At 36.4% G+C, this 69,342-nt stretch overlaps 2 protein-coding genes across 3 annotated transcripts; both read left to right on the plus strand.

The window, feature by feature from the left end:
- Window positions 1-19,660: 19,660 nt before the first annotated feature.
- LOC149848864 (uncharacterized) lies at window positions 19,661-37,209 on the plus strand. 2 transcript variants are annotated; one of them, XM_090012699.1, is made up of 11 exons: window positions 19,661-19,835; window positions 20,358-20,505; window positions 21,409-21,480; window positions 21,985-22,056; window positions 24,425-24,496; window positions 24,648-24,791; window positions 24,942-25,022; window positions 35,777-35,848; window positions 35,932-36,003; window positions 36,301-36,372; window positions 36,906-37,209. In XM_090012699.1, exons 1-11 carry the CDS (start codon window positions 19,745-19,747, stop codon window positions 36,994-36,996), a joined length of 987 nt encoding a protein of 328 aa, XP_089868825.1. In that variant the 5' UTR covers window positions 19,661-19,744; the 3' UTR covers window positions 36,997-37,209. The 2 variants fall into 2 exon arrangements, with proteins under 2 accessions (XP_089868825.1, XP_089868833.1); XM_090012707.1 differs by lacking the exon at window positions 19,661-19,835 and adding an exon at window positions 20,048-20,066.
- A 5,164-nt stretch (window positions 37,210-42,373) lies between these two features.
- LOC149848865 (putative galacturonosyltransferase 14) lies at window positions 42,374-57,939 on the plus strand. Its single transcript, XM_090012719.1, has 6 exons — window positions 42,374-42,826; window positions 43,672-43,727; window positions 43,911-44,066; window positions 55,445-56,032; window positions 56,363-56,665; window positions 57,051-57,939. Exons 1-6 carry the CDS (start codon window positions 42,616-42,618, stop codon window positions 57,333-57,335), a joined length of 1,599 nt encoding a protein of 532 aa, XP_089868845.1. The 5' UTR covers window positions 42,374-42,615; the 3' UTR covers window positions 57,336-57,939.
- The last annotated feature ends 11,403 nt before the right edge of the window (window positions 57,940-69,342 follow it).

Here is a 69,342-nt window from a genome sequence, read left to right on the forward strand (position 1 = left end):
TCTTCTACGAGATATTTTTTACCCGTTCAGGTTAAGGGTCAAGCCTGAACCTCGTTCTTCCACGCGGTATTTTTTGTCTCTGTTCAGGTTAATGGTCAAGCTTGAGCCTCATTCTGATGAGGTGAATTTTCTTTTCCGTTCTATTTTTCCCGTTCAGGTTAAGGGCTAAGCCTAAGCCTCATTCCGATGAGGCGAATTTTCTTCCTCATTCTATTTTTCCCGTTTAGGTCAAGGGTCAAGCCTGAACCTCATTCTCCTACGAGGAATTTTTTGTCTCATCCAGGTTAAGGGCAAAGCCTGAGCCTCATTCCGATGAGGTGAATTTTCTTCTTCATTCTCCATCCCTTATCTATCACTATCACTCGAGCCAATTCTTTCATACCTAGTCAGATTCTTCTAACTGTGACATTTTTATAGTCCAAATTTGATGTGTTTTTCTTTGTCACTAAGCTCGGCTCTCAATTGGCTTAGTAGCAAAGAGGGGCATCTGTAAACACCTCAAATTTTCACTGTCATTCACAAACTTGTCTCATGTCACTAGGACCCACTCTTTGAAGTCTTCAGAGGACCAGTTGGTTGTCATCTGAACCTGGGCTATTCAAAGCCCAAATTTTGCATCGAATTCCAATATTTCATCTTGGAATCAAGATTAAATCTCTATTTTGACTCATATTCAATCAACAATTTTTGCCTTCGAACAGAAATGTTCAAATCTTTATCTTTGTCAGGGGTTCGGGACTTCAAATCCCTTATCCAGGGTTTGCCTTTTGCAATCATTTCATAACATTCCATATCATTTCATATCATTTTTATGTCATTTCATTGCATTGCATGGCATTGTACAGCATTTTCGAGATTCAGCACTATGGTTTTTCAAAATCTTCAAATTCATATTTGATTTTAAAACTTGTCTTTCGAAATCAATTTCAACTACCTGGGTTTTGAATTGACATTTGCCATTTGCCATCCTTCGGGATCTTTATTTCAAAATATTTTCTTTAGAAAGCGATCTGGATTCATTTTAAACTCAATTTTAACTGATCTCAATTCTCAGACGAGACCCATCTAGGTGGTGTCACTTCTGGATCCCTTTTTTCTTAAATTTCTCAAATTTTAGAGTCCTAGTTGGATTAGGACTCTGTCTTTTCACTTTTTTGAACCTCTTCAAAATTCTATTTTGATTTTAAACAAGAAGATGTCTTGTCCCTTGTCAATTTCTTTCATCTTGGCCAAAATCTCAGAGTCCCAATCGGACTAGGATTTTTTTCCAGAGTTTTTGTTGGATCGAGACTCTACCTTTCACTTCTATTTTTATCTATTTTTGAGAAAACCTTTCAAAATCTTTCATTTTGGCTAAAATTTTAAAGTTTTAGTTGGACTAGGACTCTGTCTTAGAGTTTCAGTCGGATTAGGACTTTATCCTGATTTCATCCTTTATTTTTGTTTTTCACTTATTTTCAAAAACCTTCTCATCGGACTTTCAAAAGAGACAAAATCTTAGAGTTTTAGTTAAATTAGGACTCTATCACAGAGTTTCAGTCAGACTAAGACTCTACCTTTCATCTCTATTTTTACTTATTTTCAACAAAACCTGTTAAAATCTTTTATTTTGGTCAAAATTCTAGAGTTTCTGTAGGACTAGGACTCTATTTCAGAGTTTCAGTCTAATGAGGATTCTATCTTTAATTGTTATTTTTACCTGTCTTCAGAAAAATCTTTCAAAAGAAGTCAAAGTTTTAGAGTTTCAGTCGAATTAGGACTCTGTCCCCAAAGTTTTAGTTGGTTCAGAACTCTACCCGAATTTCATCATGGACCTCTATTCTATCTATCTTTTAAAAAATAAGTCCAATTCTCAAAGTTTCGGTTAACTTAGAACTCTATTTTTAGAGTTTTAGTTGGTATAGGAATCTAATTCTGATTTCAATTTTCATCTCATTTTCACCTATTTTCTAAAACCCTCTCATTTATATCCAATAAATGGCTAGCAACCAAGTCATTACCAAATTTTACAGATGTAGAATAACCGTGAAATCAATTCCATGTAAACATCACGCATAACGTACAAAATACAAAATATAATATAGGCAACTAGGAATGACCATGTTGAGCATCCACAGTCTCACTTCTTTAGCACAATGCACCCAAGAAACCATCTTAGTACAGCCTATCAAACAATGACATAACACCATCTCAATGGAAGTAAAATACTAATAAGGCAAGGAAACAGATATGGCCAACCGATAATGTCCAAGACAAGCAAACCACGGATTATTTAGCTCAGTCAATCCTCCAAGTACAAAGACATTTAATAAAGATAACAGCAGTACAACAACCTTTATCATGGTGATGGTGTTGTTGTTTGTCACAATAATAATAACTATTATTATCACTACCATTATCATCACCAACTCAAAAAATTCAACCCCAAAAAAAAGGAGAGAGAAGATCCCCTTAAGAACTATTGTCAATTCCTTAATCAACTATTGTCAATTCCTAAGATTTTAAAAAGAAACATAAGAACTTGAGAACCTGCAATAAACATGGGATATATGTGCATGGATTGCAACATTTTCTGCCTTAGTAATAGCTACTAGTAAAATCCTTTCATTTTCAATTTGAAAATTCTAGATACTCGGTTATCCAATCTGAGTTGAACGGATGGCCCTTGTGGTTCAATCTGCAAATAGGGTTCCCTGGTTTACCATCCTATCAAATGGGACAATGAGAAGAAAAGGGAAAAAGATTGAAAACCTAGCAAAATTTCAAGCAAATTAAAAAACAACAAAAAAGAAGGTATTAACCAAAGAAAGAACCCAACAAAAAGACCTATTTCTACTTCTTAGTAGATGCAAAGGCCATTCATAAACCAAATAAAATACATTCCCAAAAAGCAAATAACTGAAAAGAAACACAAATTCAAGTAAATTTCAACAAAGAATCCTTCTCTGGTAGATCCCGACAAAGAAATCTAAAGCTATAACTAGCATATATTTTTTATCTGATCATAGAAAACTATGCCAAGGTGAACGAGCAGCTACAAGCACGGTTGAGAGATCTAGGATAGTTATTTATGTTTTTTATTGTTTTGTGAATCATTGAAATAAAGTTGTAATTGATCTCTCGCACCTATCGTTTTGAGGTTCGAGTTTGAAAGAAATTTCACAGTTTACATTTTTGCAGTTTACATTTTATGTGAAGTTATTACATTTTTCATGCGAAGTAACTCAAGTATTTGCAATGTTTTGAGGTTTGAATTTAAAAAAAAAAACACAATTTTTATGCGAAGTAACTCAAGTATTTGCGAGGTTTTGAGGTTCGAGTTTAAAAGAAACTTTGCAAATTTTTTATGTGAAGTTATTACATTTTTTATGCAGAGTAACTCAAGCATTTGTGAGGTTTTGAAGTTTGAGTATAAAAGAAATTTTAGAGTTTTTTTATGTGAAGTTATTACATCGTTTATGCGAAATAACTCAAGTATTTGCGAGGTTTTGATGTTTGAGTATAAAAGAAACTTTACAATTTTTTTATGTGAAGTTATTACATCTTTTATACGAAGTAACTCAAGTATTTGTGAAGTTTTGAGGTTCGAGTTTGAAAGAAAGTATATTTTTTATGCAAATTAGTTATTTAGTTGTATTTTGTATTTTTCTGGCTATTAGACTAATAATGTCACATTAGACTAATATTTTATCTTAAATCAGTTGTTTAAGTACAATAAATGAGTAACTACCTCTAACAAGACCAACATCATGGTCAAGTTTACTTTTTCGGCCTTTACACTAATCAAAGAAGCATAAAGGTGTGCAAGCACAACTGCCCTTCATGAGTATTCGTTAACGTGATCTAAGATTGCCACCAGATTAATATATGAAGTATGAATAGACTTTTTATTGTTGTCAATGAATAGGCATGTGCCAAATAAGTAGAGCAAGAATGCTCTCAGATCCTTCTCTTAAGTACCATTGGCCTTCCCTCTAACACATGGTAGTTTGTCTTTCATCCTTCTCGCTACTGTGGGGTCATGATAATTCTTCAACCATGCTATCTTCAACCTTTTTTTTAAGGCACCATTCACCGCTCTCAAAACCATGTTAGCCAATTGCTTGTGATTTTTTCACAGTTGACTACTCACTTGCACCCCGTGATACTTCAATTTGGTGATTTGTGTCACGTCTTCTAACATGTTGGTCATCTCCAAATCAGAAAGTGTTGATTTTTGGATCCCAAAACTTTACCACGATCTCTAAGAGGGGGTGAGTGATCTTCTATGGTGAGATCTCAAAGAAATTTCAAAAATGCATACCATCAAACATTTTCTTTATGTCTTCTGGGAGAGCTTGAAAACACTGTTGTGCTTAAAACCAATGGAAGCGGTGCATACGGCTATCATCAGCTTATGACTCTTATCCAAGAGCATAAAACCTTCTTTCACTCTTCGTAGAAATCCTCAGAGCTTTCACTTTTTTCTCGGCATCTGCCCCTTGTTGCGATGTCTCCAGCCCTTGCTAAGATGCCATCTCCCTTTGTTAGGAAGCATCATTTTGTTGTACAACTGCCTCCAACCCTAGCTGAAAAGCATCCTGCCATTGTGCAACTCAGTCCTTCCCTTGTTGAGGTTTATCATCTACTCTTCTATCATCCACATTTGTAACAAGGGAGGAGGCCACTCAGGTACATCTTCAATAACCTCTGAGTGAGTGCATGGCTCAAACAAATGCTCCATCATTGAGTCCCCCTCAACCTCCCTCTCATTTGATGCTTATCATCATTATGACAACTACTCCATCTATTTTTTTGGCTGGTGTTTGTGGCTGCTTTTTACTGAGTGGCAAAAAATTTAGCTTGCATTTTCTCTGGTAAACCCAAGGATTGAAGATGAAACCATAGTTTGATTAACTAATACTTTAAAATTATACTTTCCAATTTGGTATCAGAAAGATCACCAGATGTACAAGAGATTGAAGAAATACACCAAGGAAAAGAAAGGGTTTGGATTAACATAGTTTGATCAACTAGAATCTCAAAACTATATATTTTAATTCGGTATCATTTTGATCAACTAGTATCTCAAGACTACACTTTTGAATTTGGTATCAAACATTAACAACAGATACACAAGTGATTGGAGAAAATACATCAAGGAAAAGAAGAAACAGTTTGGATACCGATACGTGTAATAAATCCTCAAAAGGAATTAAAGATACAATGCCTACAAAGGGCAAGAGCACAAATACAAACCCACAAAAGGAAACTCACAAGAGCACACACTCAATCAAAATAATTAATTTTATTAACTCATAAAATATGCAAAAGATGCATATGTTCAAATGGAGACTTCGACCATTGTTGAGGTAAAGGCGGTGAGGGTGTGGCCCCCTCTCTCCAAGTTTTAAGAAGTTTACATACTTCACGGTACATTAGTTAAAGGATGATGTAGTTCACGAACACAAGGTTCTTAGTTACCATAACACCAGAAAAAGGTCATCGAAATACTAAAAATAGCTACCGAGTTATTTTGGTAGAGCGCACAAAGAAAACCCTACATTATGCGAGAATAGCACTAGAATATGAGCTCTAGAATATGTGATGTCTTTGCCACTATTATTTATATAATACAGAGGAGCCTATGAGTCAGTCTGAGTTTAAAAGTCAGTTCACATACTTTTTATGTGAATTGCATGTATATTTTTTTATACGAAGTAAGTCAGGTATTTATGATGTTTGGAGGTTTGAGTTTACAAAAAAAGTTCGCTTACACATATTTTATGTGAATTTAGTAATTTTTTTGTGTAGTAACTCAACTATTTGCAAGGTTTGTAGGTTCGAGTTAAAAAAACATCACAAATTTTTTATACGTATTTTAAAAATTTTTATGCAAAGTAACTTAGGTATTTGTGCATTTTGGAGGTACAAGTTTGAAAAACATTTTGCAGATTTTTTATGCAACTTTGTTACAGTTTTTATGTGAAGTAACTTAGATATTTATGTAGTTTATTGATTCGAGTTTAAAAGAAAGTTCACAGATTTATAATGCGAATTTAAAATTTTTTTAATGAGAAGTAACTCAGGTATTTATGATATTTTGAGGTTTGTGTTTAAAAAAAAATTGGAAATTATTTATGCGAATTTAGTAAATTTTTTATGTGAAGTAACTCAAGTATTTATGAAGTTTCGAGGAGTTTAAAAGAAAGTTCACTATTTTTATGCAAATTTCATAAATTTTATTTACAAAGTAAATCACGTATTTGCGTAGTTTATGCGAACTTCGTAGGTTTGCAATTTTTATGTTTTAATAGTTTATATGAATAAAAAAATGACATTGAATTCAATTTATAAATAGATCAAATTAACAATGAATCAAATTTACAATGAATCAAAAAATGACAATGAATCAAATTTACAATGAATCAAAATTACAATGAATCAAAAAATTCACAATGAATCAAATTGATTTAATTCATTAACAAATGAATATGCTCATACAATCATTCATTTCATTAATTTATCAATGAATCAACTTGATTTCATTCATTAACAAATGAACATGCTCAAACAATTATGCATTCCAATAACCCAGTGAAGTGATCCTGCATCCTTTGAACTTGCATCAACAAGTTTAGGAAAAGTTAAGCTTACGTTGTCCTGTGACTCTTCTCATATAAAGTTCAATTTCTACTAGTGCATTAGCATAAGATACTGCTTTAGTTTTTAGAGCGAGTTGCTTTAACTCTGTAAACGATCTGTAGTAAAAGATAAAAGTTAACCAAGAAACACTAACACATTCCAGGTAAAGGCCTGGTTTGAAAATAACTATAATGAAACTGAATGCTCAAACCAGCCCTTTGCCTTAATTTGTCGGTATTTTTTTGTTAACTTTCTTCTTCTTTTCTTTCACCATAGACCGTCGACTATACAGTTCAAACCAACTTACTCTAAAAATTAAGGAAGTATATGCTCTAACACACTGTAGAAAACATATTGTATATGATAAGAGTCATAGGACGACACAAGTTTAACTTTCCCATACTTGTCGATGCAAGTTCAAAGGTGAAAATAGCACCTCACAAGGGTATCACTCTTAGTATTTGACTATCGTCTTTCACTCTAACATACGAGAGCCTCTTTTTCATCCTCCTTACAAACTTGCATACAGGTGACATCCAACTAGAGAGAGTAATGAGCATTCTAATCATTTTGATTTCTTGTCTTATGCTAAGAATGAGAGCCCAATTCTATAGGTCAAGTGAGGCTCCATAAAAGCTTCACAATATATAAAATATTTTGTAAATAAAATTGCAAAGTCCCAAGAGGTTAAACCTCAATTTTGGTTAGGGCATTGTAGAGGGAAGGTCGACCTTATCTCCTTGTGCACGTCCACCTTGGGCATTGAAGATTTTTGTGAAAATACTTAATTCAGATCTGCTCAATGAACTTTAAAACTTTTAAACTCGAACATTCAAACATTGTAAATACATGAGTTACTTTGCATAAAAAATTCTTAAATTCGTATAAAAAGTCTACAAAATTTCTTTTAAACTCAAACCGACAAACTGCATAAATACCTAAGTTACTTTGCATAAAAAATATAATAACATCATATAAAAAATTATGAAATTTCTTTTAAACTCGAACTTTAAAACCTCGTAAATACTTGAATTACTTTGCATTAAAAATTTTAGAAAAGCGTATAAAAAATATATGGTTTTTTTTCAAACTCAAACTAACAAATTGTATAAATACTTGAGTTACTTCGGTTAAAAAATATGATAATTTTGCATAAAAAATAACAAAATTTCTTTTAAACTTGAACCTCAAAACATCGCATATGAAAAAAATGTGTACGATAAGTGCGAGAGCTAAAAAGGTTATAAAAATAACAGTGTTTACAATTTTGGAAAGTAAAAGAATTTGAATTTTTTTTAAGGCTTTTCAGAAAACATGTCATTTTGGTCGTACAGTACATTCATTTTTCAAAAAAATATAATTTTTAAATCACAAAATTTAGTATTTTGTCCACCAATAATTTTTTGAATCGCCAAAAATCCTTCATACAAGTCGGGTTTCAGCAATTTAGAAGTTGATTTTCACTAAATGAATGATGTAGATTACATGTGTGGAGTCCAGTTTGATCAAAGAGGTACGAAGATAGGGATGACACGGGACCATTGAAACCGATTTGCCCTTTTCAGTGCAGTATTCTTTCCAAGTTATCCTCTTGACTTTTAAAATGACAAAATGCCCTCATTTGAGGACGTATGCTCTGGTAGGCAGGTGTCATATATATACAGAGGTCACAGAATCATGAGTGTCTTGCCTGTTGTTTAAATTTAAAGTCAGAATACCACCTCCCTTCACTTTCATCTCTCTCTCTCTCTCTCTCTCTCTCTCTCTCTCTCTCTCAAATACTATCACCACCCTATCTTTCTCTCCTCCTCCACAGGTGGAAAGAAAGGCATGAAGAGCCATCACTCAGCCACCAGAGCCGCTGCAACCATTGCCGCCCTCCTCTTCTTGGTCTCAACATGTGCAGAGTTCTCCGCAGCTGCTCGGCCACAGACCACCACCACCCACCACCACCACCATCTCCACCACCAGCATCGCATTGGTGAAGTTTCTCTCCCCTCCCATGTCCCACCATTCCTTTGCTTCCAACTACACAGAACCCAACCTCACCACCCACAACCACCAGAAGAAGAACTGGATCCACGCTACGGTGTCGCGAAAAGATTGGTACCCAGTGGCCCAAATCCTCTACACAACTGAGAGACCATCTCCCCACAAATTTTCACATCACCTCAACAAGATTCTTGGTTGCTCTCTCTCTCTCTACATCTGCCTCGTTCTTGGCCTTCTTTTCTCTCTCTAGCCTCTTCCTTTCTTGTCTCTGTTTATCCTTGAATTAGGATGATGATCACGCTCTTAATTTTCATTTCCTTCTTTGATAGTTCTGTTAGCCAACTGTGATCTTGATTCTTAATGGAGGGCTATGTAGAGGCAGAGTTGGTGGTGGTGGTGCAAATGGAAAAGCCAAAAAGGGACGTGCCACTCTCATTCAAGAGTTTCAAGGGAAGACCATGAACTCATTAAATTTTGGCTGGACTTGTGAGGCTCTCAATATGTTATACTTTTGGTGAGGCGCCTTGTCAATTTTTCTTTAAGCATTTTCATGTACTATTTTACTTTATTTATGAACATAAATAAATACCCTCTTTTTTGTCCTCTTTCTTTTCTTTCGTTAACTACCTCATTATGCTTTCGTTTGATTGGTGGATTACGAGCCTTTCTTGGGAAAGCATACTCGTAAGTACTTTTTCAATGTAACCAACTATTTTCTTTGTTGGTTTTTGAAGGAAAGAAAAGAAGATTATAAATGTTTATCGATTCTTTTTCTTCATTATATAATGTTCACAAAATGTTTAGCCATGAAGATGCAAACACATCTTGTTCCGAAATTTGTGATGAATTTGTGCAAACTTATATTTTATTGGTGTTACATTTTTTTTTTAATCTTAAGTACCGGTTTCCTCTTAAACAATAAATCATAAAATCTTTAAAGATTCACATGCAAACAATTACCCATCATCATGATCTGAATGCCCATCTTATGTTACAATGCGATTGCACCTGATCTGCTGTCTGCCCATGGCCTGATGACTGACTTTTAAATCCTAATAGCAGTTCTTTTCTGCAATCACTTAGGGGGATCTCAAGTGGCATGGGGCCCGTGCCAAAATTCCGTGAGCAGATTCAGTAACCAGTACCAAACACATAATTGGAGAAGCAAGAGTCCCATGCTTGCATTAATGTGTTCGCTTAACACGCTTTACGTGCACACTGCATTTATACTTGTTCACATTTATCAATTGTCAACTTGCACACACACTAAACACCATTGTACCAGCTGCACGCAAGTGTAGTAACTCTCTCTCTCTCTCTCTCAATGGGCTTATATGGTATGGTACTACAGGAATCTACCACGGCGGGGTCACCTGTGGCCAGTGGGGTGGTTGTGAAGGTGCTGAGATGAAGATGCCGGATCAAACCCCACTGGCACACGCAAGGGCGTAGCTAGGGGCAGCCCAGTCCTGCCTCCCGAAACAGTTAATTTTTTTTGTTTTTTTGTTTTAAAAGCCCAGTCCTAGCCCAGCCCTGACTGCAGCAAATAGTTTGATTTGTCCATATGAAATAGATTTTTATTAATAATTGTAGCCATTTTTTATTTTATCTCAAAAAAAAAAAATTTCGGGGCGCTGCCCCCGAACCCCGGACTATCGCACAAATAAAATTTTTTTTGCTACACCCCTGTTTGTCCCCCCCCCCCCTCACAAGAATCCTAGCTACGCCCCTGGGCACACGGGTGTGACGTAGCTTTCAGAGGTGGGCCATGTGAGGCACGGTGGTCGTGGGACCCCACCTGAGGTTTTACTCGATTCAGCGAGGGTGGTTCTCATTGAAAAATATGGTACTACAGGAATTTAGTATATCACATCTAATTAGTTACTCATGATACACTACATATCATGGACGAGACCTTGTGGATGTGACCTGCATAGATTATTTAGTAAAGAACATGCTTTAGATGGTAGGGTTTTGATGCATAAACAGGTTTCTTAAGAACTTCAAAAATCAAGTTTCTATATTCTCCTAATAAAATTCCTTAATTAAAAAAATGAAAAATGATCGTAGCAAAAATTACATGTTTTCTAAAATTCCCTACAATTTATCAAATTCGCCGAATGGATAATATTACAGGTTTTCAATTTTTTTATCGCTTTTACCCCTCGTGCAAATTTTAAATTTGTACACATTATGATGCTAAAACAATACACCCATGAAACTCGTCAACAAAATCGCATCCAAGATTGTGAAATTATGGAGGGTCCTTAGGCAAAAGATGTGATTATGGTCCCGGAAGCATAGCAGAGTGAGGGTTCTCAGGTAGAAGAGGCAGAGGAGAGTCCTCAGGTTGAGGAGAGCAATATGATACTACATAGTGCACATGCGGTTTTTTCTTCCCCTCCTTCGATGAGAGTGCATACTTTGAGTAGGAGGTCACAGCAACAAACAATGTTTGGTGCCGAGGGATAAGTACTTTTCTATATTTATTTTGTATATAATTGCCATTTGATGTTTGTAAGCATTGAGGAACCACTTGGTGTTTTTGTGTGTTTAAGCTTAATTCATGAACATAAGATTTAAAAATCTTCAAGTCATCTTCCAATATATATATATATGCAGCCATGTGTTTATTTGTGTGCTTGTGTAGTTGTATTTCAATAAGTGAAAATGTTATAAGTATTGAATATGTGCATGTGTAACCACATCAACATTTACCAACCTCTGTGCATTGATTCTTCTGACACAAAGCACACTTGTGGTTTCTAGCACTGACGGGGTCCTATAAGGATTCGTTGGATTGGATGTATTTCTGAAAATTCTTAGAGATCACCTCGTGGAACATCGACCACAGTCTCATAGATTCTATTATGCAGTTTTAGAGTCTGTCTTCAAACATGTTCATCTTTGGAGACATTGAGATGACAATTATGTTCGAGGATGTAGCATGAATAACTGAATTGAAATGCCATGGGAAGCCAGTGACTAGACATCGTTGGGGTCATTTAAGGATTTGGATTGTGTCCTCATAGATGCAGATGATAAGGCATGTGACAGTGCTAGGGTCAAGTTATCATAGTTGAGGAACCATTGTAACCCCACATTAACAAAGAGTTCTTATGAAAAGTTGATGCCGACTTTTGGAGGGAAGGGCAAAAATAATCTGCAGAATGACATTAGATCATTTTTGCTCTACTTTTTTAGTACATGCTTATTCATCTACTTGGGTGGAAAGACGATCTATGGATCATACTTAGAATTATTGCAACTATTGATTTCCATCAATGAATATGCATGGGGAGTTGTCGTTCTTGCACACATATATGTAGGTTTGTCTGAGTGTAAGACTGACAGAAAAATATTATAGGTGTTTTGGTTTTGTTAGAGGTATTCATTCTTTCATGTTTCCTATTTGTTATTTTTTTGCATTCATTATCTATAAATTGTTGATGTTGTACTAATTCTTGTATTGATCCTCACAAGTTTAGATATGGGAGCACATATCTATTGGAAAACCCTTGAGATATAACTCTTTTCCTGGATTTTCATGTGTTGTAATGTGGAGATAGACATGTGACAATGATGATAGAAATGATCAAAGAGGGTTGGGTCCTAATATCAATAGGGCGTCTTGCATAGCACAATTATAGAACATCACTGAAACACATATGAGTTTTCTTCAAATAATCTGTTAGAAGTGTTCATTCTATTTTTGGAGGTGTTCATTCTTTTGTTGGAGTCATTCATGATGTTTGTCACATTTTAAGTAATGTGGTGCCCTTGTATAAACATGGTAGATAAAAACCATGAGAATGTGGTTGTGCACGTGAAAAACCTTGTAAGGAGTGATATTTGGTTGCACAACATGAATGATGCTGAGCGGCAACTAGTCAGTCAAGTAGTCTTGTAGTTTGGCTTTGTTCAATAAACAACCTATTACCCTGTAGTAGTTAGTAAAATAATTTATGGCACAATAAAGGACAAGAAGAATGATTACCCCACTCTGTTTGAATACGAACTGAAAGACATGTATGATGGTGGGAAAGACATCAACATGCAATCCATGGCCAATGTAAAAAAGGGATGAAGAGGGAGATAAGGTCCACATCCGAGAGAAAGTTGGGGCTCCAATAAGTGTTACAGGGGCTGATGTAGAAAATGCTCATTTAAGAGAAAAAAAATGCTTGTTTAATGAAGATACTTATCTCTCAAGGTGCTCTTATTACTAATTTACAAAATTACATCAATGGGCATCTAAAGCAATGAATTTTGTGTACATTAATTAAACTTTGTATATCATTGAAATTTGTTATGTACATTAATTGATTAATTGAACTTGTTTATGAATGAAGTTGTTTGAATTTTGTTATGTACATTAATTAATTGAAGTTGCTTGAGTCATGTTTTTGAAGGATGATGAATTGTGTATATAACAGAGAATGGAGTTGTTTGAATCTTATAAGTTGTTGGATATGTGTTGCTTTTGTAATATGCGATTGGTTTGTTTTTTAGAATTATTTGTGTATAATATGTATAAAATGAACATGTGTTTGTAACTAGAGAATTTTTGCATCTAAAAGGAAATTCACAAGGTGCGTAAGAATTTTTATTTATTTTTTTAAAAATAAGAAAGTAAATTTGCAAGGTATATGTGAATTTTCGTTCATTCTTGTTTAAATAAAAAAAATGAATCGACAAGTACCTTATGAATTTACTTTCTCAATTTAAAAAAAAATGAAAAAAAAAATCATATGCACCTTGCAAAATTCTTTTTTATGCAAAAATTTACCAGTTACAAATATATGTTCATTCTATGTTTTTTCACATGATATATAAAAATAATACATATCCAACAACTTACAAGATTCAAATAATTTCATTCCTTGTTATATACACAATTCATCATCTTCCAAAAACAAGACTCAAACAACTTCATTCCATGTTATATACACAATTCATCCTCTTAAAAAAAATAACACTCAAACAACTTCATTCATAAACAACTTTAACTTCACTCATAAACAACTTTAAGTAATTAATTGGACATAACACACACATTCATTAATTAATATATATAACAAAATTCAAACAACTTCAATAATATATAAAGTTTCAATTAATGTGCATAACAAAAATACAAAAAATGGGTAATTGGTTCATTGTTTAGTTATGTCACCCATGACTACCCTGAGCTCCTGTAAACTCTCATCGTTATGCAGTACCTCATTATTTGATGCCATCTCTACATCCTCAAGGGCATCCTCCATCTTCAATTCTTCATCAACTTTCATTGCTACAAACTCCATCATCTTTTTCTTTCACTCCTCACAAACGATCTTCCTTTCACATTTATAAACTTTTATCAATTGATGCCAAAATGTAGTTATATGATTCTAAAAATAAAGTTACTCAATTAACGTGCAAAAAATATCATAGAAAAAAAAAACAATAATACATAGCATGGTGTACCTATATAAAATTTAATGGTTCACCTAATCTTAAGTATTACATATACAAAAGGGCATATATTATGCAATCATACTTGTAACATTTATATACTAAGTGAACAAACATGTACAAAATTAGTTGTCAAATATATACAAAAGTAATTAATAGCTTGATTGCTTATGAATATCTTTCACAACAGTGGCCGACTATTCTAAGTAAATATTATAACTAATCCATTCATGAAAAAAGTGAACCTACAACATAACATTAAACCGAATGAGTACTTGAACAAAAGAAGCACAATATATAATAGGTAATAACATTACATACTATCTCTATGATGTTACTATTAAGAAGTTCGTTACTCTATCGAATTATATAACCTTAACTTCTTTGCTTTCATATTCATCTCCCAAGGACCCAGTGATAATTGCCCCAGTTGACAAGAATCAAAATCTGCAACATAAATCGATTTTAAGGTAGTTGTGCAGTTCAAAATTTATGTTATGTAAGTGTATACCTTATCACATTCATAGAACGGACACAACAAACTGTCAAGCTCCAAGCATGTGCATGCCCCATCTGTAGGAGAGTTTCAAGTATATGTTGTGAATTCTAATGTTTACCAATTAGTTTCTATTAGAAGGAAGAAAAGAAGATAAACATTACTTTATAAACTCACAAAGAAGTACGGGGTCATGTAAATGGTCTTCGGCAGAGCTCGTCCTTCTGCTATTTTTTTGCTATGAAAACTACTAAGTCTAAGTATGGTTTTTTCTAGGTATTGCATCAAATAGGTAAATACACTTATCATTTTTAAAATAATTTACATACAATCAAAATAAACAAACTCACCTAAAAAAACTTGTAATATACTTCACTGACAAAAAAAATTTATTTGAAAACTAGTAGCACTTCACTATATTTTGGTTGATCCTCTAAAGACTCAGCCACCACAATTATGTCAGGTGACTACTCATTGACTCCTTTGCTTGCACCACGTTTTGATATCGCAACCTACCTATGATTTAAAAAAAAAGATCACATAATCATGTTCAATCTCTCTATATAGATTTATAAATTAAAGACTTCCATGTTCTAATGGCTAAAAGACTTTCATGTTCTTTAGAAATGATGCATCAGTTAAAAAAAAGATCAAAAAATCATGAAATATTTGGCACCAAGTACTTTTAACTCACATTCACAACATACATTATAAACAAACATATTTTTCTTGAGAATAACTGAGTCTGATGTATTAAAAAAACTATGAACTAAAAAGCAAAATAATGGCAAAAATTGTTGACAAAACTCCATGATGACAACATGCTACTTAAATACAAACTCCATGAAACATATTGGTGTTGACTTTTGGAGGTAACTATATAAAAAAAATCTTATAGATATAAACACTAAATAGTGAAACATATATAATAAGTCCACAGCTATAACCAAACAAATAAAAGAAGACCATGAACATGAAAAAGAAAAACTAACAAAACAATAGATATTATATGCAAAAAGTTCCTAAAGATCATAAACCCTAAATCCACATAAACAACCAAACAAAAAGAAAAAGAAACTACATTATAAAGAAAAAACAACAACAAAACAATAGATACTTTGTATGAAACTTATAGATACTGCAACTTTGCACGAGGTGGAGCGAACAATTTTCATCGGAATGATCGAAATGGTTGGGGTTACCACACTTTCCATATACAAACGAGAAAAACAAAACAAAATCTAAACGCTTATTTATATGGAATGAAATTTCACAAGCAAAAGTAATTTTGCAATACGGGTGTCAAATAAGAGATTTCGCAATATCATACTTTAACAAATATTTTAGAATTTTACATACTTCATGTGATACTCATCAACAATTTCATAATTATCGAACTTTCACAAATTTTATCATTTTCACAGTTTTTTGCGCAAAACTCGTGATGAGCTTTGCAAATTGTTTGAATTTTCTCATTATTTTTTGAAATTTCACAATCTTAGATGTGATTTTGTTGATGAGTTTCATAGGTGTATTATTTTAGCATCATAACGTGCAAAAATTGAAATTTGTACCTATGAAGGGTAAAAGCGACAAGAAAAAATTGTTCATTAAGTGAATTTGGTAAATTGTGAGATGTTTTAGAAAAATGAGCCATTTTTCATTAAAAAAATAGGTTTTTGTTGGAGAAAACTTGACCCAGCACGTTTCCTTAGAAAACAATCTTAATAAATGATAATATGGATTTTGATTGAGCTGGTAACAGTTGCATCTATGACAATCAACTAGATAGTTTGGTACTACTGATAGCACCAAATATATGATTTTTATATATCTCCAAATTAGTGTACAATGCAATCACTAAAGATTTGGATCTGAATACTGAGTTTAACTTACACCAAGGCCCTTCTCAATGGATTCTATTTCACCTAGCGACTCAGTCAACTTGCTCCAAGAATAAGACTAGATGGGTATCCCTTCAATATCTGCACAAAGCAAGTCCACTCCTGATTACAACAACGTTGCACCTTAGCTTGGTTTCATATTATGTATTTCGTAAGTATACTAACATAAATATTTAAATTTATGTAAAATATAATTTATGTTTTCTATGCCCATAAGAAATGATAACAATGACCAGAATATCATTTCTTCAGAATATTTTCGCAATAATTGACCAATATATATTTAGGATTAGGTCCAGGCATTGAGGGAGGGAACCATAGGATGCCCATGTAGGCCAGGGTTGGGCTGAAACTTTGAGTACTGACCCGACCGAACTGAACCTGAGTTGGACCGGCTGGTCTCAAGCCTTTGAAATACTGAACCATCTAAGCAAGTAGGCCTGGTAAGCGAGCCAAACGGGCTGAACTTGAGTTGTTTGGGCTCGGTTCATTATGCTCGAACCCTTCTTGAGCTGGGCTCGTTAGACAAACTGGTTGATTCAACTCATTCAAAACAGAAAATTTAAATTATTTTATAAATTCAAAGTTGAGAATAGAGCTCCTAGCCTGTTGGTTTCGACCACGCTACCAACCAGTTAAGTTTTCGTGAATGTTGCATAAATAACATATTTTGATGAGCCTATACAAGCTTAACCGAGTTGACCCAAACGGTCATAATTTATGACTTGAGATCAAGAGATCGCTTAAGTGCATTCCTTATGTGACACAGCCAATCACATGACTGCATTTTGAGTGGGACCTGCATTTTATTGTTATGGGACCCACAGAATGTGATTGGCTGTGTGCAAGCCCCCCACTCAAAATGCAGTCAAGTGATTGGCTGTCACATAAGAAATGTACTTAAACGATCCCTAGATCTCAACTCATAGCTCTCATAACATACGAGCGGATCATGGCTAGGTTTACTGATCCCGGTTGACTAGCTTGAATGAGATTCATGTGACTATGTGAGCTTAGGGGTGTCAATGGGTCAGGTTTGGTTAGGATTCAGGTAGAACCCGACCCAAACCTGATTTGAGATTATGGTACCGGCCTCAAACCCACCAAAAGAGAATCCATAACCGGATCCCTTAAGGATTACATGAACTAGACCCTGACCATACTAGGTAAAATAATATTTTTTATTATTTTTATATTGAAAAAATGCTGATCTTAATCGAAAAAATGCTGAAATCTTTTGTAGGAGTCCATGCAAGGTTCCCCGTAGCATCTTTCTACTAGGGATGTCAATAGAGAGGGGTGGGGGAGGGGGACAAGGTCTCCACCCCTGTCCCGTCTCCTCCCTTGCTTCCCCACACGGATTTTGATTTTAACCTCCATCTTCGTTTCATGTCCTCCATCGCCCGGTCCAAATGGAGCGGGGCTCCATTTCCCCTCGGTCCACTACCATCCCTAAAGAAGGATCGGGGATGGGACGGGGCTGGGAAAAGCGTAAGTTCATCCTTGTTTCGCATGAGTTTTGATTTTAACTTCCATCCCCGTTTCATGTCCTCCATCTACAATCCAAATGAGGCGAGGCGGGGCAGATCCCTGTTTTCCGCTGGTCCACTGCCATCAATACTTTCTACTCTATGCAAATGCCCTCTATATATAAGGATGTAAATAATTCGGATTCAGGTCAGATGTGGCCAACACCATCGACCAATCAGAACCAAATTTGGATAGAGAAACAGGTAATGCCAAATCCTATTAAACCCATGTAATCAGGTTCAGATCTGATTCAATTGAAAAGTTATAAGCCATATCCGAATCCGACTATTGATCAGATTCTGTTTCTTTTATCGAACTAACGGAGTCAAAATCGGGTTAGATGTCAGATAACGCCTGATCCATTGACACACCCAGCCTCTTAAAATATTATTATTTTTTATCATCATGAAGCGGGTCACCGACACCCAATTTTATGAAAAGAATATATTTTTTTCTTTTTTAAAGCAAGATGATGGGGTTAGGTAGAACGCCACCGGTATAACAAAATGAAATAATATAGATTATAAATGAAGGGAAATTTTTTTGTAAGTTAGTGCAATGCATATCCAACTTGGTTGAATGGTCAACTAAGTTCCATTGTCAACGCTTATTGAAAAAGAAGCATTGTTCGGCACACTGTATGCAGTGGGTCCAATTTGAGTCAAAGGGTCGACCTGGATTACAACCATGGGCCATAGACTCAGTCTAGAATTGGATCCACTGATCAAGTTCCTCATCCTTGACGACTAAGCCTAGCCCCGTATAAACTTGGACAGATCTTACCTGACTTAAACTCGGGTATGTGGACCTATCATGCGAGAGCCAGGCAAGTTTTCCTTAACTCGAACATGGTCAAGGGTAGGGTGCAAACTGGTTGAAGGTTTGACCCTGGTCCGAGCTGGATCCACCACATAGTTTCAGTCCCCGATAGTATATTATATGACTCCGGGTCGGACTTGAAACAAATACAGTTGATTTTAGGCAGGACCCGATCTAACCAAACCCATTTTACTTTTCCTTTTGGAATTCAATAGCTTTTGGCACAGACCACAACCTAATCCAAAATTCCTCTATGAGATCCGAACAGGATCCAGATCCATAGCTTAAACTACTCTACTCTTCAGAAATATGACTTCATCTCGGGTCAAGCATGATCCTACCTGTACCCGAACAGCTTGCAACTCTGCATCATGGTTAGGGTTGTCAACAGGTCGGATCTGGTTCGGACTCAGGTGAGTTCAAACACGGATCTGACTTTGATCTTGTCCACCATAAAGAAAACCATACATGGATCCTATAAGGATTACATGAACTAGACCCAGTCCATACCCTATAAAATAATATTTTTTTATCTCTTTTATATTAAAAAATCTTGGATCTTAATCGAAATTCCGGTCAGACCCATATCTGGTGTGAAATTTCACAAATCATACTGACTCCATATTCTAATTGGACATTTTTCTTTATCACCAAACACTAACCTTATAGGGTTTGGTACGGATCGGGTCCGGGTCAAATACGACCCATTGACACCCTAAATGAGCGGTTTGGGGGTTAGTCCGATCCCCGATTCGATGTTGGAGCGATTTTCCCTCGAGTGGGTGTGGGAAGAAACTGAAGGGAACCATAAAAGCCGGCTCCTCGCGTCTCTCCTGAGATCCACCCTCTCTGGGTTCTCTCTGCAACTTCGCTCCTCTTTCCGCTCTATCCGTCGGCCTCAGAAGTGGCGAGTTCGATCCCAATGGCGTCGTCTTTCGATTCTGTGTTCGGCTTCCTCCTATTGCTCTCTCTGCTTCTGACCGTCGCTCACTCCAAAACTCTAAAGAGAGACGGTAGATCTCGACTCGTCCTGATATTTTGAGTCTTTTTCTGCTTTAACATCGCGTTCTTTTGTGTGATTCCTGTGAAAATATTGTCTCGTTGCAGTCCAGGAGAAAACATGTGTAGTTTTTCCTCATGACACGGTTTAATTGCGATTTTGGTTGGTGAAATCCGGAAAGTTGGAGAAGCTAGATTCTTTGTTGTCATGAGAGAAAAATACAAAGCATATTCTTGATTTCACAGTAAAATGTTTTTCGTCGTGGTTTAATCAATGAAAATCATTAGGTGTTTAATATTTGAAAGCCTGCTGTTTTAATGGTCTATATACTTTTGATTGTCATTTATGGAGGTTTGTTTTGTTTACTTTGTCTATTAGAATTTCAGATTAATTGTTCTACATGTGAAGCAAACCCTGAATATTTAGCTGTGATTTAATGGTTGAATGATGAAGTTAGAAGTTCTGATGTGGGGTTTATGCATTTGCCTTTTAGGATTGTTTGTTGACATAGCGACATATTGATATTCTATTTCAGTGAAGGCACTAAATGAAATAAAGTCATCCCTTGGCTGGAGAGTGGTGTATTCATGGATTGGAGATGATCCTTGTGGGGACGGCGATTTACCACCTTGGTCTGGTGTAAAATGTTCTAATCAGGGAGATTACAGGGTTGTAACAGAGTTGTAAGTCGGTCATTCACAGAAATTTTTAGCAATCTGTTTGATGGTTAAGTGATGTATTAGCTGGGCATGCTGTTTAATATTTCTCTTTTTCTGTTCATGAAAAGTATTCCCTCTCGAATGTGAGCCTACTTCTTTCTAAGGTTATGAGTTCTATATTTAACCCTCAGGCACTTAGCGAGCATGCATTTTGTCTGCTTTAGGGAGGGCTTCACTAAATATGCCAGAGTGGCAGTTGCTATAGAAATGCATGAGTCTGCAACCCTTGTTTCTGAAATGAGCCTGAGAAACAAAGATCAATGAAGACTGCTTTCTTAGATTTGTTTATCCAGTCACCATCAAAGCTGCTTTTGGTTGAAATGTCTTTGATTGTCATTGGAAAACAATTCTGCATGCTCAGATGTAAAGCCATCATTTAGTTGAAGGAGGGGAAATGCTTTTAATTGAACTTTAGTGAATTTTCTCTATGTGAATGAATTATCTTAGGAACAGACTCCTTTGCTCACCTTCTCGTCTTTTCCTGTTCGGGCTGGTGGTGGAGGGAAGTGGGAGAGGATATGTTGGACATACTGTTTGTTTGTATTTGCTAGGTTATAGATGTTCTACTGTTGCCAAGAGGTGACCATTTAGGACAGGACCCTCAGTTGTTTATTTGCTCTTGTTGCACCTATTTCTTTTTCCTTTGATACTTGAAGTCATATAAAAGATGATCCCTTTCATTTTCTCAGGAATGAGTGTATTCCACTTGCTTCAAAGCCATACCTGTATTGCTATTGTGTTCAGACAAATTTCCTTGTTGTCCTTGTATCTTTTAGTTTGCTGCTCTGCCCTTGCTATATTGCATCACCAAAACCAAAAGCCTCTTATTGTTTTTATCCATTTTCTCATTTTATTTTTCCTCTGCAGGGAGGTGTATGCAGTTTCAATTGTTGGACCATTTCCTGTTGCTGTGACCAATCTTTTGGATCTCACAAGACTGTAAGTATTTCTGCTTTCCTCTTTCGTGTTTTCTTTGTTTCTTCCATGTGCTTGCCAGTAGTGCACTTGAGTGAACTAGTTCTGCGCAATGCGAATGTCACCTTACTAAATTAGATGTTTTCTTGACAAAGTTGTTTCACGGAGTGATTTGTTTACTTCAACTTGGTAATCTGCAGATTCCTTGTAGGATTTTTTTCCTAATACATGAATGCAAGATAAAGCGTCTTGTTTCTCAGCTTGTGGGGCTGCGGAAATGGTGGCCTCAGTTTTAATACTTAAATATTCTTACTCTCCCCAAATATTATTATATTATTTTAGTGACATTTCATAAAACAATTCACACTGTTATTGTATGATTGTTAGTTGTATAATGTATAGGTTGGGGTTCAAGTACCAAAAAGTGCTTTTTCTTCTATTTACATGGGATATCTGCAAGCAAATGGATTTTATTTCTGGTGTATTAAAGTATGGATGCTTAGACTTTTCTTTTGTATTTGTTATCAGGGATCTTCATAATAACAAGTTGACTGGGCCAATCCCTCCTCAGATTGGGCGACTTAGGCGTCTGAAAATATTGTATGCTTTTTGGCACTTTGTTATTCAGAATGAAAATTTTCCGTAGTTGCTTGGATTCTGTTCGATGAATTCATCTTTTTTGTTTAGTTGTATCAATTGTATATGTATGAACATGTGTGCCACGTAGTCGTAATGAAGAATATCTCAGAGCATTTGCAATGCTTTGTTGTTCACAGGAAACCTGTTATTTCATGTTAGAATACTTGACTTGCTTAACCTTATTTAGATTTGATCACTCCCTCTCTCTCACTCATATTTTTTGCTATTCTTATAGCTTTTCATTCATTTTCCACTCCAGTAATACCGTTATTATATATGGATCCATGCTGTAAGATGTGTCTGCTAGGGTGGATGTGTAGTATAAAAAAGGACAATACAGTGATTATGTGTTCCGAGTAGGGGTGGTGGTGGGCATTGGGTCCAGTCTGCGCTGTCTTATTGGGTTTCTGGTGTAATCTGAACCAAACAAGGTCCAACCTCCAAATTATCATTCCAGTTTAGGCTCAGGTCTTTCTGGATCCAGGCATAAATCTCTCCACATGACCTGCTAGGCATGCTAATTATATTGGGTTGAGCTAAAAATTGTTTCCAGAACTCAGCTAAAAAAATCTAGTGTAATCTTTTCTTTTTGTCTTTTCATTGTTGGATTTTTAATTGTGTTATTGGGGCTATTTTGGGAGCCCAGAGGCCAAAACCCAACACTGTAGTCACTGGGCCAGGTTTAGGGTCAGTCCTTATGGGGTCAAGGATGGAAAATCTGGTGCTTACTCAGCCCATTTGCTAGGCCAGCTCAATGGCCTCTTAGGCTGCCTGATTTGGTTTTGTTGGAGAGAATTTTGGAAAATGTTACATTTTCTTCTTTAAGATGATCCACTCATGTCCTCCTAGGATGGACTTGTATGAGTGAATGATTTTGATGCAAATTGAAGGATCTAGGAGAGCAGAAAGATGAAGACATGTTGAGATGAATAGAATGTGGAGTGGCTCAAAAGTTTGATCGATGAGAGAAGTGAATGGTGAAATAAGTTTTATTTCTTTCAAGTCAAAAGATTTTTTTTTTGCTGAAAACAAAAGAAATAACATAATCACAAGTTGTCATGCAACTGACAAGGAGAAAGAGTTAAGAAGAGAGAAGGGGACTTCACAGTAGGGAGAAACCTGGTTTCTAAGAGTGATAGCTTCTGGTCATTTGGCAATTGCCCAATTGTGAGTTTTCCATTGTGTATGAGAAGATAGTGCTCATTGAGTCATTAAAAGCAAGGTTGTAAGTATCGTATCGTTACTCGTATCGGTCAGACCCAAAATAAGATATATATCGTATCGTAAAAAACCATAAATTTTTAATAAATTTTTTTAAAAATTCTGAAAAATCAGGAAAAATTAAAAAAAAAATCATAACATATGATACAATGAAGAATTGCACAAAATACATTAGTTAATCACATATGCAACATTTATGTTTCTATGAGCTCCATAAGACATCATCAAATATCAACTATCTCACAAGAACAATGCAAAATATTAAATATCTTACAATTAAGAACATGCCACAAGACTCGTACTTTCATATTACATAAACAAAAACAAAAACAAAATAACCAAGTTTATGAACACTTAACAATTAAATAACCAAGTTACCTTCCCTGTATCGTAAACAATAGCAAGAACATGCCATATATTACATCGACAATAATAAGAACATGCCCAGTATTGTACTCCATATCGCTCTCACGACTCTTGGGGTGTGTGGATACCCCTCTAATGGCCTCTACACAAATAAGGGAGTCGGCCCTCAAGAGGTCTTTAAAACAAAAAAAAAATTATGATTTGTCCCTTTATAAAGTGCGCTGAAGGTGTATCGTATGCACACCCTGTATCGTACGATACAGGGTTGTATCGTAAGATACCTACGACACACACTCATATACGAGTGTGTATTGTATCATTATTTCCCATACTATCGATATGTATCATATCATATAGTACGATACGGTACGATACTTGCAACATTGATTAAAAGTGCAGTTACCCTTTCCTTCCAAGAGATGAAACACCACTACCTTTAAGCTGATGACCATTTTTTTCGTTTTAGACTCAAATATGGCCTCTAATACCCTCCATGCAGTTATTGGTGTGTGGCCTTCTTCATCTGGCCAAGCAAGGTCAAAGGGTTTTCTAACTGATAGGCAATGAGAATGGAGATATTAGGAGTTGCCAAGCTGTACCTGTATAAATAGATTATTTCATGATATTTTCATAAGTTGCAAACTTGCATTTTTGGTTTCTATTGGTTATGTAGAATATTAGTACTTTTTTAACAGATATCTTGTGGAGGTTACAATAATTTTATTCATTTTGTGGGCTTTAGGAACCTGAGGTGGAATAAACTTCAAGATGCTATCCCTCCTGAGATTGGTGAATTAAAACAACTAACAAATCTGTAAGTTTGTTGGGCACTTTTCTTACCATATTTTTTAGGTTATATTTTTAAACTTTTAAAGTTGGTATTGTTGATGTGTGCATGTGTGCATGCATGAGGCATGCCTGTGGTTCATAATATATTTTGATTGCCATTTGATGAAATCTTGCAGGCACTTGAGCTTCAACCATTTGAAGGGTGAAATTCCCAAGGAGCTTGCCAACCTGCCTGAGCTTCGTTATCTCTACCTTCAGGAAAATCGCTTCAGTGGGCGTATTCCACCAGAACTTGGGAATCTTCCCAAGCTTAGGCACTTGTATAGTCTTATTCTTTGATTTAGTGACTGACTGCTTATTTCATATTCAATCTAAAGTCCAATAGCAATCATGATTCTTGCTCAAATGTCCTTTTCATTGCTGGAGCTGGATCAACATATTCTAATCTAAGATGAAATGTTTGCTTTCAGAGATGTTGGGAACAACCATCTTGTCGGAACAATAAGGGAGCTTATACGCGTAGAAGGCGGATTTCCATCTTTGCGTAATCTGTAAGTATGGTGCCTATCTCATATTTTGGGAGTTAAGGTGGTGCTCTGGTTCTGATATAATATTGCTTAATGCTGAAGCTCTATTTCACATACACTTCAAATGTATGCAATATGTGGCTTTTATAAAGGAAAATCTTACCTGTTTTCTTAAGAATATAAATTCTATGTTCAAACTCTTATCTAAAAATATTGTCAATATGTTTTTTGTCCTCACAAATTTCATGACTTGAAAGTTGTAGCTTGAAAAACATTCTTTCAGCGTGCTGCTTGTAACAAGTTGAGGTGTATAATGGGTGTTTATGTCTGCCTGAAAGTAACAAGAATGGAATGATGGAAGAGACAAAATGCTGAAGTCCAAAGCAAAGATCCACTCTTCATCTTTGTCACTAATACTGAATTTAGTTTAGAAAATATGTTGGATCCCCTTGTTCTCTTATCAATTGCAGCTAATGATGAAAATGTTTGCATGTCTGCTGTAGTTGTGAAAATGACTCCATAAGTGTCCTCTAAAAGTAAGTAAATACGTATGAAACATATAAAATGCAGTTAATTCAAGGTACAATTCACATTCAAATTTAGGGTTGTCTGTATCGTGTCATATCGTACAATACGTATCGTTACTTTCAGATTTTACGATGATACATACTCGTGTATCATACCTATATCGGGTGCATCGTACGATACACCCCTGCATCGTGTCATATTATATGATACAGAGCATATTGTATAATACAGGGCAGGGTGTATCGTACATTACACCTTCGACGCACTTTAAAAACATAAAAAAATAATTTTTTTCATTTTGGGGTTAAATACCTTTTGAGCCAAGTCACAGGGACTCGACAAAACAGGTGCCGCACCCGCGTCGACGCAACGCGAAGGGGGTGCGCGTGCAGGTGTGGTCAACACGACCCTGGGTGCGGTCAACGCGCCTAGGGTCATTTTCGTCTACTTTTCGGTGTTAAAAAAAATCCCCAATGAAAAGGAGGATTAGGGATTTTTTTTGCCCTAATCTCTCCTCTCCTCTCCCGCTCAGCTCGAGCTCTCTCCTATCGACGCCCCAGCATCACCTCCTAGGCTCCTCCTCTCCTTTTGCAGGTACGTACCCTCTCTCGCTCTCTTCTTGTGTCAGCAAGGGAGGGGTCGAGCCCCCCCTCGGCCCTCTCGCTCTCTTGTTGGGTCGGTAGGGGAGGGGCCGAGCCCCCCTGCTCCCTCTGATTTCGGCAGGGGAGGGGCCGAGCACCCCCCCCCCCCCCCTCGCTCTCTTGTTGGGTCGGCAGGGGAGGGGCTGAACCCCCTGCTCCCTCTGTTTTTGGCAGGGGAGGGGCCGATCCCTCCCTCTCGCTCTCTTGTTGGGTCAGCAGGGGAGAGGCCGAGCCCCTCCCCCCTCTCGCTCTCTTGTTGTGTCGGCAGGGGAGGGGCTGAGCCCCCCCTGCTCCGTCTGTTTTTGGTAGGGGAGGGGCCGAGCCCCCCCTCTCGCTCTCTTGTTGGGTCGGCAGGGGAGGGGCTGAGCCTCCCCTGCTTCCTCTGTTTTCGGCAGGGGAGGGGCTAAGCCCCTCCCTGTTTTTTGGCAGGGGAGGGGTCGAGCCCCCCATCCTGCTCCCTTTGATTTCAAGGGAGGGGCCGAGCCCCCCTCTCGCTGTCTTGTTGGGTCGGCAAGGGAGCCCCTCCCCCTCTCACTCTCTTGTTGGGTCGGCAGAGGAGGGGTTGTGCCCCCCCCCTGCTTTCTCTGTTTTCGGCAGGAGAGGGGGTCGAGCCCCCGTCCCTACTCCCTCTTATTTCAGGGGAGGGGTTGAGTCCCTCCCTATTTTTGGCAGGGGGGATATATATTTTTATATCAAGATAATGTCTGTATAATTGATTTGAAAATTTAAATGTATTTTTTTTTGTGTTTTTAGGATAAAAATGACGGATAAAGAAAAAGGACTTGCGTCATCTTTATCCCAACATGTGAGTTCTGCTGCTAGTTTTGCTGATGGTTGTAGTGGGATTTATGATGTGGGGCCACTATGAGTACATGTATATAAACTTGCAAAAACTGGAGAAGGAGGTGGTGGAAACAAGAGATTTTGATGCAAGCTCTGCGAAAGAGATTTTGTTGGGTCTTACACAAGAGTAAATGCTCATTTGTTGAAGACACCAGGACATGACATTTCAGGATGCAAAAAAGTTGATGAGGCAATACGAAGACAATACAAGAAAAATATGAGAAGAGAAAGGCAATGGTCGATTCTTGTGCAGTTAGTATGCCATTTGCAAGCCACCAAGAAGATGCTGAAAAAAGAAAGAAAAGTCAATGTAAGAGGTAAATGAACGATACAAGCAACATTCAATACATATGGGAGAGAAAAATTTGATAGAAAAGTTGGGAGGTATTTTTATTCTAGTTTACTCCTATTTAATCCGGCTAGAAATCCTTATTGGAATGATTTAGTAACATCCTTGGCAAATTGTAATTTGAGTGGCTATGTGCCTCCAAGTTTAGAAAAAATACGAACCACACTTCTTGCAAAAGAGAGGGCAAATGTGGAGAGGTTGCTGGAGATTAAAAAATATTCATGGGAGCAAAATGAAGTTTCTATTGTGTCTGATGGATGGACAAATATTCAAAGGTATCTACTGATCAATTTCATTGCTTGTTCACTTAGTGACCCAATATTCTTGAAAGCAGTTGATGCATCTGGTGAATATAAAAATGCAGAGTATTTGAAGGGATTGTTTATAGAAGTCATAAAAGAAGTGAGTGATCAAAAAGTGGTACAAATCATTACAGACAACACTCCAGTTTGTAAAAGTGCAACATTGAGTTTGGAGAGTGAGTACCTTCATATTTTTTGGACTTCCTTTGTAACACAACTTAAATCTGGCCCTAAAGAACATCTGCAACCCCAAAGAAAAAGAAAATTCACAAGCATATGCTTTATGTTCATGGATTGAAGATTTATAAAGAAATGTCAAAAGCATTAGAAATTTTGTTGTTAACCAACATCGTGCTAATGCTATATTTAATAGTCATTCTGACCTGAAATTGTTGAAGGTCGCTAAAACACATTTTGCGTCCATCATTGTGATGATGAAGATGATTAAAAAAGTAAAGAATGCTTTGATTAACATGGAGACTGATAAAAATTGGACATTCTATCGTGCTGATGATGATATCAAGGCTCAAAAAATTTAAATAATCATTGTTGATAATGAGTTTTGGGACAAAGTGGTATATACTTCCTTCAATTTACACAACCTATTTGGGAAATGCTAAGAGAAGTTGATAAAGATGAGCACATGCTTCACAGAGTTTATTAAATGTGGGATAATATTGTTAAAATGTAAAACTGTATATATATATAATAATAATAATATTATATTATATATATATATATAAATATATTTTTCATTTCTTTCTTTTCTGTAATTTTTTTCTTTATTTTTTGTCTTTATGTCATCTAGTTCAGTTTGAACTAGAATGACTGTTGCTAGTCAAGTCCTGTCCAGACTTGACTAGCAATAGGTGTATATAAAGGGGTGCAGCCCCTCTTGTATTTTAATTTCAATGCTTCTTAAGCAATTGGTTTTTCATATCAATAAAGAATACATTTTTATTTTAATTTTGTTTCCAATTATACCCTTTTTAAGGGTTATGCTTTAGTGTCATTCTTGACACTTGCCCTTGTGAATCTAAGCTAGTGTTTCGAAGATCCCCATTTCATTTCATGGTATCAGAGCCGCAGAAGTACTAAATCTTGAGGAAAAATTGTCTCGGTTTTCGTGCCCGTTTGCAAAAGTGTTCGCCACTTGAAGAGAAGTGTTTTATCACTTCATTGGGGAAGATTTCACATCTTGTTGTATTGTTTTTTCTTCTTTTTTTTTCATTTTCCTTCTTGTTTCTCTTCTATCCCTATTCTTTCTCTCCTTGTAATCGATGAATGAAAATGATAAAGTCACCATCATGCCCATGAAACTAAGCGATACGAACTATGTAACATAGGCTTTAATCATGAAGCACCATATATGGGAAAAGACCTATGGGGGATTGTGGATGGTTCCGATTCGGAACCTAAGCTATCTCTTACTAAAAAGGAGGGAGATAAAGAGGTCCCTCTATCGGAAGAAGAGAAAATCAAGGCTATTGCCTCATACGAGAAGAAATGGAAAGAATGGAGAATATCTCATACGAAGATAATGTCATGGCTTATCAATAACGTTGAAATTAAAAAATGCTCAAGTCTTGCCAAATTTGATCATGCCGATAAGGCATGGGAATACCTTAAGAATATGTATTCCCTTAAAGATATTGCACACGTGTGCAACCTCCAAGAAAAAGTTCGAATGATGACACAAGGAGACAAAACTATTCGTGAATATTACAATGGGTTGTCCGAACTTTGGGAAAAACTTTCCCTTTTAGAACCAAAGTGGCATTGTGTCGAAGATATCGAGCTTCGTCAGAAACAACTCGATGCTGAACATTTTTACCAGTTTATCACTGGATTAAGGCCGAAATTTGAAACCACTAAATCGGCCCTACTTCACCAGGGAAAAATTCCTTCTATTGTTGAAACTATTGAAGAGTTAACAATGGAAGAAAATCGTCTTCGTAAAGGTTCTTCAAAAATTGAAGGTGATTTCGTTTTAGCCGTGTCTAGACCAGGGAATCATGTTCGATCATATAGGCCTCCTCACTTTAACCGACAAAATGGTGACTATGATAAAAAAAAAAGTTATTTGTCATCACTATCATGAACCGGGACACTATAGGCCACAATGTCCCAAACTTAAGGAGCTGAGGGAAAAAAGAGCTGCAATTGCTGGATCGGAGCCTAAAGATCAGGATGCACCAGTTTTCCTGACCCAACTAATGGAGATTCTTCAACCTCTCATCAAAGGTGCCTCTTTCTCATATGAAGCTTCAACCGGCGCAGCAGCCTCATCTTTTTCTGATCCAGGTAAAATTTCTTGGCTCCTTGACTCTGGTGCATCTTTTCATATGACCCCAAATAATCAAAGTCTATCCAAATGTGTTAAAAATAAAACAAGTGTGTCAAAGGTCTTTACTGCTGATGGGACTTCTCTTGAAATAGAATAAATAGGAAATTTTGAAAAAATTTATAAAACAAAGAAATTTTCTATTCCAGAAATTAGACATGTTCCCAAATTAAATTTAAATCTTTTATCTGTATCTCAAATTTCTGATTATGGGTGTAATATTTTCGTTTCTTCTCATGGTTGTTGGGTACAGGATCGCCAGCCAGGCAAGTTGATTGGGGAAGGCCATAGAGAATGATGACTCTATTATATGAATTTTTTGGAAATGCCGAAGAAAGTTTTTTGTTATAATATTCAAAAAATAGAGTTAGAACTGTGGCATAAGAGACTTGGTCACCCACATATAGCCAAAATCCAACATTTTCCAAATCTAGGGAAATTTTGTAACTCTGAATCATTTGATTGTAAAGATTGTATTCTGGGTAAAATGAAAAGATTACTATTTCAAAACAGAACCTTTTTCTCTTCAATACCACTTGAATTAATACACTCAGATGTTTGGGGTCCTGCACCAGTAATTTCTAAAGGAGGATTTATTTACTATGTTATTTTTGTCGATGATTTCTCCTGACATACGTGGATTTACTTTCTCAAACATAAGTCTGAAGTATTTTCATACTTTCAAACTTTTCATAATATGGTTAAAAACATGTTTCAAAATGATATTACTATTTTTCGCACAGATTCATGGGGAGAGTTTTTATCCATAGATTTTCAAAATTATCTTAAATTGCATGGCATCAGACATCAAAGATCTTGTCCTTATACACCTCAACAAAATGGACTGGCAGAACGAAAACATCGTCATATTATAGAAACCACTAGGACTTTATTAATAACAAATCAAATCCCGAAAGACTTTTGGGCAGAAGTTGCCTTAACTGCCACCTATCTCATTAATAGGATGCCATCTTCTTCGTTACAAAATATCACTCCCATTGAAAAACTTATGAACATTTCTCCAGACTACTCTAGACTAAGAATATTTGGGTGCAAATGTTTTATATTTACTGACAAAAATGATAAACTTTTCCCTCATGTGATTCCCTGTGCCTTTTTAGGATATGTTGAAAAACAAAAAAGTTATAGATGTTTTGACTTCAAAAATAATAGACTATATGTATCTGGAAATGTTTCCTTTCTTGAAAAGGAGAGCTTTTTTGATTTTAGAAAATTAAAAGACGTCACTGAGTACTCCTTTTTGCTAGATCTAACATCAACATCTGATGAATATGACCTTGACTGTAACTTTGATGATGATCAAAGAATTATTGATCTTAATGTTGAAAATGAAGAAGTTCATAGAGATACTAGTATTCAATATTCCAGGCGACAAGAGTCTAATCCTCCATGTGCACTGAAAAATATTCTAACATTCCAACTAGACAATCATCCCGAGTCTCAAGGCCTCCAAGAAAGTTTGTATCATACGAGTCTTTCTCACCCACATATAGGGCAATTATTGCATTAATTCACTCATATGAAGAATCATCTATATATTTTCAAGAAAAAAATGATATCAAATGAATAGAAGCCATGAAAGCTGAATTAGATGCACTTGAAAAGGCTTCTATATGAAATATTCAAGATCTTCCTAGGATGTCGATGGGTTTATAAAATTAAAACCAAGAGTGATGGTACTCTTGAAAGATATAAAGCCCGTTTAGTAGCCAAAGGTTATGCCCAAGAATATGAGATTGATTAAGAAGAAACCTTTGCTTCGGTGGCTCGTATGACAACTGCCCGAACCTTAATTGCCTTAGCTTCTATCAAAAAATAGTTTATTTTTCAAATGGATGTCAAAAATGTTTTTTTAAATGGAAAGCTAGTTGAAGAAGTATACATGGAACCCCCTTCTGGTCTAAGTATTTCTAAGGGTAAAGTCCTTCGCTTAGAAAAAGCTCTTTATGGACTTAAACAGGCACCAAAAGCTTGGTATGATAGGTTTAGTCGTGCTATGATTGATATTGGTTTTCAATTCAGTTTAACTGACACTGCTTTGTTTATTAAGAATTCTGATGTAGGGATCATTGTACTTTTTCTCTACATGGATGATATGATCATCACCGGAAGTGATAAACAGAGAGTTGAAACAATCAAAATACTTCTTAAATCTCATTTTGAAATGACTGATTTGGGCTTGTTGAGATATTTTTTAGGCATTGAAATTATTTATTCTTTTAGAAGATATTTATTACCGCAGACTAAATTTGCTTTTGATATTGTTTTCAGGTCTGATATTACTGATGATAAGAAAGTTGACACTCCAGAAGTTGTTAATGTTAAAATGAAGATTGATGATGGAGAACTTCTTGCAGACCTTACTCCTTACATACAGCTTGTCAGGGCACTTTTCTATCTATCTATTACCAGACCAGATATAGCACATGTTGTTCACACAACAAGTCAATTTCAACATGCTCCTACTTCTGTTCATATGGGAGCAGTCATGCATATTATCAGATACATCAAGTCCTCTATTTCACGAGGACTTTTCTTATCTTTCTCCTCTTCTCTTGATTTAATTGCATATACAGATGCTGATTGGGGAGGTGATCTCAATAACAGACACTCAACCACTGGCTTTTGTGTCTTTTTAGAAGAATCATGGATCTCGTGGAGGTGTAAAAAGCAGCATAAGGTATCTCTCTCATCCATCGAAACTGAATATAAAGTCATGACAACCACGACCATGGAAGTAGTTTGGCTCCGACGATTGCTTGCTGACATGGGAGCTGAAGCAACAAAGGCTTCACAAATGTGTTGTGACAACAAAAGTGCGATCTACATTGCCAGTAACAGAACATTTCACAAACGCACCAAACACATCAAAATGGATTGTCACTACGTCAGAGAGGAATATCTACACGGGATAATTGATCTGCCATATGTCACTTTAGAATATCAGTTAGCAGACTTCTTTACAAAGCCTCTCGCTGCTCCCCGATTTCACTTTCTCTTAGACAAACTTTCGCTCATTGTGTCGTAAGTTTGAGGGAGAGTGTTAAAATGTAAAACTGTACATATATATAATATTATTATATTATTATATATAAATAAATATATTTTTCATTTCTTTCTTTTCTATAATTTTTTTCCTTTATTTTTATTTTTTGTCTTTATGTCATCTAGTTTAGTTTAAACTAGAACGACTGTTGCTAGTCAAGTCCTGTCCAGACTTGAGTAGCAATAGAGCTGTTGGACTGACACAACCCAACAACTCTAAATAGAGCTATTGGACTGTGTCCAACAACTCTATTAAGTCCTAGCCGTGTATATAAAGGGGTGCAACCCCTCTTGTATTTGAATTCTAATGCTTCTTAAGCAATTGGTTTTTCATATCAATAAAGAATACATTTTTATTTTTATTTTGTTTTCAGTTATACCCTTTTTAAGGGTTATGCTTTAGTGTCATTTTTGACACTTGTCCTTGTGAATCTAAGCTCGTGTTTCGAAGATCCCCATTTCATTTCAAATATGATTGAAAAAATACAAGCTATAGTTTTCAAGCATGAAGAAAAAAATTCTGCATTGGATGATTCAAATTTTTTTTAATCATATTCATTCAATTTTAGTCAGAAGATGGGATAAGAGCAACACTCATTTGCATTGCATGACACATTCTCTTAATCTAAAATATTATGCAAATAAGTGACAGGCTGGTGGTATTGGTCGTGTCCCTCCAAATTTAGACCCAGAGCTATCAAGACATAGAAATATGTGTATGACAAGACTTTTTTCAAAAGCATATTTTCTATATCAAGTCACACAAGAGTTTGAAAAATTTTCATCTTCGAGATTATATGAACCAACATTATTCGCGAGAGAAGAGGATAATATAGATCCTATCACATGGTGGTCAACATTTGGATCAGAAACACCTCTTCTCAACGTCTTGCATTAAGATTGCTATCGCAGCCTGCTAGTTCATCTTGTTGTGAAAGAAATTGAAGCACATATTCTCAAATCCACAATATGAAGAGAAACAAACTCACCAGCAAGCGTGCAGAGGATTTAGTGTATGTCCATTCAAATCTTCGATTACTTTCGCGAACCAATGATGAACACATGTACTAATTTGCTCTCTTAGTTATTTGATTATTTCTTAGTTTTTCATTTAAATATACTTGTATTGTATTAATATTTTCAAATTGGGTTTGTAACGCAAACACGGAATATCCAAATTTTGAGATGTAAACCCAGAAGAGTGTGACTTCGAGGGAGAGCATGATTTCAACATAACAAACATGGATTTAGCTGAGCCCAATATTCCTTCTAATGATGCATTTGATGATGAAGAAGAAAATTATTAAGATCTTGGTATGTAATTTAGTTTTTTTCTGCTTCACTTATTTGATTGATATTTAGGTTGATTTATGTAATTGCTTTACTTATGTGATTGATATATTGCAAGAATGATGATTGATGAATGATATTATGACAATGTTAATTGTTAAAACTTCAAAATTATATATATATATATATATATATATATATATATATATATATATATATATATATATATAATTTTTTTTTTACATTTTTGCCCCTGCCGCACCCCCGCATCCTAGGTTTTTGAAAGTGCCGCACCCACACCCATGTGACATAGCTTTTGAGGGTCAACTTCTCCATTTGTTTAGAAGCTATTAAAGGTGCATTTCCATAGTTTTTTTACCCAAAGAAGTTGGTTAAGATAAAAAAAATGCATTTTCACCATTTTTTTACTTAAGAAAATGGTTTAAGGTAAAAAATCTTTATTATGAGTAAAATTACAAAGCTACTCTAAAAAAAAAATTCCTTGAGGGTGCTGCCCCTTTATAACCCCGTCTGCAAAAATTAAAGATTTATATAAAGGTAGAAATCAGGCTTTCACACTCCAACAGAGATGGCATTAGATGATCTGACATGATAATCAGTGAAAAACGATTTAAAATCGAGTGCAACTATTGCCATAATATTTTTGTTTATTTAGTATGAAAGTATGATTCTTGTGACATGTTCTTAATTGTAAGATATTTAATATTTTGCATTGTTCTTGTGAGATAGTTGATGTTTGATGATGTCTTATGCAGTTTATAGAGACATAAATGCTTTATATATGATTTTATGGTTGTATTTTGTGCAATTCATCATTAGATGTGATGATTTTTTTAGAATTTTTACTATTTTTTAAAAAAAAATCTTGATTTTTTTTAGATTTTTTGAAAATTTTTATTAAAAATTTACGATACATTTACGATATGGTAGGGTGTTACTATTGGCCCAACCGATATGGGTAACAATGCGCTACTTACAACCTTGTGCAGATCAGCTATTCTAGTTGACCTTCATTCTTTTATCTTAAGACTTGAATAGGTCAAGTTGCACTAGGGGCTTAGGTACATCTTGTGCATTTTAGGGAAGTTGTGTTGAGTTTTTAGTCCAGGGTAGTCCAGTTGTAATTTTTCTCTGTTGATATGAACTGGTGCATGTAGCATTCTTTTGTTGTTTCGACCTCATTATGGTCATCTTGCTTTTGTTTTTTTTTGTACGTTTTGTTATGCCTTTTCTGTTTATGGAGGCCTTTGCTGCTAGTTCAAATTCTATTTGAATTTCTTCATAGCTGCTCTTGATAGTGTGGTTCTACATTTTATTCCTAGTTCCTAGAATAGCATGCATTAGCACTTTGAGATTATTAATTTCGGAAGTTGTTTTCTATAATTTGCATGTAGGTACCTGAATAACAATTACTTGACTGGAGGAATTCCTGCCCAGATTGCAAACTTGACAAATTTGGAAATTTTGTGAGTAGTATTGCTGTAACAGATTATGTGCTATCCTTGTTTCTTTGTATCTTTACTAGAAAGAAGAAAATACATGTTTGCAGATACCTCTCCTCCAATAAGATGTCCGGGATAATTCCTGCAGGCCTTGCCTCGATTCCGAGATTGACTTATTTGTAAGTTTGAATATCTGCCTCCAAATATGGAATTTTGTTTCAGTTGATTTCAATTAAACTATTTGTACTGGTTTCTTTTGATGTGCATGAGCATTACACTCAACACGTGTATTTGTGTGCTTGTAGTAAATGAAGGGAAATATGCATGCCCATCCATATTTACCACCCATACTCGGTGTTTCATTTCTGAGTTGATGAAACACTGAAACTGATACTCGTCTACTCATTGCACAAGGGTGGATTTCACGTTTTGCCATCTGCTAATTGCCATATTTGTTACACTTTGTATTATGTCAGGTACCTGGACCACAATTTGTTCACAGGAAGGATTCCAGATGCCTTTTATAAGCACCCTTTCCTGAAGGAAATGTAAGTGTTGTAGTATTATGCATAGAATCTGATGTGCTTTGTTGACTTGACAAGGCTATTCAATTTGTCATTCTTAAACTAGGGTTCTCGGTTCACTTAACAAGATTATCATCCTCAAAATGGCGAACGAAGTCAGCCAATGGATTTTGAAGCACCATGACCAAAACATGTTTTTATTAGTGGCAGCTGGCATCATTATTGATGGACCATTAAAAACATGTTTAGGATCTTAAACGTACTTATTATCATTTCAAGCTTTCTTCTCCCCATTTGTTCTCCTATCTTTTGTACTTTTTTCATGTTTTTTATTGGCTGCTACTCTGCCTTTATGTTACTGGGTCACTTATGACACTATCCCTCACTCCATCTCAAGCAACTTTAACCGAGTTCCTCAGTTATTTGCATCCATGCTCGTGGTCGTCTGATAAATTCGAGCTTACGCTGCAAGAGTCTCTTCATTTCTTGTAGCTTGTATAAGATAATCTGAAAGAACATGAAGATCGATTCCTTTATTTAACATCCTCTTGATGCAGGTACATAGAAGGCAACCAATTTAAGCCCGGCGTGCGAGCCAAAGGTGTACATAAGATCCTTGAAGTTTTGGATACCGAGTTTTTGGTCTAGTCATGTAGTCTACTATTCACAGATCCACGTTGGTATCATCTTAACCAGAATATGGTTTGTCGAGGATGATCTCAGGTAAAGAGAACGGAAGGAGGGGAACCCCTCTTATTTTGGTTTTTAAGTTTTTTTTTGTAAGGTTATTTACATTGATGCATTGTAATATTTATTAATATAAGGTGAATAAGATGTATATTCGTCGATGGCTTTTCAAATAGATTTATGAGCTTGTTCTGCGGAAAGGCTTATTGCAACTGTATTTCTCTACTTGAATATATGATGTAGGTTGCAGCTCCTTGAAATATGCAATTGGGGTTTGAACCAGGAGGGATCGCTTGGTGTGTGCAATAGTTTCTTCTGGCACGTAGAGCCTTTAGATGCTCATATAACCTGCCATGGTGATAGCCTCAACCTCGATAGGGTTGGCCATTGTGCTGGGACCCCCTGATGTATTAAGCCTGGGTCATTGTTTTGGATCCTTACCCAAGCTAGGCTTAGATCCAGTCTGCCAATGGGCCAATCAGTGCAGCCCAAAGTGGACGTGCATGCCCATCTGCCTTCCCTTATACAATGTTAAGCAGCCCGTGGACTGGTGTTACTGGGCCAAGAACTTGAGCCCCAGCCTGGCCCTAATCAGGCTGCAGCCTGGTTCATCCATTTAGGTGATTCTATTTGATTGGGTCATGGTCCATTGATGGGATGGTTGGGCTTGGTTGGAAAACTGGCTGATTGTGGCCAGCCCCTTGCCTACTACTAGTCATGGTTGACTTTGGCCTTGTGGCAAACGATACAGCTCACACTCGAATATAGAACTTGTGATGTCCTTCAACTTGAACGTTTTAAGCTGACCCACTTAACCAAGCGTGGGAAGTTGGAACCCATGTAGGCAATTTCGGGTGGAGCGGTGAAATGCGTAGAGATCAGAAAGAACACCAATGGCCCTGGACCAAGTTACTGTTATCCTTTCTTCCTCCACGTTGAGCTTCTCAATTTTACTCTTATTCAAATCCATTAACATAGTAACTTTCCAAACCATGTCGGTGGAATGTAAGTTGATGGGACTCAGTTATCTAATCTGGTTCTATTCGGTTAACTTGTTGAGGGAGCATTGTTCTCTTCATAAATGCACTGTTCCTCTCAAAATGCAAAGGACAGAGGCAGAAGCTTGAAGAGGCACTGGCTACAAATAGGGGTGTTGATGGGTTGGGGTTTGACCCACTGTGTAGGGTTAGGGTTTGGTGATAAAGAAGGAGGTCCGATTAAAATCTGAGTCAGACCCAAAGGGTCTAATTAGTATATGGAGCTGGATATGGTTTATGAGATTTCATGCCAGACCATGGTCTAATTCGTATACTGATTGCCATCCGTGACTTTTCAATGTAAAAATGATAAAAAATATTATTTATCAAGTATGGACTGGGTCTGGTTCATGTAATCCTTATAAGACCTAGGTATGATTTTTCTTATAGTGGACTCGATTGCACCTGGTACCAACACCTCAAAGTCTGATCTGGATTCGGACTCGCCTGAGTCTGAACCAGGTCTGACTCACAAATAAAAAAAATGAGTGCATGTGTGTATGCACATACACGTGTTAATGAATCTCATTAGGGTGCAAATGAATAGGATTTGGTCAGACCTCCAATCTGAATCCAATACACGTCTACGATATGGATGTTGAAATAAGATTAAGTATTTTTGGATACAATTCAAGCTTATATATTGGACTCTTTCAGATTTAGGTCCAATTCAGATTGGTAGTTTCTATTAGATCTATGTTTCAATATGGATCAAATCAAATGTGATCTGTTTGCATTTTTTTTTAGGTGCAAAACCATTGTTTTAGTTTACTGGGCCCAATATTATCATTTAAAATTTGGATCCAGCTTCAAGCTTAATGCTTGATATTCAGATTTGAATTTGGAGTTACAATGATCTATACCGTATCCAACCCATTTGCACCCTATATCTGATGATTCAACACATTCACATCTGGTCAATTCATTATTAAAAAAAAAATATGATACTTCTTTGTAACGTAAATTGCTGTTACCAATGTAAAACTTGAAATACTATTTAAGAGGTATAATGGTTACTTCAAAGCGTAGACATCAGTATCAACGGAATTATTGGACACAATTGATTACTTTTAACACTATCTTCATGATGCTAACAATTTAGTAAACATAAACAAGTTGCAGTTTTAGGTGGACAGGGAAAGAGTATTCATGGAGTTCTAAACCACAAATACTGACTCAGGTCCACGGTCAATATAATACCTTTCAGCCCATAACGGGATGTCCAGACCATAGAGGTGGTTTCTCCAAGCTAAATAAAAAATATGAGGCAGTTTGAGCCTTCATGACCAATTGATTGAGTCACTGTCCAACAAGAGGATCAATGAGACACTAGACTATGTTTACTGGAAACATGTGAACCGGACTTATGTGATTAGGCCAGGCCTGGTTCTTGGTATACATGGGGACTGAGTCTATACTGTTTCTCTGTTCCACCTCTAGGGCACTGGAACAGCTAAATGTAACCTAATCTGCATCATATCTAAGGCTTAGGGGTGTCAACGGGTCGGGTTTACCCAGACCTGACTCAGACCAAACCCTATAGGGTCCCGGTATGGTGATAAATAAGAAGACCCGAGTCCGGACCTGAAGGTCTGATTAAAACATGGATCCGGGTAGAGTTTGTGAAATTTTATACCAGACTTGGGCCCGCCCCGAGTTTGGATTAAGACCCACATTTTTTCAATGTAAAAATGATACAAAAATAGTATTTTATCGGGTATGGTCTGTGTCTGGTTCATGTAGTTCTTGCCAGGTTCAGGTATGGTTTCTCTTATGGTAGATCCGATTATATCCGGGTCTGGACCCTATACCATACCCGAAAATCAAGTCCAGGTCTAGTTCCACCTAGGTCCGAAGCAAACCGGACCCGTTGACACCCATACTAATGCTCCTAGCTACTTATTTTCCTCTAGTATTCTGTTTCTAAAGGTAGGAAGAAGCATCATGTTTATCCCTCTCCACAACAACTTTCCTTTTCAAGTGGGTACATTTCACCTATCTGAAGTGTCCCACCCATATGCAAATCAGGTTCCATTCAAGATCATGTCTTGGGGCTGGGCCCGGCTAATTGAAATTGTGGGATAATCCAACAAATGTACAGGTCTGATCCAAGCCAAGCACATGGTGGCCGGATCAAGGTCTGACTTAGGTGACACTCACTTATCAAAAAGTGTAGGAAACCTTATAAAGTAGGGACCAGGCCCCGGTCGTTTTCATGTTAGCGGGTCTGGCTCAATTTCGTGGGTCCAGGTCATTTCCTGATCCAACTGTATCTGATCCATTCATTAAACAAAAAATGGAAACAAGAAACAAGGAAAGAAAAAAAATCCAAATGCTTCCATGCACCATCCAACAAGCTAGCACAGCCCAAATGCTTCCCCTGGCCAAAACTTTAAGGGGCAGCCTAAATTTAACAGAAAGGCAATACACATTGCTGTCAGTATCTGTATCGTTTGACCAACAGATTCGGGTGATACCGCTACTCAAGTGAATAAGTCTGAATCGGCCAAAAAATAATTTAAAAAATATTACTTATCAATCATAAAATAAGATGACGTGGTTTGGACATGGCGAAGGCCTAATGATGCTTCAGTTAGAAGGTTGGAGAAATGAAAAAATATATTAGTTAAAAGAGGTCAGGGTAAGCCTAGAAAGACATGGATGGAGATGATAGAAATAATATGATCATGGAGGACATGACATTGGATAGAAATGATTGAAAGAAAATGATTCATATGAAAGACCCAGAATGATTTTCTTTTTTGGTTCATATCACGGACCACACTTGCTTTGAGATGAAGGCATCAATCAGAACGTAACACATGTTAAAACTATTAAATAATATTAAAAAATAATTGTAAGTACTATTTTATATTTAATAAAAATAACCACTTTAAGGTTCGAACGTGTCAATTTTCTGCTGACACGACAAGTATCGGGCAGATACACACCTACACGGACAACAATGCTTGAACCCTCAAACTTCTGCCTCAAATAGGTGGCATGGCTCCAATTTTAGCCCTACATTTTCTCCACCTCTCCTCAGGTGTAGCAGAGCTTGCATCCAATTGTATGACTCCGTCCCCTCAGACCCTTTTCCCCCGAACATAGCTCAGCTTGGACCCTATGTTTAAACCCCCCTCCATTCGGTTCCACTCATTCCTTATGCCATTCTTATTGTCACACTATCTTGAGATCTTATTATTACTTGGAGTTGTTTTAATCAAATCTAACACCATAGATGTGATTTACACAGTTTAGTGAATATTGGTATTTGAATTGTCAGAGCCTGACCTATGTGCCGGATTTTTTACTGATTCGATTACAAACGATCATAAAAATGTCAAAATTTTATTTAAAATTATATTTTTGTCCAAAAATCACAATCAAAAGGTTGATTTTTATTAAATTGATCGTTGAATCTATCTTTGATATTAGACTTATCAAATCGAACACCATAGATGTGATTTACATAGTTGTTCAGTGAATATTGGTATTTGTATTGTCGGAGTCTGACCGATGTACTGGATTTTTTTACTGATTCGAATATCAGCGATCATATAAATGTCAAATTTTTATTTAAAATTATATTTTTGTCAAAAAATCTTTTTATTAAATTGACCACGTTGAATCAATCTTTGATATTAGACTTGATCAAATCAACTTCCAAAATTGATTTTTTTTTATTAAATTGATCATGTTTAATCAATCTTTGATATTAGACTTGATCAAATCAACTTTCAACAATGAAATTTCAAAAGAGTATGACGATAGGGATGACACGGGATGAGTGAAACTGGATTGTCGTTCCTCCCCCAAGCTCCACACACCCTTCCTACAAGCCTCACTCAACCCTAAATTTCACCCCCCACATGCTCAAAACCCCTACTTCCCACGTGCCATCCAACATGCCTCAAGTTGGTTGACTCTCAAAATCTCACACACATACCAATTAATCAATGCCATAAAATCCCCATTTTATAAAATCATAGAGGAAAAAAGGAGTCCAATTCACCCCCCTCCCCCTCTCTCTCTCTCCCCATTTTATAAAATCGTAAAGAGAGGAAAAAAGGAGTTGGAAACTCCCACGTACCCAATTCACCTCTCTCTCTCTCTCTCCATTTTATAAAATAGTAAAGAGAGCAAAAAGGAGTTAGAAACTCCCGCGTGCCACCCAGACAAGTCATCAAAATTTAATATACCATAAAAACCCCATTTTGCAAAAACCATAAAAGACGAGGAAACGCCCAAAAGTCCAATTCACACCCCCATCAGCTCAAGTTAATCTCTCTCTCTCTCTCTCTCTCTCTCTCTCTCTCCGCCATGGATGACCATCGGCCAACCTATGATTCCCTCCACCTTTCCTTCTAAAAAATGGTCCTCCACCGTCAGAATCACAGAAGACAACGACCCAGATGCTCGTTGTCCCTCCATTTCCACCCTTTGGATCCTCGATCCGATGCCTCTCCTTCTGCCTCCCCTCCTTCTCCCTCTATCAGGGGAGCACCACGTCTAGATCTTCCTCACCTGCTCGATCAATACAATGCAGGTCCACATCTCTCCTAGCATGAGAAGCATCACAATTTCGACCAGAAATGGCCTGCTCGACTTTATGAAGATCAAGGTCGCCGCCCGCCACATCTCTTACCGCACCCTCTTCCACACCATGCTCATCCTTGCCTTCCTCCTCCCCTTCATCTTCATCTTGACCGCCGTCGTCACCCTCGAAGGCGTCAACAAGTGCTCGTCTTTGGGTAATTTCCTTTGCCCGCCAATCTTTTGGAATCTCGGGATCTGAATTCTCGATCGGTATGATTTGTTCTTGAGGTTCGGGGATTAGAATTTGGTATAGATCTATGTGGGAATTGTGGGGTCTTCTTGAGCTTTATGGATGATGGTAGCGCAAATCTTGGATCTTTTCTTGATGGGTTTCTTTCTTTTCAAGTGTTTGAGTGAAGATGTTATTGGTTTTCGATTTTAGATCGATTTTATTGGTTTGTGTTCTCTTGTTTTGAATGATTGAATAACGATATTTAATTCTTTTATGTTTTGTTTTTTCTTTTTCATATTTTTGAGGTAAATTTCATTAATATTAGATGTTGGGGAGATGTTTTATTCCATAGTTGAGATTATGGAACGCATATGTGCTTTCACAGAGGTCATGATCAGCTTGATTTTAGGATGCTGAACGTTCTAAGTGTTGATTTATGGAGGGTGGTGGCAGAACTTTCTGATTGATTGTTTTCTCTCTCATAGCAGTTGACTTGATCTTCCTTTCTTGCTTTTCCTTTTCCAATTTCCATGTATATCTAAAAATCTAGCTAAGCAGTTCTTTTTGAGTTATGATCTTGTGTAATTATTTGAATTGATTTGTTTCTTTTATAGATACGTGAAAAAGATTAGGTACACCTTTAATGATCATGTTTTTATTTGGAGAATATTCAATCTTAAATTTTAGCCCAATTCTTGATTCGAGTTTTATTATTTATTTCTTAGCCACCAATTGAAGTTAGATTTTACGATAAACTTCTTATTTGATCCGAAGTGCATTTGTGCAGTTATTATAAATATAATATGTGGCATTTTACCTCTATTTCAGATTGTTTAGGCAGGCGATTGGGACCAAAGTTTCTTGGGAGGGCAGATGACTCAATGGTGAATCTTTGTATATGTCCTTGTTTTCCTTTTCCGTTTTCTCATATTCATCATGTCAGCATCTTTTGAGCTGGAAAAAGACTTGGTCTTTTCTTTTTCTTTCTTCTTCTTTGTAAGGATGTGTCAATGGTGCAGAGTTGGGTACATTTCAGTAATTTACAGGATTCTCTCATGCTGTTGCAGAGGCTGGTTGGAGAGTTATATAAAATCTTCAATGAGGTGAATACTGAGGGAGTTCCTGATGGACTAATTGTGCCAGCATCATTTGGTGAATTTGTTGCTGAAATAAAGAGCAAACAGTATGATGCCAAGACAGTTGCTATCAAGTTAAAGGCCATGGTATGAGTATAGAGATTTTTTTTTATTTAAGTTCATCTCTGCAATGTTCTTTTATTTTCTTATTTTTAGCTTTCCAGTTTCCTGGTTGAATGAATTATTTGGAAACTCGTTGCAGATGAAGAAAACCATAGCTCTTCAACTAAGAAGAAGAGAGCCTACATTTTTCGTTAGTTTGCTTTATCTCTTGCATTTGACACTGGGCAACCATCTACACTTTTAGCTTTTTATGTATTATCTTTTGCAAAGATTGCTGTAACTATTGCAGCATTTTTTGTCATCTCTATACAAAACGACTGTTGTTGGGATGTGTGGCCATTATCCGCACATCTCGGCATATCCATGAGCAAGCCTTAAAACCCTAACCTTCTTCTTCTTCTTCTCCTCTTGCTTGAACTACTCTTGTTTATTCTGCTGTTGCGCGCCTCTGCTGCGCCATCCATCAGTGGTATCAGAGCAGGTTGAGATCTTTGGAGTCTATTGCATCCTTATTCTTCTTCCGCCTATTGAAACCTGCAAGGAAAGCGTGCCAGGTTAGTCGGGCTTCAGGAAGCCCTCTGTGTTTTTTTTTCTCTATGATTGTAAACCTGCACAGACACATAATTTTTTTTATGCATTTTCGCTTGAGGGACTCTAAGAGCAGAGACCCTTCTGAGTTCTGTGATGCTTCTACATATCTGAAAAGAATCGTACTTGGGAGAATAGTTTTTTTTTTGTAGCAACCTACAATAAGAATATGAATACAAATAAAAAAAACAAAAAAAGGGGAGAAAACTATCCTCCGTTGGTTTGTCGTTGGTTTTTCTTTTCCGGCGACCACTGCTATTTTATCAGCGGCCCCGGCCTTTGACTGACTTTTGCTGTTCTCTTTCTCTCCTTGTCTGAAAGTGTAACCGGTAGGGAAAATATCCACCGACGTTCCTGAAAAGACAAACAAAACAAACAGTATACCAGAAAACTCATCTGAGAAAACCCCGAAAAAAGGAAAACACCGAAAGTCGGTCGTCCAGCTACCGGTTTGGTTTGGGTTTTTTTCCAGAGATAGATCTGAGCCGGGAGCACCGACCCAAACACTCGGCAGATCTTTTCGCCGGAATTCCTGGCCGGAAACTCGAAAGAGGAGTTCGGCATCTCTGACGAACTTTCGAGAGAAGAGAGAGAAAGTCGACTGAAAAATAAACTTTTCAGTCGACTTTAGGGTATTTATACCCTGTGGTGTGAAAATACAATAATGCCCCTCTGTTTTGCGGGTTATTCAAAAAACCTGTTATAATATTTAAAATTTTAACCCACATACTTTTTTTTTTTAAATTTGCTAAAAGAGGTTTGCGTGTTTGATTTTACCAGAAATTCCATTATAAAGCCCGAGAATGTTTAAATTTACAGAAACAGGTTTTCTGTTTAGTATTAATATTTCTTCATAATTTCAGCTAAAGCCCGCTTATTATTTTTTTTTTGTTTCCTATTTTCTCGGCGTAACAATTTATAGGCTGATACTGATTTGTGGTTTACTATTTTGTTTCTTAAAAATAAATAAAAAATATATATAATAATAATAATAAATAAAATATAATAACAATAAATAAATTGCTATAAATTAAAATATACAAAACGTGATAGGATGACTAGCCGTGTGTGTGTGAATCTGAACTTGCCAAAACTGGCAAGTTAAATGAAACAAATTTTTTAATCTGGAAAAGAAGAATACCTTTAGCTCTTATACTTAGGGTTTGAAATATGTACTACACAAACAAATAGAAAATCCTGGAGAAATAGGGTCAAAAGAGGAGAAAGAAAAATATGAAAAATATCTAAGAGATGATGATGCAGCGAGGGAACCAAAAACCCTTCACGTAAAGGATGTCGACGTGATGATCGTAGTTGCAGCGAGGAAATGGACGTTGTTCCGCTGTTGAGTTAACGTTGGGGCTGCTCTCCCAGTGCGCAATCGTGCAACAACAGTAACTCAATGGGGGATGTGGAAGACAAGGAATCAGATCAACTGATCCGATCAATGGTTTATTAGAAAATGGAAAAAGCTACAATGAATAAAGACAAGGTAAATAGCAAGGTGAAACTAGCGGCTGGAATGAAAGAAAATAAAGACAAAAATGAAAGTGCTATAACTACTGGTAAACACTGACAAACAGACAAATAACATCAATGCAGCTAGCCAAAATGCTGTTGTAGGTTGAACGTGACAGAGAAATAAAAATAAAGAAACATAAGGAAGGTAAAAGCTATTGTAGGCCGAACGTGACAGGAAGAAAAACGCCGTAAAAAAAGAGGATTGCTGAAACTTCAAGGCTGCAATTGAACGAATAGAAAAAAAAGAAAAGCTGCTGCTGTGATTTTTCAATGTTCTCTCCTTCACGAAACCCTAGGCAGGGTATTAATAATGCCTGACTGGATCTGGGTCTCGGGTCTAGTCCTTGGATCTGAGACGAACGCTGATTGCTACTGGATCTGGGGCGTCCCGGCTCGTGCCCTTCGTGCTCGCCTTGGGTAGGTACGAAAGGACATCTTCTCCGTGCCTCGGTTCAGTGAATCGGATCGGATCCGATCATCGATCCCATTGGTGCAAATCCAGTCCACCGCCTGGGTCATTCTGTAGGGACTGGACCCGAGTCTGCTCTGCATCAGATGATCTTATGGCTAAAACAATTATGCTAACATTATATGGATGATGACTTGATTAGAGTCTTTAAAGACTATAAAACAACTAATGAAATGATGAAAGCAATTGGGTCTAAATATGATACTATATTTGAAGTACATGTTCAACTGCTATTAGAATAATACAACTCATATAAAATGAAAGAGACAGACAACGTAGTAGATTATGTGAACCGTATGCTGGTCATGGCAAATGACTTAGCAATAGGTGAAAACATGATACCTGATAGGATGCAAATCTCAACAATCTTGAATAGTCTGCCTGTATCTTGGAGGATGGTAACCAGAACACTTAGGCTGAATACTAAAAGTTTAAACCTTAATGAGTTACCTCTCCAACTAGCAATAAAATAAGAACACATGGTCAAGGACAAAAAGTCAGAACTCATGATAGCCCAAGCTGTCACCGTCAAACAATCAAGTACCCTTTAAAATGAACAACTATAACTTTAAAGGAAAAGGAAACAACAAGTTCAATAAAGGACATGACACCAACTTCAGAAGGCTTTAGAGAAATGAACCTCAAGTAAAGTGCTTCAAATGTGGAAAGATGGGACACATCCAAAGGAACTGCAGGACAAAGACCTTCAACATGAACAATGGACAACATGGGAAACAGAACAACAAAAGAAGACCTGATAATAAAGAAGTTGTCTACGTGGTGTCTGAATGTCTCTTTGCAAATGAGGAACTCTCAGGATGGTGGGTTGATTCTGGAGCAACCGAACACATAGCTAAGACCACAAATGGATCTTTAAACATGAAAGAACTAGGTGCAGGAGAACACAAGGTGTACATGAAAAATAACACCTACTGCGATGTACGTGGAATTGAGTCTTGTAGACTTAATGTATATGGAACAAGTGTCCTTCTTAATGAAGTTCTTTATGTACCCTCGATGAGGAGAAATTTAGTTTCTGTCTCGGCATTGACTGAAAAATGATTTGAAGTCAGATTCATTCCTGGGAAAGTCACACTAGGAAAACATAGCAGAGTCCTATTTGAAGGAACATTTATCAAAGAACATTGTATGTTTAAGTTGTGTGATAATAAAGATTCAGTTTCTGCTTATATTAATTGTCTTTAACATTGATATAAATGCATGACATAAAAGACTTGGACATATAAACATAAAGAAAATAAAAATTTTAGCACAACAAGGAATAATTCCTACATTTAATGAATCACACTTTGAAAACTGTGAATCTTGTATATATGAAAAAATGGCTAGGAAACCTTTTTCACCAAATGTTGTATGTACTAAAGAATTGTTAGAAATAATTCATACTGATATTTGTGGACCATTTAGAGTCCAAACTCACAGCGGAATGTTATATTTTATAACATTTATTGATGATTTCTCAAGATACGACTACTTATACCTGATTAAACATAAATCAGAAGCTTTTGAGAAATTTAAAGAATATAAAAGTGAAGTTGAAAGACAACTTGGAAGATATATTAAAATAATTAGGTCAGACAAGAGAGGTGAATACACTTCAAATGAGTTCTGTGAATTTTGTAAAGATCTTGGCATTAACAGGCAAAGAACCATGCCAAGAACACCAAAACAAAATAGTGTTGCAGAGAGGTGCAATGGAACCCTCTTGAACATGGTTAGGACCATGTTGGCAGGAGCACAATTACCCAAAGTTTTTTGGGGTGAAGCTGTAAATACAACAATGTATACCCTGAATAGAGTGCTCTGCAAAACTGTCCCAACAACTTCGTATGAAAGATGAACTGGTATGAAACCAGATTTGAGTCATCTTAGGAGATGGGGATCTTTAGCACATGCTAAGATCTTGGATCCAACTATGGATAAGTTGGACAATAGATCTGTTAGAGGTATGTTTATCGGATATCTTAAAGGATCAAAAGGCTACAGGTTATATTACGAAAGGTTGGGACTGATTGAGAGTAGAGATGTTGAGTTTCTAGAAGGACTCAACAATGAATCCAGTGATCCTATTGAGGATCCCTTTGATTTACTGGATGATTTTGATGATCAAGATGAACAGTTTGGCAATGAACCAACTGTGGATCAGTCAGAGAATGAACCAACTGTGGATCAGTCAGAGAATGAACCAACTGATCCAGGTTCCTCTACTTCTCAAAGTTTAAGCGGTCATAAGAGGGCTAGAGCTCCTCCATTCTATTTGGATGATTATTATGTGTATCTGACTGAAGAGTTATGCTATTCAGTAGATATAGATGAAATGACCGACAATCTATCATATTCTGATGCTATTAAATCACATGAAGCATCATAATAGAAAATAGCTATGGATGAAGAAATAGAATCCATTGAAAAAAATGAAGTCTGGGAATTAACTGATCTTCCTGAAGGAAGGAAACCAGTCGGTTGTAAATGGGTTCTTAAAAAGAAGTACAAGGTTGATAGGTCAATAGACAAATTCAAAGCAAGATTGGTAGCCAAAGGTTTTTCCCAAAGGGAAGGTGTTGATTACACTGAAACCTATTCACCAGTTGCTAAGTTTGCATCTATCAGGATAATATTATCCATAGCAGCTCATTATGATCTAGATGTGTGGCAGATGGATGTAAAAACTATCTTCTTGAATGATGACTTAAAATAAACCATTTATATGTTTCAGCCAGAGGGATATGTCACACATAGTGACAAAATATACAAGTTGAAAAAATCCTTGTATGGGCTTAAGTAATCACTAAGACAGTGGTATTTGGCTTTTCATAAAGCAATAACCAAGATTGGATATGAAGCCAATCAATTAGACCACTGTGTATATGTTTGGAAAAATGAGTCACTTTTGTATTTTATCTCTTTATGTTGATGATATATTGTTGACTGAAAATGATAATAATATGATAGTCAACACAAAGAGTTGGTTGTATACTAACCTCGAAATGAAAGATATGGGTGAAGCTTCATACATTTTGGGAATTAAAATTACCAGAAATCGAGAATAAAAAATTTTCAGCTTGAGTCAAAAAAGATATATTGATTATATTTTGAAGAAATATAGATTGCATGGCTCAAAACCCATTGGGACTCTGGTTGCTAAAGGGGTGAACTTAAGTAAAAGTGATTGTCCAGGAGAAAACCAACAAAGACTAGATGTGCCTTATGCTAAAGCTGTTGGAAGCTTAATGTATGTTATGCTCTGTACAAGTCCTGACATAAGTTTTGCAGTAGGTCTTGTTAGCAGATATCAAAGTAATCCTGGTTGGCCTCACTGGTAGGTTGTCAAAAGAATTTTTCGATATTTGAAAGACTCAAAAGGATTACAATTGAGTTTTCAATCTGACAAACTTGATTTGATCGGGTACTCAGATGCTGACTTTGCAGGATGCAAAGATGATAGCAAGTCTACCTCTGGCTATATCTTCCTGTTTGGAGGAGGTGCAGTAGCCTGGTCATGTAAAAAGCAAGGTTGTGTAGCTCTGCATACTCAGGAAGCTGAGTATATTGCATGTAATGCAACCACAACCTTTGCAGTGTGGATTAAAAGGTTCATCTGTGATTTAAAACTAGATCTTGTATTTGAACGTGTACACCTTTTTTGTGACAACCAGACTGCTATCTCTCTGATGAAGAGTGGAGCAGATAGCTCTAAAAGTAAGCATATAATGGTAAAATACCACTATATACATGATATGATTGAACGGAATGAGATAATCGTTGATTATCTACCATCATCAGACATGGTAGCAGATCCTCTCACGAAAGGGATCCCTGAGGATCTGTTTACAAAACATGTGGCACATATGGGATTAAGATATCTGTGATTACGAGGCAAATCCTTATGAAAAATCCGTAATCATTGCATGAAAAGCCCACAATAGTGGAAGCAAGGCCGACAGATATATGGCCAAGTGGGAGATGTTGGGATGTGTGGCCTCGGCATATCCACGAACAAGGGCCCGTTCGTGGATATGCTTGGGCAGTTATCAAAACCAATTTCAAATAAAGCTTTATAAAATCGTTTTTGTTATTTGCCCATTCCAACAATCTCACTGAGCTTATCTGCAAAGCTGAGCCAAAGGGAAACCGAGAGATGCAAGTTATAAATGGGGACATGTTGAGTAGTCGAGTGTGTGAACAACACAATAGAAAGCCTCTCGAAGCAAGCCTTAAAACCCTAACCTTCTTCTTCTCCTCTTGCTCGAACTACTCTCGCTTATTCTGCTGCTGCGCGCCTCTACTGCGCCATCCATCAACTGCATCAATTGGTCCATTTCATTTCATATATTTTGGAAGCTCTTAAAGAAAGGTTTTGTAGCAACCTGGAAACATGGAAACAATGTTGATGTTTTCAGTTATGTCACATGGATATGGCGGTGGAAACCGGACATGATGCTGATATCCTTGGTACAACATAGCAGTTCTAAAATTTTTAAGGCCGTACACACACACACACACACACACACACACACACACACACACACACACACACACACACACACACACACACATATATATATAGGAGCAATGCTAAATCACTGTAATTAAGAACACCAAATAATAAAACTAAGTTAAAATTGAATACGTAATGCAATTAACGACAAGTTTTAAAAGAAATAAAGCACAAGCAAATACAAATAAGTAATCAAGGTTATAAAGTAAATATATAAAGTTAATGGCACAATGCTGTTTGTGTCCAACACTGGTTTGACTGTGTCCATGAAGTGTCCTGGAGTGTCTGAATGTTGTGTCATGTTGACATGGTATACACATGCTAAGTGAAGCGTACATGTGACAGGTTTTTAGGATAAACTTTTTCATCATTGTCATTTTGGACAGGCACATGATTATTTCATCTAAGCATGATAAAAAAGAATGCCATTGGAACTTAACAAAAATGAGTTTCTATTCGTGATAACCCACAGGGTCATGATTTTTTAACAGTAATCGATGACCCTTGACCATTTTCAATCCATTGATAAAAAGTGTGTTTGGTGGCAAGGGTGTTTCTTGTCTCATCTCCTAATAATGTGGTTATAACTTTTCTATAAATTTTGTGTGAAGGTTTTTTGTTGTGAGATTCTTGCTCCACCACGTTCATATGTTATGGTTGACACAGAGAAACACACATTCTTAAAAAACAAACCAACTTAGTGGATGTAAACTGTAAACTGGTTTTGCCACCATGTTAGCATGTGTCGATTAGCTGTGACTGCCTGTATGGATGAACCTATAAAAGGTTTTGGGGACAAATTGTTTCAGGTTAGACATTTTGATGAAGAGCCTCTTTATAAATAAACTCTATTTGGTGGGCTTTTACTGGGATATATATATATATATATATATATATATATATATATATATATATATATATATATATATATATATATATATATATATATATTCACTTAGCACAACCCAAAATAGAGCTTCTCGAGTTTTTATTATCTGTAACTGCTTGAATTCCCACTGTTGGTTATGACGGCATCAGCCCTATAACTAGAAGTACATGGCATCTATTTGGAAAGGGAATCTAAGCTTGATATTTTCTTTAATGTTGATGTGTTTGTGAAGCTATTAGTTATGAACTTATGATGCCTCATTTCAAGGAGGACATTTTTTTGGATCCTTGTGATATTTAAATGATTCTGTTTATTCCACATTCTGCATTGTAGTTTTGTTGATCATAAAACCTTCTGCATTTCTTTTAATGTTCTTATCTGATTTGTCTAGGTGAGTTTAATGTTGTGTACTAGCAAGTAACAAGTCCATGACTTTCATATAGCTCTAGCTTTGAAATGATTTTTGTGCTATCTTCTTGACAAAATGATTGGTCTTAAATTGTCCCAAGAAATTACCTCACTAAGCAACTGCCAACAGCAGTATACATGCACAAATGGACTTATGGGTTTAATTTTTTATTATCTAGCTTTCTCTTTGTTTTTCTGAAGAGGTTGTTCTGTATTTTGGTTGTTTCTGTAATTAGTAGTAAAATGTTTGTGACTGACTTTTATTTTACAGTATCCAATATGGTAAGTGCTCAGTGGCTACTGGAAGGTGCCTAGGTATTGTTGGCTTTGCAAACACTCTTGAGAACAAGAATTGCAGATGGGATCCTCAGTGTTGAGAGTGTTTTATGATATATGAATCTGGCCACTGAGCACATCTTTTTGTGCCTTTAGCATGTTTCATTTGTTATACTAGCATAACTGCCAAAGCAATTAACTGCTATCTGAAGAGAGATGTTGACATCTCACTTATCCTTTGTTACTGGAAATGTACCCTCATATATCTGCTGATTGCTCAATCTTGTGGTTTATGGGTAAAGATGGCAAAACCAGCTAACATGTTAGTTTAAGACATCCAAGCATACCTGTTGGAAGCAGAATAATTTGTCTGAAACTATTTTTCAGTAGCATGCAGCTTCATTGGCATTTAGGGTCACCAACTTGAGAATCATCTTCCAGTTTTACTTGTTCTTATCGCTGGGACTTTTATTTTGCATTTCATCCAGTGAGCAACATGAAGCCAAGATATCACGCCCTAATTGTTTATGTAGAAGAATCACATATGAAGTGAAGTTGGATAACTCCTATTTTAGACTTGGTGATGTGGCTGAGAATGAGTTTTGTGTTGGAGTGCACCCAACCTGAATCTTATTAAGTTGATTGTGATAACAGACATAATGATATAATCTAGGAACAGATTTTTTTCCGAGATGCAGTAGTAAAATCTGGCCAGTCATGGACTCAGAGTTGTTTTATATAATAGATATGATCAGATCAGAGTTGTTTTATATAATAGATCTGATCAGATCAATGTGATTTCTTATAAAGGATCTGATCAGGACAATGTGATTTATTTCTCTATCAGGTATCTGATCTAACCCAATTCATATGATGGATCAACTGCTCACCCTAAAGTTCCAGTGCACAAATTATGTGAAGCTTAACTCTGGCCACAGGAGAATCAGTTGTTCCGGAACATCATAACAACTTGCATTTTCTAACTGTCAACTTGCCAGAACATTCAGGTCAGGTCATACATCTGAGACAAACATGATGGTAAGAATCAGATTCAAGTTAGATCAGATGCTTGTTTTTGGATTGGAATCAACTCAAATGTGGATTAGTGGACACATGATCCAAGCAGTCCAAAACTGTCTCCGAAACTTGTTTCTTTCAGGAAGGTCAATAATAGGACGACTCTGATTTGACCTATTTGCAGGCCACTTGATAACACATGGTTATCAGTCTACCCTTGTGCCTTCAACTAACTGCATGTAGATTGGATATGGATTCACCAACACAAACTAAATAATTGGTGATCTGGGAAAATAGTTTACTTGGCAATGAACCACATGATAGAAGTGCTGTTTATTGTGTTATACATCTTTGTGGGCGAAAGATAAGCAAGCAAGACATGACTGAATAGAACAGAACAATACAAAGCCATTTGGTTGGTAGACCAGGAAATTTATTGTTTATTGCCACCTTCAATAACCCTTAAACACCAAGATGAAAATATTAGCCATTTGTAGATGGTGCTTTTGGGGGTTTGGATGTAGAGAGAAGTCGTGATCAATTCATGCATGGCTTCCATACCATACCACAATTAATGATTTTAGCTGAAATGCTTGCATCACGACCTTGGCCGTAGAGTTACTTGTGGAATGTGATCATGGAGGTCCAGACTCAGCAACATGGGAGAAATAATCAACTGAAATTGCAAGTGATAGCTGAGTCTAGATGGGGAAGCGTCAGGCACCAGGACCTGTATGAGGTGTCAGACTTGGAAGCATTACAGAGTGGACCATCAATCAGCCGTCCCATTTGGGTGTTTCTCTTTCCTATTTTGTTCTTGGGGATCTTAAGGGGTCAGCAGTGGTTAGGGTGATATGTGTTATGAAGGTTTACCCAGGAGAGCGAGCCCCTGAGGTGGAGGACCACTTTGGGCCAAACTAGAAGTTCGTATGAGAACAATAGCATTGGAAGTGAGACTATCAGAAGAGCTGCATGAGTCTTGTCCATGTTGGGCATGATTTAAAGAGGAATTGCTTTTTGCTTACGTATCCACTAAGCTGGAGGTCCAATTCATACCATGAGGATTACTGTGTGACTTAACTGTCTCTAGAGGTTTTGAGGCTTGTTGCTGGAGGCATCATATTTGGTGCTTAATATCTCCTGTTCCAGCATTCACAGCAAGTCACATGAGCAAGCTTCTATGCAGATGAGGCATAAATAGCTGAATAAAGCGGAGTCATGTGGAGGAGTCTGCATGTCCCTGAATAGCTGTTTTATAATTTATAATTAAGCTATCTATATGGTTCTGATTGATCTTGTTTTTATCTGGCTATAACCAAATTTGTTTCTTTGGCTTGATATAGTGGATGTGCATTCTGAAGAATAATACTGCTCTAGGGACCATATGGTTTACATTACAGCTATTGCTATCATATCACTTCTTTCTCTTTCTCCTTTAAAAGTATTATATTAGGTACTTAGTTATGAGAAACCTCTTTCAATTAAACTTTCTTGTTTCTGTCATTGTAGTTGCTTTCAGCATATTTCCTGGTATGCCTGATATATCCTTTTATGTATTTGCATAAAAAATAAATTTTCCAACTATGGAACATCCAGTCATGATTTCTCAGGCTTTGAACCTCCTTTTATGTATTTTCTTTTTCTTTTGATGAGTCTCAACAATTTCTGAACCTTTTTTTTTTCTTATTAACTGGTTTTGGACCTCCTTAATGCAGGTGGAGCATCTGGAGAAGGAGGTCAAATTGGCAAAATTGCAAGAGTCCCTCTACAAGCATTATGCAGCTACATCTATCCCAAAAACCATGCAATGCCTTGCTTTACGTTTGACAGATGAATATTCGTCCAATGCTCATGCTCGAAAGCAACTCCCATCACCTGAACTACTACATTCACTTTCTAACAATTCCTTCTGCCATTTTGTTCTTGCCACTGATAACATCCTTGCGGCTTCTGTTGTCATTTCTTCAACTGTCAGAGCATCCCTAAAGCCTGAAAAGATTGTCTTTCATTTGATCACTGACAAAAAAACCTATGCGGCCATGCATTCATGGTTTGCTCTCAACCCTCTCCCTCCTGCCATAATTGAAGTAAAAGGCACACACCAATTTGACTGGTTGACCAGAGATAATGTACCGGTTATGGAAGCAGTTGAAAGTCATCATGGGATCAGAAAATATTATCATGGAAGTCACATCACTGAAACTAATCTAAGCGACAATCCTAGAGTGGTTTCTTCAAAGTTGCAGGCCAGGAGCCCAAAATATATATTGATACTCAACCATCTCCGTATGTATCTCCCTGAGGTGATTCCAGGATTTGATCAATCTTTAGTTTTCAAGTTATTGTGAAGGTTAAGAGGAGCAATCTGACTTAAGACTTGGATGGGAGTGTCTGGGTACACAATGACAAAACTGGCCAATCCTGGTCAGCCGAGTCCCAGTGAACTAGCTTTCAGTTTCTCGGTAAACTCGGTCTGGGTCACATTGAGTTTTTTAACCAGAACATTGGCCTCATCAGAGAGGCCATCAAATGCCTTTTATTTCCTGTTTGAGTTGTCAAATGGTATGATATATTTGAAAAGATAATTTGATGAGTCTTGATAGGACCTTTTTCTTTTCTTGCTTTGTCAACAGCTTTTCCCGAATCTTGACAAGGTGGTATTCTTGGACGATGATGTTGTTGTCCAGAAGGACTTGGCACCACTATGGGATATTGACCTCAAAGGCAAGGTTAATGGGGCTGTGGAAACTTGCACAGGAGAAGACAGCTGGGTTATGTCAAAGCGGTTCAGGAATTATTTCAATTTCTCTCATCCCTTTATTGCTGCAAATTTGGATCCTGAAGAATGTGCATGGGCATATGGGATGAATATATTCGATTTGCATGCCTGGAGGAAATCAGACATCAGGGAAAAGTATCATCATTGGCTTAAGGAGGTAAAATTTTACCCTGTAACACGGTTTAAATTAAAAGGTGATCAAACAGTATGTTCATTGAGATTGCCAGGCAACTTTGATTGGCTCAACAGCAATATGTTGAGACTGTCATTTTTGTTCAGTCCCCTCAGATCGGTACATTGAAAGGGGTCCTTGATTTCTAACTTTAGGTACAACTTACATTGAAAGGGGTCCTTGATTTGTTAAGGCTCTGATGCATTAGTCATAGCCTGAGGAAAACTGATACACTGTTGTGCCATGTAAACCCAGTTATTATTGGAAGTTTTATCAGCTGAAACTTGAATGCGGATATTTGATAGGGATTTGCAATGAACTTTCATTTGGTATCATAGTTTTTTAATGCTGATAATTACTTTTGATTCAGAACTTGGAATTGAACATGACTCTCTGGCGACTTGGGACATTGCCACCTGCACTAATTGCATTTAGAGGTCATGTTCACCCTATTGATCCTTCTTGGCACATGCTTGGGTTGGGTTACCAGCCTGCAACAAACCTTGATGCTGTGAGCAAGGCTGCTGTAATTCACTACAATGGGGATTTCAAGCCATGGCTGGACATTGGGTTCAAAGAACTGCGGCCATTTTGGACTAAACATGTCAACTACTCCAATGATTTTATTAGAAACTGTAACATTATGGAACCATAATACTTCCACGAGGGATTGGATTTGTGCCGACCCTGCAATATATTTGTCTGAGATGCATTCTTTCTAAGAAGCAAGTTGATGCTGTGAAACTGGATCGAGCACCCTCTGGAAGCCCACCATTGTCCTTGGCATGACAGATTCTTTTTCATCAGCAACATAGCAATCCATGTTCATTTGAAGGGTAAATTCTTTTCTTATTTCTACACGGTGGACCGGGCCAGAGCTCTTGTTCCTGACGTTCAAAATGGTGTCAGTAATATGCTACCTCGATCTGAGATTGAAATTTTAGAGAGCAAGATGCTCGGTCATGCAGATGCAAATCTGGGGGCGACATGGGAAAGATTTGATCATATTTTTGGGCCCCAAATTTTCTACTTAATTCTCATTGTACTTTTGTGTTGTATTCATCTGGTAAATTTTTAAGGGTTGTGGGGATTGCTTTGTTACAGATCCCATTGTTTACCATGGGAAATTTTAAGGGGTATTTTTTACAACTGAAGAGATTGGAAATGTGCAGATGATTCTTTTTGGGGTTTCCTTTGTTTCTTCTTTCTATTTCCAGTTTTTGTATAGGGTGAATGAATGTGGTAGATGGTAGTACATGGCCATTCTCTGTTTCACTTTCATCCTCGACTGCAAATATAAGTTTCTGAATGGATGCCACTAAATTCTCGTGAGTTTAGAACCCTGAGAATAAACTATGGACTGCAAATATAAGTCTCTGAATGGCCACCAAATTCTCTTATTCCAAGGGTTTTGTGTACATGAGAAAGGCACAAGGGCACGTTTGCTTGGCCTCAAATGAAAATTGGTCTCTCACAATTGCCCAAAATGATCTCCACTTTCTCATGTCCAGGCAAATGTGAGAAAATGGGGCAGTGAGATTTGAAATCACACTAGGAACAAAATGTGAGGTTTGATATCACATCGTTGACCCCATGATTTGGAATCACGAGATGGAGTCACATTTAACAGTATCAGCAAATGTGCGCAGAATGTCACAGTTGCTCTATTATCCATTGCCTTTGTTATATTCCCCAACGTTGTGCCTGCAGCTTGTTCTTGAGAAAAGCTTGAGTAGTGGAATGCAGATGTCTACTGCTATGGAAAAAGCTTGTTCATCAATTTACTATACTATTTAATCACAAGACAGCCTGAAATAAGTTTGAAGCATTGCCTCATTGCAAAATTTTATTTACTTTCTATTTTGGTATTTTGATGAGTAATGATAAGAGTCAATGATGCTATTTATTGTATTCAGGCATATTGCTGATAAGAACATGAATGCATTGTAACTGCATTCAGTTTAAATAGTGAAAGTACCAAAGTAGAAGCTGCTACTTGTAGATGACAAAATTTAAGATTTTGTACCCAAAACAAGTGCTACCGAATTGTTTTAAATGCCTTTCCATTGTTGTACAGTGTCATTATAGAGAATTCCACTTCTTTTATACCTCCTGCCTTTTTTTGGTCTCATAATATAAAAGAAAAGAGTTAGTATGCATGTATGAAATCCAAGGTTCGACAGTAGCAAGAACAAAAAGGAAAAGAATAAAAGAAGGGATGGGCCCCGACTTTTCCTGTTACTCAGGCGAAGGTATCTCATTTACAAAAAATATCCATTTTCATTTGGGATTCCGGATAGAAATACAAGTATTCTACAACTACATAAAGTAATCCCACACTTGTTCTGGTTCTACTTGTTCTTTCAGGGTTTGTTTGATGGCTTGTCCATGAAATTATAGAACAAAAGTACAAAACAGACAGAACACTTGTTCTGTTCATTCCGTAACAGCTGTACCGAGTCCAATGTTTGTTTCGCGGTACATGGAAGCTGTGTTCCAAAGTCCAACATTTATTTTAGGTTGTGCACGGACAACATGGATAATGGGTCGGATAACTTTGTTTTGGATCGTACGACTCGATCCTTATCCATGTTTTAACAAGTTTATTATGGATTTTAACCTTGGATATGGATCTTGAATTGGATCCAAATATGAAAAAAATTAAAACTGTAAAACAAATATGCAAACAATTTTTCGATTGATATTTTGAGACTAAAATCTTGGATTAGATTGGATTTAAAACTCAGATTATTTTAAATCTCGAATTGGATTTAAAACTAAAAAAATGTAGGATTGTATTGGATTTAAATCTAAAAAATGTTTAAAATTTGAAACTAAAAAATGTCGGATAGGATTGGATTTAAATCTAAAAATTGTTTAAAATTTGAAACTAAAAAACTTCGAATTGGATTGGACCAAAAAATGTTCAGATGATCTCGTGTTCATAATCTAAACTCTCCGATTGGATTTAAAACAAAAAAATGTTTAAAATTTGAGTATTTTAAGAAAAAAAATTGATATTTTTTTATAAATGAATTAATCAATGTCCATTATCATAAAAATATCAAATTCTATTAAATCAAATTAACTAATAAAATATCAAATCCTAATTTCTGAAAAAAAACCTAAAAATGAAAAGGAAGAAAAAAAAAAGGAAAAATCCATCGCAGGGACAAGATAATCGCCGGCTCCATGAAAAAATTCCAAAAGCGCAAAACATCAAAACAATTTCCAAAAAACCAATAAGATCAGAAAAAGGGAAACCCTAAAAACACAATCCGATTGCAAACCCTAAAAACACAATCTGATTGAGGGCAGAGTCGGGCCAGCTCGAAAACGTCGTCCTTGACGTCGGCTCCACCTCCACCGCAGCCACGATCGATATTGTCCTTCATTCGGGGAAGAAGACGAGGGCACCGAGGGGATGCCCGGCTGCTGCACAGGAGAGAGAGAGAGAGAGAGAGTCGGGGAAAAAGGCGGGCCTGACTTATTTTTATTTATTTATTTTTGACCATTCTCCAGTCCCCGTTATTTTCATAACAGGCAGGTGAAACGAAAATACCAAGTTAAAAAAAGGATGCGGCAGACGCGCAGCACACGTCCGCCACATACCGCACATCTGCTGTGTCCCTTGTTTGTTCGACGCGGCGTTCCAAGCGGTCGCGGTGTGCCGCTAGACCGCGCAGCAGGCCGCATCAAACATACCCTCAGAGTTTATTCAATCTATCATGGCATCTCAATCCGGGAGTCTTCCTTTAAGAGGGATCTCCTCCTCCACTCTTGGCCCGAGGGATGGTCGCTGGTACTTTCATTTGGTGATGCTGGCTATTTACTGCTTGATGGTTAGTATGGAGAGAGCGCAATGCCAGGACCATCGAAGGCCAAAACAAGCTTTGCTGCAGGGCATCTTGGCCGACGTGTTTCATATGGTTCGTATTAAGCGGCCAGTCTCAGATCTCGCTTGGCTTAATACCCTCTTCTCCAAGTGACCTGATCTTCTTCTTTCTAAGCCGAGTGTCGATTTCTCGTCGCCCTAATCTTCATGTACTCAAGGCACTTCTTAATGAATTAATCAATAAATTTTCCTTCCTATCAAAAGAAAAAAACTACAGTCAAGACATATGCAGAGTTTTTTTTTTCTGCAGTTCAAGGTTTAAAAAACAATGGGTTCCTGGGATAATTTGATTTGCTTCATTACTTGGCTGGAGTTAATCAAAACCAGTAGCAGTCCAGGGAGCTCAATATACGTTGAGAAGGTGTTTGTTTGGTTTACTCTGTTAGGGGATACCAAGGAACCCAAGTAATGACTTCTTAATTTGAGTTCATTCTATTGGAACCATTCTTTTTCAGGTTTCCAGGGACCCAACTAGCAGCTTGGAGACTTCTATAACTGGGGTAAGATTTCATTTATGAAACTATAATATCAGTGGGTTCATTGAGCTATATTATTGACTAACCAGACTTGGTTTTGTAAAAATCTATTGTGGTTTCAGATCCTAGAGCAAACACGAAACTCTTTGACTCCAATGCTTGATCAGCTTGGGGGTAGGGGGAGCATAAGGCCCTAATGAACAAGGCAATACCTAACTGTCCCTTCTCCAGTTATCTAGTGCATTCCTGGAGTTGCCTAACGGTCTTCAAGTTTAGTGAAAAATACATGGATAGTTGCAGCACCAAGTTCCAACCATGCGGCCATTATCCAAAGCTAAAACCAGGTTTCATGCTTAGCCTAGACTTATTTGTGTTGGAGGAGTGTGGAGCCTATTTCTACCTTGATATAAATCCTAATTTTTCATCGATCCAACTTAGCAGTAAGTTGGCTGGAGGTTGAGGGGGTGGACTCCCTGTGGGGTTCAGCGCCGTTAAATTTTTTGGAGGGTAGTTCTATAATTTTATCCTAGATTATAGTGACAAATATCATGAGATTTATGAAAAATCTTGCAATAATATCGTGAGAAATTGCCTTAAAGTTTAAAACGATGATTTGTTGTGAGATTTTCAAAATATTGCGAGATTTATGAAAAAACATAAATACCGTGATTTAAACATGATATTTATGTTTTAAACGGCTATTTATCATGAAAAAACCATGTGTTTTTATTTGTAAATAATTTTTATTAATATTTTTTATAAAACTTATTTTTTATATTTTTTAATTTATTTTTTTATTGTCAAAATTTTGGTGAAAAATGCAAGATTTATGATTTTTTTTCAAATTCTTGTGAGTTTTTGAAAGACGATGTTCTGCCGTTTTTAACTTTTGTGACTATATCCTAGACTCATTATTGTATCCAACAACACTAGTAGACTCTTCATGTTTAAGGAGGCAACCTCCTATGTGTATTATGTATTAAAATCAATAAAAAAGACTTGGTACAGCTATAGAAGTAGGTAATTTTTGCTGAACCACGTAAATTCCTTGTTTTCGTGTGTGTTTTTTTTCTCTTTTTGTCTTTTCGTTTTCGTGCTTGTTTCTTGGATCCATCGATAGGACTAAGGGTCATTACCTAACAGTTTGTGCATACTAGTCCCATAATACCATGAACTAGTCATTGAGTCTATGGGGCCAAATGTTGTCTGAAAATATCACGAGTAATATATGGCCAGCCAAGTTCATGACCTATCCATTCAAACTTTAATTTACCAGATCTCTGGATCAACTTAACTCAGTTCAATTGAAATCATAAAATTCAAAGTGCACCGAGCTTGACCCGACCGAGCCCTGGTGAGTTGAATTTCCTTCCTAAATTGTTAGCTGATCATTATGATCATAAGCTTCATCCTTGAGAGAGATATAGGCAAGAAGACTTGGGATGATTTGAGGTTTGAATTACAAGCTTGTCGAATTTAAAATTATAGAAATGATTTTATGAATCACAGCACCTATAACAGAGATTGGTGTTATCCAAGTAAAAATTAAAACAAGAGAAAGACCAATGAAGACATGAAGGAAGACAGAGAGAAGTGAAAAAAAAAGAGATTGTAAGTTGACCGAAATTGCAGCTCTTGATAAGGAAGGAATGGAGAAGAAAAACTCATAAAGCAGACCTCATGTAGTTAGAAATGAAGAAGACAAGTTCATTTAAAAAAAGACTCTTTGAAGGGAATATATATATATATATATATATATATATATATATATATATATATATATATATATATATATATATATATATATATATATATATATATATATATATATATATATATATATATTGCACAACACTGGCCGTCCATCACAAGGGTGATGGATGATAATGAAAAAAAACCAAAAGGGGCAAAAACACGTTTTTGTTCGTGTTAGCTGCACACCTAAGGGTTGCACAACTACCTCTATATATATGAAAATGGTAACTGGGTAATACTTTTTGTGCTTACCGCCATCCTACCACCAGTGAATAAGGGTTTCCAGGTTGTTTTTGCAAATCTAACCCTGCAGATGTGTTCGACATGGTCGATTTGGTAGAAAATGACACTTGGTTCATGTTTTTTGACCAAAAGATGGTTTTTTAAGCATTGAATATTTTTGAAAATTGTAGATTGTTGATTTTTAAATCTTATAAAAACCTAACTGCGTATCAATGAAAGAGTTGATTCCTATAAAGTAAAAAATGTAGATCATATTTGTATGGTCAGATTTTAGAAAAATTGAAAAAATCTTTCCAAATCCTGATAGGTTGGTAGTAGGGTAAAAAAGTGTTAGGCAGCTACACCTACTCTCTTTCTTTATATATATATATATGAACTTAGTCATATATATGAACTTAGTCATGTTTCTCTTGATGTCAAAATTGGTTAACTTGTAAGGCTAGGTAGGCGTGGGCTAATCAAAGCAATTAAAAGGCCTCAATTCTCTCATTCCTTTCTCGTTTAACTCTTGAGGAATTGAGCTGTCAAAAGCTCCACAGAATGAAAAAAAGAAAAGAAAAGAAGATGCATGCAGCTCCCTTCACTTGACTTTATGAAGGACATGCATATCACCTCTGTTTGTCTGGAGATGGAGGGTTCGTCACACTGAAGCCTTGCATTAAAGATGGTGAATGGAGAACTTTTTTTCTATTTTAAAGAGTTTGAAAACGATGAGGAAAACATAAAAGTGAGCTTCTTACCTTCTGAGACATTCTCTATGTTGGTATGAGCCATTAAGATTTGATTCCGCAGCGGTTGAGTGTCACCAAAGAAACTAAAACTATTGTACTATTAAATACAAGAAAAGAGAACATCCAGCACCTGACCTGACCTTAACAAAGCATGTGTAAATTGTAACCGAAGAACTTAAGCTTTCTTCAACAAGGTGGCTTCATGTGCCTACCAAGCCCTTTGGTAGGCAAATGGGTCGGATTCAAGATGGAGGTTTTGCAAATTTTAGCTATTCCGGATTCGATCCTTCAATATATTTAGCTGTTATGGATCCAAACGGTTTGCATCCCTGCCTTGAATGGTTCACTCTGGAGAAGCCACAAGCCAGTCCTGCACAAGGAGGGCGGATCAGCTCATAATGCATATAACCCTTCTTTGATCATATTCAATTCCCACCGCACATCTCACTTGATAGCCTTAAAAGTGAGGCTCATGCACGTCTCCATCAAGTGAGATGTGCAGTTGGGATTGAATAAAACTTTTGAATAATGAAAGTGTATGTATGGTCGACTAGCCATGTTTTGTATTGTAGTTTTTTTTTTCATAAGAATGAAAAAACTACTCCAAAGTGTACACTCGGGCATACTCTTCGACCCAAGAGAGCCATCGGCTTTGGCTTTGGCTTTGGCTTAGGAGAGAGTGTTGTGTGTTCTCCCCGGAACACAAATTCGTGTGTTTCGGTGTGTATGGAGGAATATTTTGGGACCCGCAATAATTCATATGCCAATGTTGTCCACGATGACTTTATAATAAAATAACATATAAAAAGGTAGATATGCTTTTGACTGAAATGTCCTCCCGTAAGATAGATAAGCATTGGATGAAATGTCCTCCCACTCCCCGTAAATAGATTTGCACGTTCTGCCTTTGTTTTTAGCTTGTGTTACAATACATAGATAGAAAACTTTTACGGGTTTGTTCCTACCTTGTGGAGATAACTATAAATCGAACGACTGGTTCGATCATTGGTGGGCATCATAGGAGGATTTGTCGGCTAACTCTTTTTACAGTCTTCTCTTCTTCTTCGTTTTCGTTAGGCAGTATGAAAAAAAGCAATGACGCACAAACATTCCAACAAGTACCATTAAGGTCACATCATGAGTATCTTTTCATGTCATCGTACTATTGTTGAAGAACATATGTCATAGTGAGTGTCATTAAGGCATTGTTTTGTTATTGCAAGTATATTTCATCGTTTCAACGGTTGGAAACTTGAAGACATTTGTAAGATGTTGGAACATGTTGACAAGAATGCTTGGTTACAGATGCGAGCAAGGGCCTCTACCTCATCCGGTATCGTCCATTCACTCAGTATATTCAATGTAACGCAAATCGTGGTTGTAGTAACACATATATCGATTTGTGAGATATTATTTTATTTATTAATATCGATTTGTAATATATTATGCAGAAATGCCGTATATCGATTTGTAATATATTATGTGTTTTCTAGTGTCGGTTTGTGAGATATTGTTCTGCTTGATAATATTGATTTATAATATATTATGTTGAATTGCCGTATATGGATTTGTAATATATTATGTTGAATTGTCGTATATAGAGTTGTAAGATATTATGTATTTTCTAGATTCATTTATGAGATATTGTTTTGGTTGAAAATCTTGATTTGTAATATATTTTGTTGAATTTCCGTATATTGATTTGTAAGATGTTATGTGTTTTCCAGTGTCGATTTGTGAGATATTGTTTTGTTTGTTAATATCAATTTATAATATATTATGTTGAATTGTCATATATCAATCTGTAAGATATTATGTGTTTTCTAGTATCGATTTGTGAGATATTGTTTTGTTTGTTAATCTCGATTTGTAATATATTATGTTGAATTTCTGTAAATTGATTTGTAATATATTATTTTTTTTATTGTCGATTTGTAAGATATTGTTTTGATTGTTATTATTGATTTGTAATATATTTTGTTGAATTGCTATAAACGTATGCGCTGGCTAATGCAAATTGATGTTTTGCTCATGACAGTGTTGAGCATATCAACTGGTTGCAGTGAAGATGATGTGGTTCAATCACTGAAAAGTCATGGAGCAACGAACATCCGTACTATCGACACATCTGAAGAAGTGAATATGTGCACTATTTATGCACATGATAAAAAGGGTGCAGGCATTGGATTCACTCTACACTTGAATATTCCAGCAGACAAAATGCAATTCGATAATGATATTCCATCAGACGAAATACAATTCGATAATGAGGTAGACGATCATGACAATGCGCTTGACAAAGGTGCAGGCACTTCAAGTCTACATGATATTACACTTGACTCTGTTTTCGTAGAGAGAATGCAGTTTAATAATGAGGAAGTTGCATACAAATTTTACAATAATTATGCCTTAAAACTTGGATTCAGTGTTAGAAGGTATTCTTGGGCAAAAAATGCACATGGTGTCGTGGTGAGAAAGGCATATGTTTGTTCTAAGTAAGGTTGAAAGAACTCAAGTGGAAATCCAACAAGGAGCAAGCCAGATTCAAGATGTGGTTGTCTAACGAGAATGGTGTTAAGAAGACTTCCGAATGAGAAATATGTAGTTCATACTTTAATCAATGATCATAACCATGAATTAGCCCCTTCTTTTATAACTCCTATGTTAAGGTCACATCATAAGTAACCAAAGTGCATGTTGTAGTTGCTGAAATAGTTGATAGCGCCTACATCACATCAAGGAAGACATACAAATTGTGTGCGCGCATAGATGGTGATCACGAGAATATACCATTCACACCTATGGATCTAAGGAACCATTTAAGAAGGAAGAGGTCAGACAACATGAAGAATAGAGGAATATGTTCTTTGGTTGATTAACTACAAAAGAATTTAAGCAATGACCCTGGGTTTTTTAGTACAATGCAACTAGATGAAGATGGGTATGATGTAAATATATTTTGGGCAGATTCAAAGTCAAGAGTAGATTATGAATGCTTCAATGATGTGCTTATTTTTTATACGACAATGAAGATTAATACAGAACAGTGGCCATTTGCGCAGTTTGTCAGAGTGAATCATCACTCACGGAGTTGCATATTAGGCAACGCTTTTTTGTATGACCAGACCAAGGAAATCTTTGAGTGATTGTTCAAAGTATTTACATAGTCAATGAATGAAAAGTACCCTTGAGCTGTACTTACTGATGATGATCATGCAATTGCAGCTGCAGTGTTTCATGTATGGCCATATGCACATCATCGCCTATGTTTGTGGCATATCTTTCAAAATGCAGCAAAGAACATATGACACATTTTTAATCAGAATACAAGGTTTGATAAAATATTTAGAAAGTGTGTAGTTGAGAGCATGGACGAGGTCATTTTTCTGTCTGATTGGGAGCAAATGATTCAGATGTACGACCTTGAAGACTGTGTGTAGTTACAAAATCTATATGGAGACAAAGAGAATTGGGCATTGGCATATGAAAGACAATACTTTTGTGCAAGTATAATAAGCACACAAAGAGCTGAATATATGCATACCACACTAAAAAAAACCTTGTATTCATGTTTAACAATATTTCGCTTCATGGAACAATATGAATTATTTGTAGACAATCTTAGACAGAATGAGCTTAAATAAGATGTGAAATGCTTCAACACCCGCCCTGTAACTTTGAGCATGAAAATATTGACGATATCTGTAGATCTGTATACACCAATTGTATTTGAATGGACTATGAAAGAGGTTATACAGGTCATGAATTGCAACATAGAAGGACCTGTGCAATATGAGAATATGCATAAATACCATGTTGTATGGAAGGGCGAAGAGCAACAAAAAAGAAAAGAAGCACATGTTACATACAATGTTGACAACAAAACAATTGAATATATGTGCAAAATGTTTGAATTCAAAGATACTTAATCAAGATAAGATACAAGAAATACCTGAGTCATATATATTGCGAAGATGGATGAGACAAGCAAAGATTGAACTGCTAGATAGAAATAATGTCAGTCTATCTGGTGTTGATGAAAAGTGCCACATAGCCTCCCGTTACCAACAACTATGTAGGTCACTTATGCATGTTGCAGATTTGACATCGAAAAATGAAGTAGCCTATGTATGTATGAGAAAAGTGTCAAAGAAATTACTTGAAAAAGTTCAGTTAATTCACCATGAGTCTGTTGCAGCTCATGAAGACCAATCTAAGAAAATAGGATCGAACAACGTAGGTGAAATTCATATTTCCCCTGACTCTTATGATAAGTTGCACCGAAGCGTCAACATCATCTTCGACAAGTCAGAAGTAAACCTTATAGATTATGATGAAAATATTCACCTAGCGAAGGGTATTAAAAGAAAACATGCCTCTGATCGCAGTCGTCGGAGGACAAAGGGTGCAATGGAATTGGTTTGCAAGAAAATGTGTAAGAAACAACCAACCCTTAAGCAACCAAGCCCTTCAATGAACATGTATGTAATACAGTATATTGCTTCTCATGTAAATTGTATTACGTGTAACTTATCAATATCTAATTTGTGTAATTTCCAGCATGCAACAATACCCTACAAACGTGCATTACAATGTTGGAACCTGCAATCCTCTGACCTGTTTCAGTGAAACGATGTCATGAGTTTGACAAGTTTTTTGGTATGTAACAATTTTGGAATGATGTTTGCATTTCTTGTTGAACTTAATATAGTGCTTGATATTGTTCTGTTTAATGACAGACTCAGTTCAATTCAAAAGTGAGCAACACAACATAGAAATCACGTGTGGATTCTTCAACTACAAAATACTTGTAGCATTTAACTTTCATTAGTGTAAATCGTTGTAATGTTTAGCATTCTGTAATTCTTTGTTGTGATTCTATAATTCTTTGTTGTAAATCAATAATTCTTTCTTGTAATTGTATAATTCTTTACTGTAAATTTATAATTCTTTGTTGTAATTCTACAATAGAAATCATACTACAAATATCATAAAACACACCCCTAGAAAATACATAATATCTCACAAATCGATATATAGCAATTGTGCATAATATTTTACAAATCGATATATGGCAATTCAACATAATAGCTTACTAATACATACTAACAAACAAAACAATATCTCAACAATCAACACTAAAAAACATATAACAACTTACAAATCGATATATGACAACTCAACATAATATTATAAATCGATATTAACAAACCGAATAATATCAACAAATTAACACTATATCGGGAAGCTTCATTCTAAAAAAGGCAGGTTGCGGATAAGGTTTCACCTTATTAATTTCCTCGAGAGAAGAGATGGTGTGCTGATAAAAATAGTAATCAGACTGACATTAAGAAGCCAAAGATTGAACCCGCTGATGAACCTTTCCCTATTTCATCAATTAATGACCTAAAAGTAATCATTTCTAAGAAAGCTCGTAAGAATTTTCACTTCTCTTTGGCTTGATGTCTTACAAATCGATTTACAGTAATTCAACATAATATCTACCAAATCGATATATGGCAAATCAACATAATATGTTACAAATCGATACTAACAAATAAA

The sequence above is a fragment of the Nuphar pumila genome, chromosome 1 (assembly GCF_984573655.1).
Source record: "Nuphar pumila chromosome 1, dmNupPumi1.hap1.1, whole genome shotgun sequence".
Classification (NCBI taxonomy): Eukaryota; Viridiplantae; Streptophyta; class Magnoliopsida; order Nymphaeales; family Nymphaeaceae; genus Nuphar; species Nuphar pumila.

Coding starts and splice junctions, on each gene's coding strand:
- LOC149848864 (XM_090012699.1), top strand. CDS start 19,745: ATGGCGTCGTCTTTCGATTCTGTGTTCGGCTTCCTCCTATTGCTCTCT. Junction 21,481..21,984: donor CTTTTGGATCTCACAAGACT/GTAAGTATTTCT, acceptor ATTTGTTATCAG/GGATCTTCATAATAACAAGT. Junction 22,057..24,424: donor CTTAGGCGTCTGAAAATATT/GTATGCTTTTTG, acceptor TGTGGGCTTTAG/GAACCTGAGGTGGAATAAAC.
- LOC149848865 (XM_090012719.1), top strand. CDS start 42,616: ATGCAGGTCCACATCTCTCCTAGCATGAGAAGCATCACAATTTCGACC. Junction 42,827..43,671: donor CAACAAGTGCTCGTCTTTGG/GTAATTTCCTTT, acceptor CCTCTATTTCAG/ATTGTTTAGGCAGGCGATTG. Junction 44,067..55,444: donor CTATCAAGTTAAAGGCCATG/GTATGAGTATAG, acceptor TCCTTAATGCAG/GTGGAGCATCTGGAGAAGGA.